This window comes from Corythoichthys intestinalis, chromosome 9, assembly GCF_030265065.1.
Source record: "Corythoichthys intestinalis isolate RoL2023-P3 chromosome 9, ASM3026506v1, whole genome shotgun sequence".
Classification (NCBI taxonomy): domain Eukaryota; kingdom Metazoa; phylum Chordata; class Actinopteri; order Syngnathiformes; family Syngnathidae; genus Corythoichthys; species Corythoichthys intestinalis.
In genome coordinates this window covers 36,030,810-36,091,757 of record NC_080403.1, presented here as the reverse complement: position 1 = coordinate 36,091,757, position 60,948 = coordinate 36,030,810, and the positions used below count along the sequence as shown (strand labels likewise).

Sequence of the window (60,948 nt, the reverse complement as noted above, 5' to 3'; positions counted from 1 at the left end):
AACTTTCAAAGAAAAGTATATGAAGTTACTGTATCTGAACAGATTTTCAGAGCCCAGTGAGTGGCAAACAGAAAAAGGCACAGACCAAAGACGCCCTGGTGATTCAGTGGGATGGAAATCAATCCGCTCTGTATTCAGTACTTTATCTCTAGTTAAATGGACACTGATTTAAAAACAGGACAATAAACACAAAAACATTCCTTCTTAGTTTAACAGCAATTTATTTCCACGCAAATGTTGAGGTAATGGGAAATGTTGGTTTGAGTCTTCAAACAAACTGCTGTGTGAGCCATGTCGATATGTTTTATCTTGGTGGGCGAGCAACTCCACAAAAGAGAACAGTCACAACCACTTTGTTTATGTGGGCAATGAAATGAAAGTGCCAGGGTCTGTTTTTTGCGTGCCTCAGTGAGCTTGTTTCTTAAAACGCTCATAAACAAGTCAGACATGGACAGATTGAGAATTATAACAAACAGAATGTTTTTGTGAGCCGGTGCTTTCATGGAGGGCTCATCTTAAGGTGGTTATAATTAAAATCGCATCATCAAGTGAGTATGTCTTTAACATTCCTTGCATTTTCTGTTATTAAGACGGATCGCAATGACGTCTTTTGTACATATGAAATGGTTTATGGCTATAACAGAAGCCGCATATTCATGCATTAACTTTCAGATGCACTCATTATTGGTTTGGCAATGTACCGTTGCATCTCATCGAGACATTAGTCATCTGGCTTCTATCAATTCTTGGCTTTTATTTTAGCCCATCCACACGCACATGAATACAACTACAGTATCTTAGCGCACAGAAAATAGCGGATTTGTGTTCATTGGAGTTGTTTTACTTGTGATAAACATTTTTTTTTTTCACACACACAACAGATGTCACTGGGAAGAAAAGAGAAGCTATATTATCGTATTGGCCCGAATACAAGACGATGTTTTTTGCATTGAAATAAGAGAGGGTCGTCTTATATTCGCGTTCTAGACATTATACCCATTCACAACGCTAAATGGCGCCAGATATCATTGAAGCGATGTTCTGCCATGACAGATCTCAGCTACTCTCAAGTTTAACCAGTTTGCATTATTTTATTGCAATGTTTTTCCTTATTCAGATTTGTTTCAAGACTACAGTTACAGTTAGACTTCACTTTGATGATTAATGCAGTTATTGCAATTTTGTTGTTTTATCACAATAGATTGGTTTATTTACATTTCAAAAACCAGAAGCCATTCATTTATGAATGTGATTGCACTTTTGTTTACATATTTAAATGGTCAGATATTAAGATTTGAATGGGGCAAAATAACATGCTTTTTCTCTCAAATATAGTATTGTTATAATCATTTGTTTCGGTTGTACTGTAATTATTTTCTGTATAAAAATTGATTTGGTGTTCAAAAAGTCTTTTTTCAAACTTGAGTCTTGAAAAAGAGGGGGTCGTCCTATAATCAGGGCCGTCTTATTTTCGGGCCAATACGGTACTAGTATTGGTCAGAAAGTGAACACCTTTCCAAGAGATATGATTCAAGTGTATTAGCTTTAAGGAATGTCTTGCAAGAGTTTTGACATCTTAAAGGAGTGATTACCCAGCAGTCAAGTGTAAATTTGAAAAACCATGTAAATCTTTTATTTTCGGCTACATATTCATCAATGACAGTGATCTATTTGGTGTTTATAATACAGTATTTGGTATATTCACAGTAAAAGGGTTGCAAATCCGTACTGAGGTTAGCGTTTTCTCAGGCTTAGAGGCTAGCTATTTATCGGACTGTTACTGCTGACCAAGAGGACAAACAAGGGGGGAAAAAGCATTGTCTTATTATGATTATTTGCATAACAGGGTTGCACAATCTGGAGACCTTCCATCAAGGCTAACAATTTTACAAACATGAAATGCAGAAGAGAGGACATTATTATTTTGCTCTACATATTCCTTTGGAAAACAGATGATTTCAAGTCCAGCGTATCATGTGATTCACTGCCTTCTTTTTCTGCTAACATGATAAGATCATCGTAACAGGGTTGTGTGCATGTTGTGGTACACACGATCTGTGACTTGAAATATTATCTTTATTAAAATACAGTAATTACACAGTTGCAAGAAACAGCTATATAACACAATAATAATAATTCCTTAATTTTCAGACTATACAACGCACCAGACCATAAACGCCACCCACCAAATTTAACACGAAAACGACATTTGATCATAGATAAACTGCATCGGACTATAAGCCGCAGCTGTCCTCACTGTATTATGGGATATTTACCAAGGGCGTATGTTTAGTCAAAACATTAGTAGGGACAATATAATAGCATAACATGCATGTACACTTTTTGCTGGGGACGGGACATTAATAAGACCAAACATATTTGGTGAATGGGGGTCAGGGCTACATTTCTCAGCAATATGAACCTAATTAATTGATACGCTAAATGATTAATGCAAAATAAATCTGTATTGACCTATACGAACTTTCCCACTGCAAATTTATAACGTCTTAATCTAATTTTTTAAATTTTATTTTTTATTTTTTTTATTTTTTAAATCTAGTCAAATAATTCTCTCCATCTTTTTTGGAGTGTTAAAGGCTAGTTAACAGATTAATGTGTCAGATTCTTCCACTTACTTTAAGTAAATATTACAATTTGTTTGTATTGAGCCCATACATCTAAAAGTTGGTCATCTTTCACCTAAATCAAGAAAAAAAAAATGTTTGATTTTTAAATAATTTATTTGCAAATCATGGTGGAAAATAAGTATTTGGTCAATACCAATACCAAGAGTTCATCTCAATACTTTGTTATGTACCCTTTGTTGGCAATAACGGAGGCCAAATGTTTTCTGTAACTCTTCACAAGCTTTTCACACACTGTTGCTGGTACTTTGGCCCATTCCTCCATGCAGATCTCCTCTAGAGCAGTGATATTTTGGGGCTGTCGTTGGGCAACACGGACTTTCAACTCCCTCCACAGATTTTCTATGGGGTTGAGATCTGGAGACTGGCTAGGCCACTCCAGGACCTTGAAATCCTTCTTACGAAGCCACTCCTTTGTTGCCCTGGCTGTGTGTTTGGGATCATTGTCATGCTGAAAGACCCAGCCACGTCTCATCTTCAATGCCCTTGCTGATGGAAGGAGATTTTCACTCAAAATCTCTCGATACATGGCCCCATTCATTCTTTCCTTTACACAGATCAGTCGTCCTGGTCCCTTTGCAGAAAAACAGCCCCAAAGCATGATGTTTCCACCCCCATGCTTCACAGTGGGTATGGTGTTCTTCGGATGCAATTCAGTATCCTTTCTCCTCCAAACACGAGAACCTGTGTTTCTACCAAAAAGTTCTATTTTGGTTTCATCTGACCATAACACATTCTCCCAGTCCTCTTCTGGATCATCCAAATGCTCTCTAGCGAACCGCAGACGGGCCTGGACTAGGCCTGTCGCGATAACAAATTTTAGTGTGCGATAATTATTCTCATAAATTATTGCGATATGCGATATTATTGCGCCCCCCCCAATTTTTTTTAACCAATTTACAATAACACAGTGCGAATACAGTATATATTAATAGATCAAGTACACCCATTTAAACACGATAAATATTTACTCTTAAATTCAAATATACTTTTTAAGAAATCACAACTAAAAACAATAGACCCTGCCTCTTAAGTAAAAAACAACAATATTGATACCGCACAGAAACACAGAATAAATAAAATGTGTTTAATTAAAAAAAATTGCACTTAATAACTTAAGCATTTAGGAAAATGAAAACATTTCCCGTCATAGCTTCTGCAATAGTGTTCCATAGGAATGCAACGATACAGTTAAGTCATGGTTCGGTACGAATTTTGATAAGGGGAACACGATTTTTGAGCCGATTCAATACATTTAATGCTCTGTAAAAAAAAAAAAAAAAAAAATTGTATTTTTTGTTTCTTATTTTTTTTTAATTTTTTTTGCTAACGAGCAAAAATTAAATTGCCATCATATAAACATGCATTTTAGTGCATAATATTTACGTGCTTACTTCTTACTGATATGGGAAAAAATTGTATAAAAGTGCTGAGAACAATCTTTACTGTTTGTAAAGTGAGGCAGGGCACACCGTTGATTGCTACAGCTCTCTTAGCAGCTAGGTTTACTACATGAGCAAGACATCCTATTTATGGTCCGAATCCATCTGTGTCACGTACTGAATTAACAATATTTGCAACATTATCTATAGTCACTGGTATGGATTGATTTGGCCTTCTTAACCTCATGTGACAAATGACAGTTTAGAATTCATCGATGTAGTATATGGACTACATGTCCCATAATCACTCTGGGCTCACGTAGCCAATGACATGGACCGAAGCACATATAGTTTGCCATTTCATGATATCTAGTGTGTGCGCGCAAGCATATGACGGCTTTCATAAACAGGACGAGTTTGAAGCACAGCGCTCTTAATTTCATTCAGCTGTTCGTTGTCAAAGTGAGGTTATTCGTAGCAGCCAAGTCGGTTACAATGTTTTGGCGGACTTCGTTGTAAATATCCAGCGCTGTGCCGAAAAATAGCCGCCCCGCGTGAAATGTCACTCCTGACGGCAGCGCCCACACGTCAACAACACCGGCGCGCCATAGATGGTCCACAGTCACTCCGGAGCACTGACGCGGCCGGTATACGTTGAACAATAGGATATAATGGGAACGATTGGCTCTGGCGCTAGTTTTTGCCGGACCTGGAACGAAGATGCATTTTGCGCAGTTGGTAACGAACTTTTAACAGCACGTCTGCCGCACGTGCGCACACACGTGCACGTGAGGCGATAAATCGCAGCGGAAAAATTACCGCCTTCATTTTTATATATCGCGCGATAAATGGAATTATTGCATATTGCGACAGGCTTAGCCTGGACGTGTACTGGCTTCAGCAGGGGGACAAGTCTGGCAGTGCAGGATTTGAGTCCCTGGCGGCACATTGTGTTACTGATAGTAGCATTTGATACTGTGGTCCCAGCTCTCTGTAGGTCATTCACTATGCCCCCCCCCCCCCCCGTTTTGCTAACCGTTCTTGTTATTATTTTGACGCCACGGGGTGAGATCTTGCATGGAGCCCCAGTTCGAGGGAGATTATCAGTGGACTTGTATGTCTTCCATTTTCTAATACTTGCTCCCACAGTTGATTTCTTTACACCAAGCGTTTTACCTATTGCGGATTCAGTCTTCCCAGCCTGGTGCAAGTCTACAATTTTGTCTCTGGTGTACTTCGACAGCTCTTTAGTCTTGGCCATAGTGGAGTTTGGAGTGTGACTGACTGAGATTGTGGACAGATGTCTTTTATACCGATAATGAGTTAAAACAGGTGCCATTAATACAGGTTAGAAGTTAGATTCGTTAGACCTCTTTGACAGCCACAAATCTTGCTTGTTTGTAGGTGACCAAATACTTATTTTCCACTCTAATTTGGAAATAAATTCTTTAAAAATCAAACAATGTGATTTTCTGGGTATTTTTTCCACATTCTGTCTGTCATTGTTGAGGTTTACCCATGTTGACAATTACAGGCCTCTCTAATCTTTTCAAGTAGGAGAACTTGCACAATTGGTGGTTGACTAGACAAAAATAAATTCGGAAAATACATTTTAGGAGCTTTTCATTTGGATCAAATGTTTTTGCGTACTGAATCGAAGAGTGCGTATCAAAAGGTTCAATATAAAACAGAGTATTGTTGCATCCTTGGTTGGGACAAATGGAAAAAAATGCATTTTAAGGGGTAAACCAGCCTTTTGGTATCTACAAAAATGTATTTTAAGCTTTCTTGTCTTGTTTATTTATTTTTATTTTTTTCAGCCTTGGTTTTTCTTGACAACTACATTTTCTCAAAAACTGCAAGCTCTATTATGTTTCTGGATTACTTTAAATTTGAAGGGTGGTGTGTGAAATGTCTTCCAATTCTGGTACGACTTGTACTGTTCTGTACCAACTATCAAGTGACAGAAACACATTCACACCCATATCCCTTAAGGGTGAAACGCACCTTCTATCTATACAAAAAGTTAAGCAATTTTGGTATTTCTGTTAAAATGCATAGATTACGGAAAAAATGAAGATCAGATCCGTGTGCCCTATGAGGCCAACTTCCAGGCAACTAATCCTCTTTAACCACAGGAGAACACATGAGCATCAAGAGAAGACATGGATGGAGTTGAGATGTGTAAAGTGACATCATGTTCTTGATACACGCATGTATGAGCACTCTGAACAAACACTGAGGATTATAGGAAAAGTTGTGGGAGTCGCTGTTCATCTGACCTTAGATCACAAACCCCCGGCCCCCATAAAGCCGTGCAAATGAGAAGAAGAGGCGCAATTAGAGAGTCAGTCATGGGGCAGGTAGGAGATCCCCCTGACCTTTCCTGTCTGGTATTTGACCTCTCACAGCCGGGTGCTGTGTGATGAAGATAGGTCCTCAACATTGAGACAAAGTATTATGTAGAAAAGTAAATGGTGAGAATGCAACATGTGCTGTGTAAGTCATCCTGGTTTTATGACTTCATTGTTTTGGGGCATGGCTGCTATTCCCTACATCACACAAATTACCTTTAACGAGCCAATTAAAATTTTAATGTGAGTATTTTCGCATTTTGGTTGCTAAAATGAGAGACCACCTGCAGATGACTCACACGTGGCATTGCCACTTTTTAAAGTATTTTATGGCCCACATTTCCACCCTCTGCTGCAAGCCTTTACCTCAAACCTCAATGACTGTTGCACATTCTGTAATGTCAGTAAAGCATATATTATGTCTTCAAACGAAAAAAAGACTTTTTATCTCGAGAAATTTTTGCACATTGATGAAGGAGGGGACCCTTTGTGGCACAGTTTGCATAAATAACAAGTTGGTGGGGGAAACACGGCCCTTCCGTAGAATGGTAGTTCACCCGAACTGTACTGCATGCACAGTCTCTTGACTTAGGAAGAAATATCATTTGACGTATCGTGATACGTCACATTAATAATGTCACATTATGCATTGAGTTTGAAAAAAAAAATGGATAGCAATATAATAGCTAAATGCAATGCCAACTGATTTTACTAGTATAGTCCAGAAATATTTTGGTCAAATCACAGTATTAACCTTACAACCTTATAACTTGTAGCCTCCAGGCATTTTGTGGTGCTCATGAGGATGGCTCTGAAGAACAGGCTTTCACCCACTTCACAAGGATAGACAAGTAATAGGCATTTAAATCAAAGGTCATTCAAACTCATAGTTTCGAAACTAAAGTCAGAGGTGGGTAGAGTAGCCAAAAATCATACTCAAGTAAGAGTAGCGTTACTTCAAAATAATATTACTCAAGTAAAGGTTCTCATCCAAAAAATGTATTCAAGAACAAGTAAAAAAGTATATGGTGAAAAGAATATTCATGAATGAGTAACATTGCGAGTAACTGCTTCAGTGGCGCCTCCAGAAATTTTTCATAGGGGTGGCCAGATGGGGCCACTTAAAATCTTGGGGTGGCACACCAAAACTAAGGTGCCGTTTACATGGTGACTCTCCGAGAATACGAAAAATTTCAAATTTGCATTTGCGTCTCCATTTGAACAATGTCGCAACTTTGCATGAAAACGATGTAGTATTCATGCCAGACCCTAAGGGGCAGTGCAGATTTACAGGGCAACAGAGAATGATGCACTTTGACCCCACGAAGCTCCCTCAAAATATGCCCGCCCACTCGACGCAATGTCATTTTTCTTTTGTTCAAAAAGGCAAAAAATTTGAAACGTTCAACATATTTAATTTAAAGCAGTAAATCAAAGCCGACATTCCGCCATATTTGCTGTTTTTAATGTTTAGTAGCACCACTGCGCACGCCCAAGTGTACGAGTGCTGACGTTACGGTGCGGTGTCGCGCCGCAAGAGCCTTTGATATGCATGCCGAGGAAGCCCCCCCACAACCGGATTCTTCCACTTTGGAGGCAGGATTCAGAATTTTTGGTCTTCGCCGAAACCATATGCACGCGAGGCGAGTCCGCTACTCAGTCATTGCGTCTTTGTGTCGCAGAGTCGCCATGTAAACTGCCCCTAAAAGCCATAATTTCAGGTTTTCGTGATATTATTGCAGTAAAAAGGTCAGGGCAAAGCTATCAGAAAGACTTAAGGACATGGCTACTGATATACTTTGGTGTATTGTGTAATATTTGATGTTACTAATGATTTAATGTGCATTGTCCATTACTGTCCAGTCAACATTTTGAGTTCCACAACAATTCTGTTTTATTGTGTTATGTATATATTAGGCATAAGGTGTACATTTAACAAAATAATTACTGGGGAAAAGCAGGTGCTGGCAGATTTGCATTTGGGATGATGCATAACTGATGCTACAACAATCTAACGATATACTGGCAAGCGGGGTGGCCAGTGGGGTGGCCAAAAAATTTATAGGGGTGGCCGTGGCCACCCCTGGCCACCCCCTGGGGGCGCCACTGAACTGCTTATATTTTTTTAAACAATGGTATTTTTCTCTGAGCACAAAGTTATCTATATGGGCTGTTATAATGATACAGTACAATAACCCAATAAATAACCACATTAACCCAAAGAAATACAAAAAAAAAAAATAAATTAAAAAAATAATAATAATAATAAATCATTGAATTCCGACGAGAGTAAAAAAAATACATAACTGCAGCATTATTCTTCCAGAGAGCATGACTGCCCTCTGGTGGAGAAAATAGTTCCTAGGTTGAATAGTGAACAGTTCCTTCATAATTAATATTTTGAAATTAAAAGGATCATATCTCCCGGTTTTCCGTGGTCAATCGGTGCCAAATAAAAACTTTCGAGTCATGTTGAGAGCAGCGCTCTACATCAAAAACTTTCATTTTTTTAGGGTGCTTTAAAGACACCACGTGATTGAACAGGCTGGCGTGAAGCTAAAACAGCAAGCTTGCGTCTGATTGGTATAATGGAGTCATGTGATTATTGTTGCGACGTCTCATTGGTGAAATCGGTAGAGCTACCCCGGTAATACAGCAGGCCCGTCTCTACTCTTGGTATCGCTGGCAAAAAAAAAAAAAAAAAAAAATTTAGAATAAAGAGGGAAAATGTAACAGCTCTTGTGTAGCCCATAGTAGCAGAGTAAGAGTAGCATTTTTTCCTCACAAATCTACTCAAGTAAAAGTAAAAAGTATAGCTTAGTAAAACTTGTCTTAGAAGTACATTTTCCCTCAAAAAGTTACTGAAGTAAATGGTACTGAGTACATGTAACGCGTTACTACCCACGTCTGACTAAAGTTATGACATAAAAACAAACTAAATAATAATTAATGAAACAACTGGAACTGAAAAACATAATCAGTACTGAACATGAACTAGTTATTTTTATTCTTAGCACCGCATTGCGTACCGGGAGGCATGAGTTGCAATATTTTGGGACAACAACAGTGTTGACAGCAGGTGGCAGCAGAACTTGTCTGTCTCTTCCAAGGGAAGTGAGAGATTGAGCAGTGATGGGCAAATGAAGCTGCTTCATGGTGGTTCATTTGCGCTCAAGTGGTCTTGAAGCCCAAAAGGCCAACAGTGTTGAGAATGCTAATGCTATTTCTTTGAGAAATATGAATGTGCTTGTGTTACTATATGAACAAAATGCAACAAGTTCTATGAGGACATTCATTTTTATTTAGAAATAATAGCTTTCCTACAGTGTTTGGCTCTTAACAGTTTTTTTTTGTGTGTTTTTTTTGGGGGGGGGGGGGGGGGGGAGTATTTCACTAGCTCTAGATCAGGGGTGGGCAAACTGGTCCTCAAGGGCTGTAGTGGGTCCTGGTCTTAGTTCCAACAGATTCAGCACACAGTTCAACCAATGAGGTGTCTGCTTAAACAAGAAGCACCTGACTGTGATCAACTGATCGCGCTTGCAAGACACCAGATTGCTAAAAAGGTTTCCTCTTTAAAACCCCCACTCACTGTGACCCTTTGTGGAATACTCTGCCCACCCCCACTCTAGATAATAGTGTTTGGCAGTCTGAAATCCATATAATGTGAGATGACCGGTAAGCGCCACTGCGTTTTGCGACTGCTTTATACAGTAGCCTGTACTGCATTTGCATGTGCAACTGAAACAAAAATAAAGAAGTTTTGAATACATAGTTTTTTAAAATCATTTTTTTCTATATCGTATCGTGACCATGGCATATCGAGGTGCATCGGATCGTGAGTTTATGTGCATCGTCCCACCCCTGATGCTCTCCCCATGCTTGTGTTCATTGTGTTGTGAGTTCATTCCAGGGACATCAACTCCCTCCTATGTTCCAACAATAAGCATTTTAGGTACCTTCATAGACTTCATAATGTATTGACGGTGAGTGGGGCAGATTCATAGGGCGCCTATTTCCTTCAAAGCTGACTGAGTGGAAACACAGACAAAGAGCTTTTACCGTTGAAAATTCTTGTGAATAAATGCCTAAATCCCTTAATTATTTATGAATATGGACGTAAAACAGTCTCAATTTTTGGTTAAAAGCAAAAAAAAACAAAACAAAAAAAAAACGTGCAGGTAGCATTATTTTACGTAAATATTGCGAACTATGAGGCTAGTCAGTAAGGAAATTAGCGGCCACCATATATAAAGAGCTTTTTTCATAAAAAATTCATGTGAATAAATGCTTAAATCCCTGAATTCTTTATAGATATGGACGTAAAACAGTCTCGATTCTTGGTTAAAAGCAAAAAAACTGCAGGTAGCATTTATTTTACGTAAATATTGCCAACTATGAGGCTAGTCGGTATGGTAAACAAAGATCTTTTTCCGTTGCAAATTCTTGTGAATAAATGCTTAAATCCCTGAATTCCTAATAGATATGGACGTAAAAGATTCTCGATTCTTGGTTAAAAGCAAAAAAATGTGCAGTTAGCATTTATTTTACATTAATATTGCGAACTATGAGGCTAGTCAGTAAGATAAACAAAGAGCTTTTTCTGTTGAAAATTCTTGTGAATAAATGCTTAAATCCCTGAATTCTTTATAGATATGGGTTTAAAAGAGTCTCAGTTCTTGGTTGAAAGCAAAAAAAAAAAAATGTGCAGGTAGCATTTGTTTTACGTAAATACTGTATTGCGAAGTATAATGCTAATGCTGTAGCGGCTAATTTCTCCCATTGATTTTTTTTTCCCATTTAAAAATGCATGCATTGTACGAAAAATATAAAAATATACCTTGAATCCTCGACTGAGACAATCCTTCCTGTTTGCATGCAGTACAGCTTTCATACTTTTTCAACCTAAATCTGGCGTTAGATCGCTGCATGTGACTGACTGCTAATAAATGAAGCAGATTGTTGGATGGCCTCCTTCGGGAAGGCGTGACGCTGTGAATGGGGAATGTGTCATGTCATTTCATTGTGAAGTCTATTGTACAGTACATTGAAGACTAAATTGTGGATAGTGGATTTATAGACTGTGACTAGCGTTTGGCAACTATTACAGACTAGCTGTGAATGCTCATGTTGTTGTGCCAATAGGTTAAGAAGAGGCTCCATTGAATATTAAAGGATAATAAAGCACAAATTAGGGCAATTTAAAACAAATTACATGGCTTGCTTCATGTGAGATTTTCCTGGGATTGTGTTGAGACTGTTCTAGTTGAAACATTTTCAACAATGAGAAAACCTTCACATTCCACCTTGGCAAAGCTAATTCCTTAGGTTATATGTTAAAAATAGCCATTCAATTGTTGTCTTTGTGATTTTCTATAATTCATTCATTAGAAAAGGTTGTCTATAATTAACGAATAAGTATAGTTTGCACTTACATATTGCTTAAACACTTCAAGATGGATAATGATGTTTATATTAGAGTAGTTACATGCTGATGCAATAATTTGCCATTTACATTTGATTACTTACTGCAAAAATAATCAGTCAGTAATCAAAACAATAGTTTACTGCTGCCCCAGTTTCAATTGGGATGTAGTTTGACTACAAATAGTAAATCAAGAGGTTTTGTTTAGGGGCTACTAACTGTAGGAAGCCATTAGTCACAATGGCTTGTGAGCAAAAAAGTTCACGGTAAGCTTACCCCACCAAAAATTTTTGATTTAGTAATGCGCTTCTGGCATCACCTGTCACATATGATCAAAGCTGTGTATGCGGCTCCATCCTGCTTTCTTGGATACCTGCAGTTGAGGCTTAGCCATTAAAATGGAAAGACACATTGTTTATTTTGTAAAGAGGGTGAAATATGCCTGGCTGGCGCTTGCGCAGCATCTTGATGTGGTTAACAGAATTTATTTTTAATAGGACCATTACCAGCCTATAGCATTGTTTTTTTAAAAATCATTTTGTCATGATGAAGAGGGACAGGATGATTTTTATTAGTCAGCCAGCCAGTAGTGTTGAGGGGAAGACAATTTAATTGTCAAATCATTGATGTATCTCAGTGTGCAATTAAACTGCTCTGGGGGCTATTTTTATCCTGGTTTCAGGTTTCGAACTGTTTGGTTTCTAAAAGGCGTGTAATTTGAAATTAGGGCTGATGGAAAACAAGAGAAGCAGAAACAGAGCTTGTTTTGGGGAAAATAACTAGTCACAGTGGCATGAGTAGCAGTAATGTAGAGCAGAATAAAAACACATCAACATCTTTTGTCTTCCCACGGTGCGCGCATGTGTGGGGAGACTTTCTAGTGGGTGTGTTACATGGATAAATAGAGCGCACACACCACTCCAGTGCTGCTTTGAATGTGAGCTGAGGAGATAACTATTTTCTGCTTCTAAAATACTACACTTGCATTGTTTTTTTCCCCGTAGAAGGATCCATGACTTCTGCTGGACAACATGGAATTATTTTGTACTTAATTCTCACATGGAACATCAGGATTTTTACTGCAATCCTCATATTTTTATTGGTTCTGTAGGATTTGTCCGCATCTAACATCAGATTACAAACAGACGTTGGACCAATTCCACGTTGCCATGTTATTGTCTATTCATCATGATGCTAGTAGCCCTTTCTTCTCCCGGAGAGTCTTTGTCGCAGTGTGAAATTTGGAAACAAATTTAAAAGACGAGCGAGACAATTTAGAATGTTTGGGAAAGGGAGACATCAGATGCGGCTGCTGGCTCTCATTTGGGTGTTTGTGCTTTTGCCGAGGAGTGGAGCAGGTGAGCTGCTTTGTACAGTGTGCGTGTGTGTTGGGGGCTTTATCGGAACATATTGGTTTAAAACAGGGGTGAGTTGGCAGACTTCATTCTCTATGTTGCTACCATTGGGATTGTTTAACAAATTACAAATTCATCCCCACAAGGCCAGCATGCTGGCTCTTGATGACATCAGAATGTGCCTGTTCTGATTGGCCAGTTAACGCAAAACATTGGATAGCCAAGTCCCATGAACAAAACATACTTGTAGTGATCTGAACAAATCAATACATATGACTGTAAGCATACACTGCTGGCCAAAAGTATTGGCACCCCTGCAATTCTGTCAGATAATGCTCAATTTCTCCCAGAAAATGATTTCAATTACAAATGCTTTGGTAGTAATGTCTTCGTTTATTTTGCTTGCAATGAAAAAACACAAAAGATAATGAAATTTTTTAAAAAATCATTAACATATGGCACAAAACTCCCAAAATTGGCCGCAGAAATGTATTGGCACCCTCAGCCTTATACTTGGTTGCACAACCTTCAGACAAAATAACTGTGAACAACAGCTTCCGGTATCCATCACTAAGTTTCTTACAATGCTCTGCTGGAATTTTAGACAATTCTTCTTTGGGCAACTGCTCCAGGTCTCTGAGATTTGAAGGGTGACTTCTCCAAACTGCCATTTTCAGATTTCTCCACAGATGTTCAGTGGGATTCAGGTCTGGACTCATTGATGGCCACTTTAGAAGTCTCCAGTGCTTTCTCTCAAACCATTTTCTAGTGCTTTTTGAAGTGTGTTTTGGGTCATTGTCCTACTGGAAGACCCATGACCTCTGAGGGAGACCCATTTTTCTCACACTGGGCCCTACATTATGCTGGATAATTTGTTGGTATTCTTCAGACTTCATAATGCCATGCACACAGTCAAGCAGTCCAGTCCCAGAGGCAGCAAAGCAACCCCAAAACATCAGGAAACCTCCGCCATGTTTGACAGTGGGGACCGGGTTCTTTTCTCTGAAGACCTTGTTATTTTCCTGTAAAAACTGAAAACCTGCCTTTTCCCAAAAAGCTTTACTTTTGTCTCATCCATAGGCGGAGTTTGACTTTTGTGGCAGGGCGGGCACAACATGTTGATGACCCCGAAACGCAGTGTCAGCAATAAAATTTACTTACAAGAACATTTAAAATAATAAGTTGAAAATGAGCGTTTTTTTTTTTGTTTTGTTTCCCATCATTCTTGAGGGGAATTCTAAATCAGGCTGCTGGTAGGACAGCTATACTTTTCACCAAGATCATCATCCATTGAGTATGGTACGCCCGCCGGTGTCGTGCCAATGTAGTTACCTCAGTCAAAAATTGTATCCCTTGGGCGGAGCCATATGGAAGTAGATTTGTGTCTTTATGATTCGATCAAAAACAAAAAAAATAGTTGCTTCAATCAAAAAAAAAAAAAAAAAAAAAGTTGCTTCAATCAAAATATATATTTTCAATTAAAAAAAAAAGTCACTTCAATCAAAAAAATGTGTTTGGACGCAAAAATAAATTTGAAATTCAAAAACAAAGCATTTGAAAGCTATTTTTATTTGAACTTTTTTGATTGAAGTCAATTTTTTTGATTGAAGCAACTTTTTTGATTGAAGTAATGTTGTTTTGCGTTTGGGCCACATTTTGGCTACGACATTTGTGTCATTATTAATCAATCAAAAAATAAGTTGTTTCATACAAAAAAAAAAAAAAAAAAAAATATATATATATATATATATATATATATATATATATATATATATATTCAAAAGAAAAATCATTTCAATCCAAAAAAAAAAAACTTTTTTTTTTTGATCATAGAAAAAAGTTTTTGAATGCGAAAAAATATTTGAGACTCAAAAATTTGCATTTGGACACTTAATTTTTCATTAAAAATAAAGTTTTAATTGATTTTAGCAATTCTTTTTGTGTATGGGCCATATTACGGGTAGGGCATTTGTGTCTGAATCATTCAATCCCCCCAAAAAGGGGCTTCAATAATAAAAAAAATATATATTTTCAATCAAAGAAAAAAATCATTTATAAAAAATAAAATGCCCCCCACCCCATTTTTTTGTTTTGTTTTGAAAATGATATGCAAAGCAAATGACCGTCTAAGGTGCTAGTCACATGATCTGTTTGAAAAATAATTTAGACCCATTTTAAAAATATTTTTTTGTTCATTTCATTCATTTTTGTTGTTTGTTTTCTTGCTTTACAACTTTTAGATATATAGGAACGTCAATTACATGCAATGACACTTTTCGGCCACCAGGGAGGGCCTGGCCACCCTGGCCCCTCCCTTAAACTCTGCTTATGGTCTCATCTGACCAGAGAACATTATTCCAAAACGTTTTTGGCTTTCTTGGGTAAGTTTTGGCAAACTCCAGCCTGGCTTTTTTATTTCTCTAGGTCAGAAGTGGGGTCTCCCTGGGTAGCCTCCCACAGAGTCCCTTTTCATTCAGACGCCGATGGATAGTACGGTTTGACACTGTTGTACCCTCTGACTGCAGGACAGGTTAAACTTGTTTGGATGTTAGTCGTGGTTCTTTATCCCCTATCCGCACAATCTCTCGTCAATTTTCTTTTCCGTCCACATCTAGGGAGATTAGCCACAGTGCCATGGACTTTACATTTATTGATGACACTGCGCACGTTAGACACAGGAACATTCAGGTCTTTGGAGATGGACTTGTAGCCTTGAGATTCCCCATGCTTCCTCACAATTTTGCTTCTCAAGTCCTCAGACAGTTCTTTGGTTTTCTTTCTTTTTTCCATGCCCAGTATGGTACACACAAGGACACAGGACAGAGGTTGAGTCAACTTTAATCCATTTTACCTGGCTGCAATTGTGATTTAATTATTGCCACCACCTGGTATGTGCCACAGGTAAGTAACAGGTGTTGTTAATGACACAAATTAGAGAAGCATCACATGATTTTCAAAGGGTGCCAATACTTTTGTCGGGCCCATTTTTGGAGTTTTGTGTAAAATGATAATGACTTTTTTTTTTTTTTACATTCTCTTTTGTGTTTTTTCATTGGAATCAAAATCAATGAAGATATTGCTACCAAAACATTTGTAATTGCTATCATTTTCTGGGAGAAATTGAGCATTATCTGACAGAATTGCAGGGGTGCCAATACTTTTGGCCAGCATTATATCTTATGTCTATGATGTATTTTAATTATTTATTCATAACATGTTTAGTCATGTGATTTGATGAATATTCATTCGGAACAACTCCACATGACATACATGAACCAGATTATTTTTTTATGCTACTCAGGGAAATGCTTGTCCAGTTAACTGTTTCAGTTGAAAATATCCACCGATCAGCTGATAAATGCCACATTTCTGAGGGGTTCTATATATGGATGGATCAAAGTTCACACAGCATTTCAAACAGAAATAATGTCTGAAATAACACAGATAGAACACTATTGACCATTGTGAGCAGGAGCGTTAACCGTGCACTTTAGTAATCAATTAGCTTTTCTGTTGAACTTATTTGTGCTGGGGAATTTAGCGACATATGAAGTGTTTATTGAATACAGTTATTTTATTATTATTCATAGAACAATTTACAAAGAATATTGCCATTTGTCATATTGTTAACTCCAGAATCATGTCCAGACAACATGCACAAATTACTGTCAAGTAAAGTCAAAGTAATTTTTTCAGTTGTTTTTTCCCCCTGACATTACTTTCTCAAAGAAAGGTTCTTAAGTTTAAGTGACATTTTGCTATAATACCCTACAAAGGAATAGATTTCTGCCTCGCCTCTTGCAATGAAAGGCAAGGATTGTAAGTAATATGAACTAAGTAGAACCAAATGAATTGTTTAAGAGTTACAGTAAATTTAGCCATTGTATCATAGGTGTGTCTTTCTGCTCTAAATGTTAATCATAAAGCATCACAAAACCACACTGACTTTATTTCTGCTTCAGTTTCCAGATGTGCAGATCATGCCTGCAGTCCACCCATTCAGAACCTGGCTACTGGCAGGACTCTCATCACCCTCTCAGGGAGTTGCGGGAACACCTCACACGAGCAAAGCACTTGTCACCACCCACTTAGTCACATGAATGATGATCCTTTCTTGTATCCAAACACCTGGTGGGAATCAAGCGCGAATCCCACTGTGCAGGGGATGCAGGATGAGATTCGTCTGGACCTGAAAACACACTTCTGTCTGTCCCACTTGGTTTTGTTGTTCCAGTCGCCGCGGCCCGCTGCGATGGCCGTTGAGCGATCAACAGACTTTGGGAAGTCCTGGGAGGTTCTAAAGGTCTTTGCACACAACTGTAGCATGGAGTTTAGTTTACCTGATGATTTTAATCAGCCTGGCTCTTTGTGTACATCCCGTTACAGCAGCGCAGCACCCTGCAGTGGTGGAGAGGTAAGCGATGTCATGATCTAGTATTTCACCATGTTGATAGTCAGATTCCGACTTGTGCACTGTCTCTTCCAAGGTGATATTACGGATACTTGACCCCAGCAATTCAAAACAGCTGGACCCCTACAGTCCAGAGGCTCTTGCACGCCTGACCCTCACTAACCTGCGTGTCAGACTGCTAAAAGCTCAGAAGTGTCCTCACCTTCAGCCGCCTTCAAAAGAACAAATAGGGCCTACATCTGCTTCACCGACAGGACCTTATGCTGTTTACAATTTACTGGCACAAGGCACTTGCCTGTGCCACGGACATGCTGAGTTTTGTCTAGCTCGCCACAGCAGCCAAGACACACAACTGGATGGTAACATGGTGAGGATTTTGCATTGGATTGCATAGAGTGTCTGTGTGTATGTTTCAAAACCTCATATGTTTGAAATGAGGTTATACTGAAAATGTGGCTTGCAGGTGTCTGGTCGATGTGTGTGTACTCACCACACAGCAGGCTTCCACTGTGAAAAGTGTGCGCCACTCTACAATGACCGTCCTTGGAGGCCTGCCAATGGCAGTAGTGGTGATGCAAACCCATGCCAGAGTGAGTGGCCAAACAAACAACGTAGATCAGTGATTCGCAGCGTGGTACAAGTACCACCACTAGTATGTGAGCTCTCTCTAGTAGTAGTATGCAGAAGAATGAAATGTTTAAGGAACCTTTTTTAATCCACTGCAGTGCATTACTCAAGTAAGGCTACAGTTCAATCCAAACTGCACAAGACTTAATACGGACATTAAATCTTTTCGAACGGTTTCTACATATATTTAGAAACAATTTCTAGGCATCATACAATTTAACACAATCCTAAAGTATATTACCATTTGATTTTTTCCCCTAAAATCAAAATGCTGTGTTAATGGTCAAGTTGTCACTTATATATATATATATATATATAAAAAATAGAAGTGCTGCCTTCTCTTTTGAACATTTAGCCTACTATACTTACAGTGCCTTGCGAAAGTAGTCGGTCCCCTTGAACTTTCCAACCTTTCACCACATTTCAGCCTTCAAACATATAAATACAGTGGGGCAAATAAGTATTTAGTCAACCACTAATTGTGCAAGTTCTCCCACTTGAAAATATTGGAGAGGCCTGTAATTGTCAACATGTGTTAACCTCAACCATGACAGACAGAATGTGGAGAAAAAAAAAACAGAAAATCACATTGTTTGATTTTTAAAGAATTTATTTGCAAATCATGGTGGAAAATAAGTATTTGCTCAATACCAAAAGTTAATCTCAATACTTTGTTATGTACCCTTTGTTGGCAATAATGGAGGCCAAACATTTTCTGTAACTCTTCACAAGCTTTTCACACACTGTTGCTGGTATTTTGGCCCATTCCTCCATGCAGATCTTCTCTAGAGCAGGGATGTTTTGGGCTGTCATTGGGCAACACAGACTTTCATCTCCCTCCACAGATTTTCTATGGGGTTAAGATCTGGAGACTGGCTAGGCCACTCCAGGACCTTGAAATGCTTCTTACGGAGTCACTCCTTTGTTGCCCTGGCTGTGTGTTTGGGATCATTGTCATGCTGAAAGACCCAGCCATGTCTCATCTTCAACGCCCTTGATGATGGAAGGAGATTTTCACTCCAAATCTCTCGATATATAGCCCTATTCATTCTTTCCTTTACAAAGATCAGTCGTCCTGGTCCCTTTGCAGAAAAACAGCCCCAAAGCATGATATTTCCACCCCCATGCTTCACAGTGGGTATGGCGTTCTTCGGATGCAATTCAGTATTCTTTCTCCTCCAAACACCAGCACCTGTGTTTCTACCAAAAAGTTCTATTTTGGTTTCATCTGACCATAACACATTCTCCCAGTCCTCTTCTGGATCATCCGAATGCTCTCTAGTGAACCGCAGACGGGCCTGGACGTGTACTGGCTTCAACAGGGGGACACGTCTGGCAGTGCAGAATTTGAGTCCCTGGCGGCGCATTGTGTTACTGATAGCCTTTGTTAGTGTGGTCCCAGCTCTCTGTAGGTCATTCATTAGGTCCCCCCGTGTGGTTCTGGGATTTTTGCTCACCGTTGTTGTTATCATTTTGACGCCACTGAGTGAGATCTTGCATGGAGCCCCAAATCAAGGGAGATTATCAGTGGTCTTGAATGTCTTCCATTTTCAAATAATTGCTCCCACAGTTGATTTCTTTACACCAAGCATTTTACCTATTGCAGATTCAGTGTTCCCAGCCTGGTGCAGGTCTACAATTTTGTCTCTGGTGTCCTTCGACATCTCTTTGGTCTTGGCCATAGTGGAGTTTGGAGTGTGACTGACTGACTGAGGTTGTGGACAGGTGTCTTTTATACCGATAATGAGTTAAAACAGGTGCCAATAATACAGGTAATGAGTGGAGCCTCGTTAGACCTCGTTAGAAGTTAGACCTCTTTGACAGCCAGAAATCTTGCTTGTTTTTAGGTGACCAAATACTTATTTTCCACTCTAATTTGGAAATAAATTCTTTAAAAATCAAACAATGTGATTTTCTGATTTTTTTTTCACATTCTGTCTGTCATGGTTGAGGTTTAAACATGTTGACAATTACAGGCCTCTCTAATCTTTTCAAGTAGGAGAACTTGCAAAATTGGTGGTTGACTAAATACTTATTTGCCCCACTGTATAAAATTTCAATTTTTGTCAAGAATCAACAACAATTGGGACACAATTGTGAATGGAATGAAATTTATTGGACATTTTCTACCTTTTCAACAAATAAAAACCTAAAATTTGGGGCGTGCAATATTATTCTTTGAGAAATGGCTTTCTTCTTGCCACTCTTCCATAAAGGCCAGATTTGGGCAGTGTACGACTGATTGTTGTTCTATGGACAGACTCTCCCACTTCGTCTGTAGATCTCTGCAGTTCATCCAGAGTAATCATAGGCAGTGTTGTTAATAACGGCGTTACAATATAACGGCGTTACTAACGGCGTTATTTTTTTCAGTAATGAGTAATCTAATTAATTACTTTTCTCATCTTGGCAACGCCGTTACCGTTACTGAGGCGGGAAAGGCGTGCGTTACTATGCGTTACTAAGTTGGTTGAATAAAAAAAAGTCTGAGAGAAACGGACTCACGGGGACGAGAGCAGAGCAGGAGTGGGGAAGACGCCGTTGCAACCGCGATGCTAGGTGGCTCCAATAATACCTGACTGCAGCCATAGCCGACAAACTACACCCACATGACACGGTAGATATCATATTATAGAACTAGATGCAATAGACAGACACTGCTGCATTGCCAACATGTTTTAAGGACTACATGCGTTTGTAAACAGCCGCCATCTTAAAGCAGTAGACCTCTCAGGAAGGCCCTGATGTAGAGATCCTTCCTAGCGAACCTAAGTAATTTTTTTTTAATCTAAAATGCTCCTAAATCGGCAAAATCTTAACTTAAATTTATCTTTAAATGATGAAACAGTTTTAAAACTTACACATGTTTAAAGTAGACAGAAGGGAACTAATGCAATAACGGGAGAAATTTTAACAACTTTAACGATTGATTCACAACTTTAAATGACTTCCACACATAGCAAAGTTTACTAGCTAGTTATCGCAATACCCTTTTGTCTAGTTAAGTTGAGGGTAAAGAATTGGGCTAGGGCCAGTTGTCCCCCAAACCCTTTAAGCTTCACATTGTGTGACCTGTGTTTTTTTTTTGTTTTTGTTTTGTTTTTGAGAAAAAAAATATATATCACTAGTTACTTTGCCAAGTAACTAATTACTCTTACATTCAGGTAACTGAGTTACTAACGCAATTACTTTTTGGGAGAAGTAATTTGTAACTGTAATTAATTACTTTTTAAAAGTAAAATTAACAACACTGCATGGCACTAAATGCGTTAGTAGACAGCCACCATCTTAAAGCAGTAGACTTTTTAGGACGGCTCTGTTGTAGAGAACCTTCCTAGCGAACCTAAGTAACTTTTTATCTAAAATACTTCTAAATCGGCAAAATCTTGACTTGAATCTATCTTTAAATGATGAAACAGTTTTAAAACTTTCATATGTCGAAAGTAGAGAGAAGGGAACAAATGCAATAATGGGAGCAATTTTAACAACTTTTAACAGTTGATTCAGGGTAAAGGGTAAATTAGGGTAAAGAATTGGGCTTGGGCCAATTGTACCAAAAACCTTCACAAAAAACTTCACATAGTGTGGCCAATTTTTTTTTTTTTTTTTTTTTTTTTTGAGGGGAAAAAAAAAGTAATTAGCACCAATTACTTTGCCAAGTAACTAATTACTCTTACATTCAGGTAATTGAGTTACTAACGCAATTACTTTTTGGGAGAAGTAATTTGTAACTATAATTAATTACTTTTTTTCAGTAAGATTAACAACACTGATCATAGGCCTCTTGGCTGCACCTCTGACTAGTCTTCTCCTTGTTCGAGGTGAAAGCTTAGAAGGTGGTCTGATATTCCTTCCATTTCAATGATTACTTGCACACTGCTCCTTCATATGTTTGAAGGGAAATCTTTTTGTATCCAAATCCGGCTTTAGACTTCTCCCCAACAGTATCTCGGACATGCCTGGTGTGTTCCTTGCTCTTCATAATGTTCGCCGCACTTTGAACAGAACCTAGAGACTATCACAAAGCAGGTGCATTTATACGGAGACTTGATTCTACTTATCATCAGTCGTTTAGGACAACATTGGATCATTCAGAGATCCTCACTGAACTTCTGGAGTGAGATGGCTAAACTGAAAGTAAAGGGGCTGAATAATATTGCACACCCCACTTTTCAGGATTTATTTGTTAAAAAAGTACCAAATATCCAATAAATTTAATTCCACTTCACAATTGTGTCCCAATTGTTGTTGATTCTTGACAAAGATTTTAATTTTAAATCTTCATGTTTGAAGCCTGAAATGTGGCGAAAGGTTGAAAAGTTCAAGGGGGCCGAATACTTCCACAAGGCACTGTACTTATTTTAACAAAAAGCCTTCTATTCACCTTGATAGACATTCAATCCATTTTGTCTGGGAGGGCTGACAGCGATCATTCGCTACCAGCCTCCTGTCAAAATCTATTTGACGTATAGCACCGTCAATGGGAGCCAATGAGTTCATCTTGGCCCCAACGGTGGTACTCAGAGAGCAGAGTTTTCTTTGCGGTAGCTTGCCGTTAAAGGTTTGAGAAACACTGAAATTATACTTCCAATTTCACTCAGAGTGTGAGTGCCATGACCATGCAGACAGCTGCCACTTCTCTCAGCGAGCGTGGTCATCCACTGGTGGCCTAAGCGGCGGGGTCTGCGATAGCTGCAGACACAACACCTTCGGGCGCAAATGCCAGCGCTGTCGACGAGGCTACTACCGTCAACCAACCCTGCCTGTCAACTCCCCCCACACTTGCCAGCGTAAGTGGGTCAAACGGAATTGTGTTCAGAGGTGGGTAGAGTAGCCAAAAATTGTACTCAAGTAAGAGTAGTGTTACTTCAAAATATTACTCAAGAAGTCTTCCAAAAAATGTACCCAAGTACAAGTAAAAAAGTATTTGGTGAAAAGAATACTCAAGTAATGAGTAACATTGTGAGTAATTGCTTACAAATTAGATTTTTTTTTTCTTTTTTTTTCCTCAGCACGAAGTTATCTATAGGACCAGATTAAACTGGGGCGGTCATGGCGCGGTTGATAGCTCGAGTTGTCCTGGGACTGAAGGGTCAGTCGTTCGATTCCCGGCTGCGACTGCCCACTGTCAAAGTGCCTTTGGGCAAGGTGGCACTGAACCCAAATTTGCCCCCAATGGGTTGGCAACGCCTGTATGTGAGTGTGTCCGTGAAAGGGTAAATGTGTGCTAATGTAAAGCGCTTTGGGCATTGTAACAATTTAGATAAATGTGCTATATAAGTACTCTTCATTTACCATTGAGCTAAAGAAATACAAAACAAAACAAAAAAATTATTGAATTCCAACAAGAGAAAAAAATGACAGAAATGAAGCATTTTTTGCCCAAAGAGCATGAGGGCCCTCTAGTGGAGAAAATACTTACTACTTTGAACAGTGAATAGCTCCTTCATGGTTGCTATTATGGAATTAAAAGGTTCCTATCGCCGCTTTTCCATGGTCAATCGGTGCCAAATAAAGACCGGGAGAGGGGTTAAAATCCACGCTTTCAACTCATGTTGAGCGCAGCAATCTACATCAAGTACTTCATTTTTTTACCATTTTTTTAAACGTGCTTTAATAACTCCACGTGATTGAACAGGCTGGTGTGATCATAGAACAGCAAGCTTGCGTCTGATTGGTATAATGGAGTTGTGATTACTGTTTAGACGTCTCATTGGTGAAATTAGTAGAGCTAGTCTAAGTTGACATCGCTAGCAAAAAAAAAATCTAATATTAAAAATAAAATAAAAAATGTAACGATTCTTGTGTAGCCTAAAGTAGCAAAGTTAGAGTAGCGTTTTTTCTTCACAAATCTACTTAAAGTATAAAGTATGGCTTAGTTAAACTACCATTCAGTACATTTTCTTAAAAAATTACTCAAGTAAATGTAATGGAGTACATCTAACATGTTACTACTCACCTCTGCTCAGAAGTACATTTTTCGCAAAGTTACTGAAGTAAATGTAATGGAGTAGGTCTACATGTAACGCATTACTCCCCACCTCTGCTTGTGTTGCATACCTTTCTAATGGCAATACGTATACTCAAAATGAGTGTCGTTTTCTTTCAGGATGCAGATGTGATTCCCAAGGCTCCTTGTCTCCACATCCTGGAGATGAAGAAACCTGGTGCCACCCGCGGACTGGGCAATGTAAGTGTAAAACTGGTGTTGGGGGCACAAGCTGCAGTCATTGTATACATGGCTATTGGGGCTTTGGAGCTGAGGGGTGCAAAGCCTGCACATGCCCCAACAGCTGTAATCCCATCAATGGGCAGTGCCTGGAAAGGTGAGCAGCTATTTGAAGTTGTTAACACGTGACCATGAAAATCAAATTCAAATTGATTGACTCCTAATTGGGCTCTTGCAGCGATGCAAAGAATCAGTTGTTCAATATACCCATCGGTGGAAAAATTCCTGCGTTGGATTCTCAGTTCACTGTGGATGAAGAGACACGGTGGCAGAAAGAACAAGCAGTCTCTTTGCTGCACACCTCAGGTTTGTTCCAAGTTACACAATACAAGTTTATCTTTGGGACATGCACTAAAGCTGTGAACAGCTTCAGTGAGCCTCCAAAACAAAACATATGACACAATAATGTCTTAAAAGTTTTCAAAATTCCTTTCACAGCTTCTTGTTTTTTGGAATGCAGATAGAGTAGAATGTGTTCAAAATGTGCTGGTCAAAATTTTCCTGTATTTGTGCATGTCGGCACAGGAAAGTGCATCTGTAAGGAGAGAAAGCTAAGAAGTGTGTCTGATCTCTGCAAGATTAAACATGACTATGGTAAGAAATAATACTGCATGCATTCCTTATTGTGGGTGTTTTGAGTCATCTAATTCAAGCACATTGGTTATTTACAACATTTGTGTCAACCCCAGTCATAAAGGCGAGCGTCATGTCCGCTCATGACAAGGGCAGTCATGCAGAAGTGCAGGTCAAAGTGCGCAAGGTCCTACGATCGGGTCTGGTAAAACTGAACTCTGGCACAGTCAGCATCTTTCCTCTATCCTGGACCAGTCGCGGATGCACCTGCCCCATTCTAAACCCAGGCAAATATGTGCACTTATGCTACAATATGGTTGTCATTAAAAAAAAAACAAACATAAAAAACATAATGAAGTGTGTTTTGTGCGCAGGTATGGATTACCTGCTCGCAGGCCCAGAAGAAATTGCCACAGGACGCTTGCTGGTCACAATGCAGAGTGCAGTGATCCCCTGGACCCCCAGATTGGGTCTACTCATTACAGAGGGCCTAAGAAGTGGATGTCCATAATGCAGAGACATGCTCCAAAACCGTCCAAAAACTCAGTTCAGTCACTCGAGACTGGAAATTGAGACAAGTTCAATCACCGGCACAAATGTTGTTGTCTGGTTAAACAAAGACATTCAATCTCAGTTTCTGTGGCAGTAAAAAGCACACATTGAAATTAATGTTTAAATGTTGGGAAATGTTTTTCAGCACTCATCTCTATCTTTGGACTACAATTGTAACCATCAATATTGAAACCAGACATCAGTGTCAAACAAGTCTTTACCAGAATTGCAAACATCACACTAAAGCACAAACTACAACGTGTTTTGTCCCCCCCCCCCCCCCCCCCCCCAGATGAAAAACAACAAAGAAATCTTCAATGCAAAGCATTTATTTTTCCCGCCGACAGATGAAAAAGAAAAAATCTTCTATGCATCTAGGCATGTAGACATGGTGAAGAAGATGGTCTGCATCTTTCCAAAGTGAGCATCAGAATGGGGAAGAAACTTGATTTAAGTGACTTGAGTTTGAACATGGCACTGCTGTTACTGCCAGACGGGCTGGTGAGAGTACAGTATTTCAGAAACTGCGGAGCTACAAGGATTCTCACACACAACAGTCTTTAGGGTTTAGAAATTGACTTGTTGATGCCAAGAATGACCAGACTGGTTTGGACAGGAGCATCTTTTCTCAAGGTTTGACATGTTTTTAAAGATGCTCTTCTGGTTACCTCAGTTGTAACGAGCAGTCTTTTGAGGTCCTGTTGCCTTTCTATCAGCTGGATCCTGTCTTGGGCATGGCATTTTTACCCAGAGAACTGCTGTTCACTGGATGTTTTCTATTTTTCGGACCATTCTCTGTAAACATTGTGTGCGAGAATCCCAGTTGCGGAGCAACTATTAAAATACTCATTACAATAGCAGTCTGTCTAGCACCAAAAATTATCTTACATCAACATAACCAAGTCTGATGCAGAGTTTTAAAAGCATGACCTTGAGCTGACCATGAAAATGTCTACATACCAAAATGCATCGAGTTTCTGCCATGGGATTGGCTGATTTGAAATTGTAATTAGTATAATTACTTATTGAGCAGGTGGATTGGTATTCCTAATAAAGTGGTCGCTGAGTGAAGTTTACCAGTTTCAATCTAACATTTCCTCTTGTGACATGCTAGCTACAAATCAACAAACTTTTGAACGCTCAAGTCCAACATTAACAAGTACGAATAACAAAGGTGGTTGGTAAGGAATATCAATTTAAAACATTTAGATCCAAGTTCTTCACATAGAAGGAACACACCAGCGTGTCAGACAGATACAATCAAACAGTGTTGAAAATGGGATGTAAGGCAGTACAATAGTTTTTCTTTAAGTTATGGTTATAATCGTTTGTAGTATAATGCACATGCTGGCATGAAAAGAACAGAACGTATTAATTTCAGTCATACAAATAAGGAAAACTTGGGTATAGAGATGCTCCGATCTTTTGTTGGGTCCATGGGAAGTTCCAGGAATGGTTGCGCATAACCACCAACATACAGTAATATCATGTATGTTTTTGCCTCAAGTCTTTGTCTGGTGCCGCCCATTAAAGCCACTACAGTACAGGGCTTCTCAATTAGTTTTACTGACGACAGCATATAAACCTATGCAGCGCAGGGCTTTACTCGTTCTCCGAGATTAAAGAGCCTGAGAATGACAGCTAATCTTAGCTGGCAGTCTGGCTGTCTGTCTGTGAGCTTACGTCTGTTTGCTGCAATAAGGCAGGGTCCTCGGTTGAGTCAGAAGCAGAGTTGGCCTGCGGCGGCGGATCAAGGCTTTCCTTATCTTCCTCCTGAGGATAGAGCTCAGGGTACTTCTGCATGCATTCCTGCATGTTACGGAAGTGGTCAATGCACTCTGAGCCCTTCACCTCCTCCTTACTGTAGTGAAAGCATGAGAAGGCCTCCTTGAACTGAGAGCCACAAGGTCCGCTAGCCATGCCGCCGAGGCACGGGCAGTTCCAGTTGATGTCACCATTAGGCAATATGAGGCCTACAGACAAAACCACACAGCAGCATCAATAAGATGGTTCAAGTGACATCAAAGTATCTTTAGGATGGTATTAGGGGTCGGAACCTCCTGGTACTAAGCCTGTCGCAATATGCAATAATTCCATTTATCGCACGATAAATAAAAATGAAGGCGGTAATTTTTACGCTGCGATTTATCGCCTCGCGTGCACGTGTGTGCGCGCGTGCGGCAGACGTCCTGTTAAAAGTTCAGATTCCTTGTTACCAACTACGCAAAATGCTTCTTCGTTCCAGGTCCGGCAAAAAAATAGCGGCGGAGCCAATCCGTTCCCATTATATCCTATTGTTCAACCTATACCGGCCGCGTCAGTGCTCCGGATTGACTGTGGACCATCTCCGGCGTGCCGGAGCCCGCTGAATGGTTTAGGCGATTCTCTATTATTGCTGGGGACGCATCCGTCAAAATGGACGGATCCAGGCCTGGAGTCAACAGCCCAGTGTCTTATTAACGGTTTAAAACCAGCGAACATGGACGAAGAACGTTTCATCATGGAGTTGGAAAGTCATGTGTGCACTTCCGGATATTTACAACAAAGTCCACCAAAACATTGTTACCGACTTGGCTGCTACGAACAACCTTGCTTTGACACCGGTCATGATGAACATTGAGTGACAAATTAAGAGCGCTGTGCTTCAAACTCGTCCTGTTTATGAAAGTCGAATGTCATATGCTGGTGTTGTGCAGTAACGAGCAGACATGACTAATGTGGCGTTTGCCAACTTTTTTAACGTGCGCAAATACTAGATATCATAAAATAGCATCTAGATGTGCTACGTGAGCCCAGAGTGATTATGGGACAGGTAGTCCATATACTACATCGATGAATTCTAAACTGTCATGACTGAATGGAAGTTAAGCAGGCCAAATCAATCCATGCCAGTGACTACAGATAATGCTGCAACTATTGTTAATTCAGTACGTGACACAGATGGATTCGGACCACAAATAGGATGTTTTGCTCATGTAGTAAACCTAGCTGCTAAGAGAGCTGTAGCAATCAACAGTGTGCCCCGCCTCACTTTACAAACAGTAAAGATTGTTCCCAGCACTTTTAGACAAAATTTCTTCAGATCAGTAAGAAGTAAGCACATAAATATTATGCACTAAAATGCATGTTTATATGATGGCAATTTAATTTTGCTCGTTAGCAAAAAACAAAAACAAAAAAAAAACACGGAACAAAAAATACAATTGTTATTTTTTTCCCCAGAGCATTAAATGTATTCAATCGAATCAAAAACTGTGTCCCTCGTATCGAAAATCGTACCGAACCGTGACTTAACTGTATCGTTGAATCCCTATGTAACACCATAGCAGAAGCTATGAGGGGAAAAGTTTTCATTTGCCTAAATGCTTAAGTTATTAAGTTGAATTTTATTTTTTTTTCTTGAAAAACACATTTTGTTTATTCTTTGGTATTAATATTGTTGTCTTTTACTTAAGAGCCATGGTCTCTTGTTTTTAGCTGTGGTTTTAGTTGTGGTTACTTGATCTATTAATATATACTGTATTCTCACTGTTATTGTAAATTGGTTTTTAAAAAATTGGCGGGGGCGCAATAATATCGCATATCGCAATAATTTATGAGATAAATGATCGCACACTAAAATTTGTTATCGCGACAGGCCTACTTGGTACCTCACAATACGATACGATTTGCGATACAACGCTCACTATAACGATGATCTGAGTTATGGTGATACAACAATTATCGATACATTCAGGAAATCATTCTAGGATATTCTACAAACTAATAAACAGAAGAACAAGCTTCTGCTGTGAATTGGAATGAGTTTATCACTAGTAGACGTCCAATCCATTTGAAGTGGGAGGGTGCCATCCCTCCCACTTCAAACGGATTGAACGTCTATGGCCGTCAGTGGCAAGCAATGCCAGGCATTGAGGGAATTTTGGGCCATTTCAGGTCATTACCCATTAATTTTCAGTTACTTTCTGTTGATTTTGGGGTATTTCATGGGTCACTTGGGCAGTGACTCAAACTCAACAGGAAATGACCTGTAAATGCCCTAAAATGAACAAAAAGTGACCTGGAAATGCCCTGAAAATCGGAAAGAATGATTGTGAATGCTCTGGCTCCGAATGAATGAACGTTCCCCGTCTAAATGGATTGGGCGTCGAGCACCGTCAACGGCAGCCACTCCGACTACTATGGTCATCAGTCACAGCCTATGCCAGGCAACAAGGTAATTTTGGGCCATTTCAGGTCATTACTTGTTATTTACAGTCTCTTCCGGTTGATTTTGGGACATTTTATGGGTCACTTTCTGTTGATTTTGGGTTACAGAACAGGAAGTGACCCGGGAATGAATAGGCAGTGACTCAAACTCAAGAGAAAATGACCTGAAAATGCTCTCAAATGAACAGAAAGCGACCTCTAAATGCCCCGAAAATCAGAAAGAATGGTTTTATTCCCCCTTCCCAGTTTTAACGGACTGGGCATCTAATGCTGTCAATGGAAGCCATATAGTTAACTAAGACACGATTATAGTGGAAGATTTTGGTAGCAACTTGTTGGTTCCTTTTATTTTTTGAATAATCACACCTTTTTAAAACGATATCTCGACTCTTGGCAGGAGCATATCGATAACCTTTTGGGATACAAAGTATCACAATATATCACCTTTTCAATATTTTTTCACACTCCTAGATGCTATTCACCTCTCCTAAATTTGATACATACTGCATATCTATAAATGCAGTGTAAACAAACAGTGATGAAACATGTCAAATAGAAAATTGTACACTTGGATTCCAGGATTAATGCAACATTTTTGGGATAAGCCACACATAACTGGCATTCATGAATCCTCTTTTTCAAAAGACATAAAAGATAATTGCATACATTTGAGAAGTACTTTTATATTCGTATTAAATGTCAAACCTTGTTCTTCATATGGATCATGCGGATCATCTGCAATCAGCTCGGCATTACTCGGGGCCTCATGGTCCTCCTTGGTCACAAAGATAATTCGATCTTTACCTGGAAAAAAACAAAGTAGAACACAATCAAACTACTAGTACTTCATTCACCTGGATTTCACACGGATAACTGTTATTAGAAGAGGTCATGACATGCTGATTGAAAGCGTTACACAAGATCCATTCATGTGACTGAAGCCAGTAGGGCTGTGTTAGAGTGTTAGCTTAGCATGGCAGCACGGTGACATTGCATAGATATTCCCTCAAATGAATGAAATGTCTGCGTTTTTACCTTCTTGCTTGCAGTAAGACATGTCTGCCACTCTTTACGTCCGTCCAACCTCACCGGTCGAGGTGAAAGATAACCTGCCTGAGAGAAAAGACTCAACAACGGGTAGGGTTTCATCTGACAATCGGATCTGAATGTCTGCGCTCAACTGTGTGACATGACCTCCTCAGACGGCGTCGCAGCGAAATGACGTCACGAGGGTTGTCTTGCGTAGTACTGTATATATATATATATATATATATATATATATATATAGAAATAATTATTTCGATTGCTAATGAACTCAATGTTTTGCTAGTTGCTTTATTTTTCTTACCATTTATATTACAGCTCTGTCACGTTTCTGCGTGTCATACTATTTGAATTGCCTGTTTTAGGTGGTTTCATAACTTTTAATCAAGTTCAAAGCTTTTTACATAGTAACGACAGAAAAGGATGTACGTGTTAAATTGCGTGATCATTTTAATGAAGACGCTTTATACATTTGAATAATATTTGATCAAAGCAATCTCATTAATGTAGATAATTCCATTCGATGGAGTGCAATACAAATACAACGTTATTAGAAAATATAGAATGTTGTAAATAGAATGTTATTTTCTGACTAAGTGTGCACATGCTGTACTCAAGACTACGACAGAGACCAGATCAACACTTACCCAAGCCAGAAATCAGTGGGATCGAGGCAAGATCAAGACTTCTGGGACTCAAGAAAATCAGGACCTTCAAAACATTTTCTCGGACGGTTTCCATCAACTCGAGACCTCAACAGAGACCTCTGGTGATCGGAACAATGCACAACTAGCTTGTAACATCACATCATAACCATAAAGACGTGGTTCTTAACCTTGCTAAATGTACCTAACCCCTCAAGTTTCACATTTGGATTCACCGAACCCGTCGGAATTAGAAAATAAAGCATTCTTTTTCAATATCTAAGCTATCAAGCTAATTTTGCTAATTCCCGTTCAAAATACTTCTCATTTTGACAGCATGTTTTATAAACAGGTCAAAATTTGAGACCACGCTGCCCATTGGTCTGTTGTATTCCCTCATACCAAGTGAGAGTCAACCTTCAACTGAGCAAATTAGTTCCTCCTCCCATTAGATTAACCCTGTAAATTGGGAACAAACCAGTCCAAAACCTGGTCTAAAAAGCCACTTTGCCTAGATTTACTCAGCGTACGAAAATAGGGCTCTGCGTTTCTTTACCTTCACCGAACCCCTTAGACTTACTCACAGAACCCCTAGGGTTCAATCGAACCCAGGTTTAGAACCACTGCCATAAAATAAATGCTGTAACTCTACAAACTCTGGACATTTAAAAACAAACTTTCAAAACCAACTTATGCTAAGAATAGAACTTTTACAATTCGGATATGACATGCCCTGAAAAGAAGTTTCATTAAAGACAATTGCCAATTGTTGGAAAAACATTTTTAATAACACAATTATGTCTGTTACATAAGAGTAAAAACCAAAATGAAACCCCCTTTGCGTTCATATCAAACCCACCCGCTTACTGTCCACCCGGGCAGTTTTGTGCAGCAATTCAGTCTGGGAATTATGAGTAAGACAGTGCAGACCATCACTTCACTTTACTAGCCGGAGATATAGGACAAACATACTGTGTCCTACTTAAGACCAGTGAGAATATGAACAGTCCGTCACTGAAAATATACACATAAAAGGTATGTAGACAATCTGCCAAGATAACAAAAAGTACACTTTGTTCATACTCTTCACATCCCGACATGGATTTCTTACACGTGTCTTAAGTTTGAAATACACGTTTTTTTCTTTTTTTTTCCATAGTGTTCTCAGTGAAAAATGCCTAAGGTGAGTCAGAGGACTGCACCACACACTTATGCGTGTTGAGGGATTCTTCAATTGAGGAAACAATAAGTGGCAAGCCCGGCAGCCCACCATGGATGACTAAGAGCGAAAGAAATGGCTGGAGACAATACTAAGCTCAAAGCAAGGAGAAAACAAAATAGCTCTCTTGACAATGACAGAGAGACCCCCAATGCAAAATGAACCGATTGTGCAAATTGCCACAAAAAAATGAAAACAGAAACATGACGGAACGCAAAAGAGTGACATGGTTGGAGGGTGTGTATGCTATATATTGTTGACTTGGCCTATTCTAGAAGAGCAGAGCTCCCATGCTTCCCACTTCACTCTGCTCTTTTACAAATATCTCAAAGTACTGGTAGATGATAGTCACGGCCAAAAGGATTCCTGTGCCAGAACCGATGGCCCCCAGGAAGTCAGCCATTACAGACAGGCCTCCTATACAAAGACCACCAAAGGCAGCAGCTGTGGGGATGTACCTGCAAACAGGAAATATTTCAAATATAACCATGTTTTGCGGTCCCTATTTAAATATATATGCGGAATAGCATATGGTAAAAAAAAAAAAAAAAAAAATAGAATAAATACCTGTTCAGCTCATGCACCATGGAAGTCTCTCTGTGTCCCCTCATCACCATCTGCTGCTCTTTCAGTTGCTTAGCCACCTGCCGTATACCAAGAAGACAGAAGAAATTTAAACCAAGTCCTAAAATGTCAATTCGCCCATATGCACATAAATCATACATCTTTGGCAGAGGATCCCGAAACTTCAATCCAGGTCTTGGAAAAGAAGGCACAAGAGCCAAGCATGAAGACAATGTAGATGACAGCGTGAACCGGGTCATCAAGAACAGAACCAAAGGATTCTGGGGGAGACAAGTAGTAGCAGAGACCGCCTACTGGGTAGGCTCGAGCTGGTCCACCAGTCGATGTGTCCTGTATAAAAGAGAAGATAAATCAAATTTGACAAGGAGCTGTCCAATTCCAACACATATATTTAAAGTTGTTTTTCCACTTACAGACCACGTGCCCAGGAGATTAACCAAGAAGTTTCCACTGAAACGTGTTGACAGCATTTGGGAGATGACGTAAAGATTGGAAACCAAGGCTGACTGGAGGATGATGGGGATGTTGGAGGTATAGAACAGTTTGATGGGGTACGTGTTGTATTGACCGCGATAGCGGGCTGACTTGATAGGTAGGTCCACCCTGAATCCCTGTTATGGTGAATGAGACAGAAAATGGCTCTTAGAAATACACAAGAAAATATAATTTCCGTGATAACTATTTCAATATCTTGCTTTACTTGACAATATCAGATTTTTTTAGCATTTTCTATGTTTCTGAAGGAATTGTAATAAAACCAAGAAAACTACAACCATCTACCTATCTGTACTCACCTGGAAGTATATGACCACTGCGAAAACAAAGACCGTGGCGATGAGGTTCATGAGGTTGGGCAGGTTTTGCCTGTAGAATGCTTCTCGCAGAGCGCGTACTTTGTCCGTGCGAGTGGCCAACAGGTGAAAGAGAGCAATAATGGCGCCCTCAAACTCGGTACCTGAAGAAACGAGACCCTGACTTGTGTTATGGTGCACGCATCTGATATCAGGTCAATGTTTGTGTGTGTGCCAACAGCAGCCATACCTCTGCCAGTGTTTACAGTGGTGGGACTGAAAGCCTTCCAGACAATGGTCTCGCAAATGTTGGTGGCAATGAAAAGAGAGATACCAGAGCCCAGACCGTAGCCTTTCTGGAGCAGCTCATCAAGCAGCAGAACAATCAAACCAGCAACAAAAAGCTGAACAAAGAAAGACCATCTCAGTCAAGGCAATGTCACGCACAGCCTTACCTAATGTGGATACAATATAAACTAAAGGTGTGTTAAATTTCCGATTCTTAGATTATTCGCGAGTCAGCTGCTGAAGATTCGAAAACGATTCACAAAAATCCATACTGTGAATATTTAAATATGCTAAATAAAGCGGAACTGAAACAAGCTCAGCGCGGTCTTCAGGACGCAATGAGGAACGGATAGAGTAAACATCCACATTCCACAACTCATGCCGCTAGATTAAAAAAAAAAACGCAGACAGCAGCTACAGACAACGCCCAGTTGCCACGAACTTCGTCCACGTTACTACAAACTACGCCCACATAATGCTACGGTAGATCCCACATGTATATAGAAGTAGATGCGAAATGACAGACTCGGCGCCGTTTTAAAGCAGTAGACTTCTCAGGAAGGCTCTGTTGCAGCGAAACTTCCGAGCGAACCTAATTAAATTTTTATCTAAATAAGGAAAATTATGGAATAACGGGAGAAATCGTAACAACTTTAACGGTTGATTCACAACATCAAATTAATTGTATTCAGTTTAAAGCTGCTGATACAGAATGGGGACTTGAGTATTTTTTTAACATTTTGAACTGTTAACTTGATACTGAAATAATAATTTAATTAAGGCTGAGAGGATTTTTGTACGAAACATTAAAAGCAGCTGATAGCTGGGGGGGGGGCTGTGCATCAATAATCGATTTATAATCGAATCGTAATCGAATCGTGAGGTGCCCCAAGATTCCTACCTCTAGTATAAACCCCGAAGGGTCCTTTTACGTGAAACCTATTTCAAGTATAAACTTTAACATCTATGGAAATTGTTGCCATGTCTTCACATAGACAAATGATCATTTATGATGTCTTCACGTAGACAATTATCATTTGTGATTAAAAAAAAAGTTACCGTAATTACTACCCAAGTATTATAAGTTGGCTGGTCTCAAATACTCCCATTGTTGCATATCAAATTTGACAGTAATACTACATATGCATTTACTGTAATTGTAAATATTGTTAAACCTTTATTCTGATATAAATCATGTTTCAGCTTAGGTAATGATAAATATTAATTTTTACCTGGATGATGATGAGCAAGCATATTCCAGCACCCATCTCTGAGGGGTCACCATACATGCCAGTCATGACATATACGATCGCCTGCCCGATGGTGATGATCATACCAAACACTGCAACAACACATCCCATTTATTCATAATTGTACGGTCTGATTCAATGCTTTAGTGGTTTAAAAAAAATTAAGTACATATAATTTTTTTTTTAATGAAAGAGACCCACATTTCTGGGCGCCATTGAAGAGCGCACGGTCCTTGGGCGTATCTCCGACCTCAATGATCTTGGCACCAGCAAGCAGCTGCATGATGAGGCCTGACGTGACGATGGGTGAGATACCCAGCTCCATCAGAGTACCTAAAGAAAGCTAGAGTCAGCTTATACTGCGCATGTATCTCTAACACCCACGCCCTTTGACCTACGTGATAACAAAATTGCGCCACAACTGATAAAAAGTCAAGACATTGTTAGTCTGAAACAGATGCCAAAGTATTAATTAATTGCCTATTTAAGTAGGCTACATATTTAGTGAAAGCACCTCTGTTGGAAGCCAGAATTACTCTCATCCAGTAGAAAGGATCGGCTGAATCTGATGACATGATGCCAAAGAGAGGGATCTAACAGGGTGGTTACAAATGTAAGTCTTACTGATAACATGAAGAGAAAATTGACATTAATTTAGACGTACAGAAAGTTGAAGCAACTCACCTGGCAGCACACCAGGAAAATGAAGAGCGTGATAGCTGTCCATAGTACTTTTTCTCTAAACTGAATCTGCGAAGTAAATGAGTAAAATCATTTTAGTGACAATTATAAATACTAATAACAGCAACTTATACATGTGATTTGCTTACCTTTCTTTCTGGTTTCTGAATTTCAGGTAAGACCGCACAGAACGGCTTGATGACCTCCAAAAACTTAACTGCAAAAAATATATATATAAATAAAATAATAATAAACTAAAAACAATCACACAGAGTCAATGGTTCATTTTTTTATCTATGCAGTATGACCTTCCATGAATGCAACGTCATCACTAAACCAGAGGCTGCCACACAAACCAAATATCTCAAATGCTACCTCCCCCACTTCTTTGCAGTCGGAATAAGGAACAAAAACAACTAAAACAACCTTTCTAAACAACCGAACAGCAGAAATGACACCTCGAAAATATATTCAACGCAGCATTGCTTCACTGCTTACGTGGTAATGTCCTGTCACAACAAAACCTCGAAATAAGACTCTTGCCATTTAATTAAATCATTTAATTAAGTCATTAACTGCCTTTCTGATAGCGTGCAGGCAAATTAACTTTAAAAAATGAGGACAAAAACGCCAGAACAGATATTAGTGAATACAATTTTGCGTGACATGCTAAGCTAACTAGCATTCAATCACAAACATGGGTTAATGCTCTCCAAACCAACGTAGGATAACAACGGAGATATTGGGGCTTGCTTCGGATCACGCCGGATTTTTATGTACTAAACACTTATGGCTAAATGTGATTAAAAACATGACAATATGTTGTGGGATAAGACAGCTCAACTTGCCACCTACAGATCCAAGGCTAGTCAATTAGCATGCCGACGTTCCTCTTTCCATTTTAGTACGGCTGAACAGAACAAAAGCGTCGAAAACACACCGAGACGCCGTCAATGTTTAAAAGAGATTTTAAAAATGTATACGTACTTCCCATGTTACCCTCGGGTCGACTCCGGTTGAGTTAACGGTAGTAGTTGTCGTGTTCCGTGGAGTCAGTGTGGCTCCATCCAGCAGCTCGATACGAAAAGAGCGAACACTAAAGACACGTCACCACACTAGCCGCTAAAACACACGTCACTTCTCCGGGCAGGACACACGCTACTCCTTGAAAAATGCAATATATACAACACTGTACCAAAAGAAAAAAATACAAAAATGTGAAATTGGTCGTTAAAATAAACAAACGCGCGATTTATTAGATTTTATGAATTTGAAATCGGATTTGTCGCCAGGTCCCATAGAGGGCGCTCTCCTCCACACTGGGCAGGAAACACTTCATTCATGTTTCACCCATTTAGATGTTGTATAGAGCTGAAAGTTAACAGTCGGTGGCGTTAGTAACCTGCGGCCATTTTAGAGCAGTAGACTTCTCTGGTGGGCTCTTTTGAAGCGACATGAGCGAACCTCCACTAAAATACTCTGAAAATGGCACTTGGTGATTTTTAAACGTTGTTATTTTTTATGAACCATAACATGACCATAATTCGGCTAGGTCTTTAAAATATATATTATTTATAAGTATAGATAAGAAGGAGAAGGTTGATGGATAAAGTTAATGTACTGCATCGCTGACGTTTATTAAAAAAAAAAAATTAAAAAAAATAAAAAATAAAAAAAAAATAAAAAAAAAAACATCCATTGGTCCATGGTTGCTATTTCAGAGTACACTTTTTTTTTTTTTTTTTTTTTTTTTTTTTTTTTACTAAAACAACCACACAAACATTACAACATAAGTGTCATGGTACATTGTTAAACAACTTTAAACAGACAAGCCCAATGAATTATCATTAATCCAACATCAGAAATTACAATCACAAATAACAAAGTAAAAAACAGAAAAATAAAGAGAGAGAAAAATAAATTGAAATAAATACATTTTATTTATTTATTTATTAAAATTAAAATAATAAAAAATAAATAATAACAGCAAAAGAAGAATTTTTGGGTCTATTTGCCTAGTCCAGCTCTTTCACAATCCTACACAGTTTCAAAGCATTCCCCCCTTCATACATTTCAAAGAAGAAAAGTACTGACATAATTCTTTGTGAAAAATATTAAAATTTGAAATAGATTTCAAATATTTGTTCTTATGTATGAAAAAATTTGCAAGAATTATACATGTGTTGATGGCTAGGTCGTGCGATGACTTTAATACAGAGACACCATATAAAACATTTTCTTTTGTGAAATTAGATAGATTAGCCAATTTAGGAAATAACCAGTCATACAAATATTCACAGAAAGAATTAACAAATTTACAATGAAAAAATAATTGGTCAGTCGTTTCAATGTCTTCATTACAAAAATACAGAATTGTTGTCCAAATTAAAACGGAGCCATAAAAATTCTGAAGAGGGCAAAATACACATAATATTGTTATGTTTAGCGAATGGTACTCACACAAATGGCCGACAAGTAATAATGACCGTCTCGATTGGATCACAGAGCACATTGCCCATCTCTGTATATTATATTTGATACCTATGGCTTGACCCCGGTTTCACTGTACGTGAGAGACTCGCGCTGCGATGATGTGGACTTGACGAAGAGCAATACAAAATAAAATCAGGGCTGTCAAACGATTAAAATATTTAGTCGAGTTAATTACAGCTTAAAAATTAATTAATCGTAATTAATCGCAATTAATCACAATTCAAACCATCTATAAAATATGCCATATTTTTCTGTAAATTATTGTTGGAATGGAAAGATAAGACACAAGATGGATATATACATTCAACATACGGTACGTAAGGACTGTATTTGTTTATTATAACAATAAATCAACAAGATGGCATTAACATTATTAACATTCTCTTAAAGCGATCCATGGTTAGAAAGACTTGTAGTTGGTAAAAGATAAATGTTAGTGCAAGTTATAGAAATTTTATATTAAAACCCCTCTTAATGTTTTCATTTTAATCAAATTTGTAAAATTTTCAATCAAAAAATAAACTAGTAGCCCGCCATTGTTGACGTCAATAATTACTTACACAATGCTCATGGGTGCTGAAGCCTATAAAATCAGTCGCACCCAAGCGCCAGCAGAGGGCGGCAAAACTCCATAAAACACAATTAACAAGTGGGCATTTCACTGTACTGTCATTTAAATCTGTCTGAGCGGGGCATGTGCGTTAATTGCGTCAAATATTTTAACGTGATTAATTTAAAAATTAATTACAGCCCGTTAACGTGATCATTTTGACAGCCCTAAATAAAATACATGCTGATTAGAATGCAACTGGATTCGAACATGTTTAAATAACTTTTATAGGATACTTGGAGGGGGGGGGGCGGGTAAATGACTGATGCACGTGATGTCCTGCATGAACATAAGAGCAAAACTTCCACATCATAGACGATAAGGCAGGACTCTGTCATCACTTATTCTGCTGTAAGTGATAGTAATAGGTGAAACAGATTTGCTCCAACAACATTTTTTTACATTAACCAGCAACACAGTAACTCGCCATCCAACGATCTTTGCAAGCCCCTCCCAGTCAAATTGGATTTGACGTCTATTGCTGTCAATGGCGTGAAGTTAAACTTTGAAATATAATCAGGGTATTACTATTCGTCCAACAAGTCCAACCACTAAGCATCTATCCATCTTCTTCACAGGTAGGCCTACCACTTTTTTCATAGGTTGTTTCAACGCTCTACGCATTTGGTATTTAAATACCTGCAGTCTCAAATATCATGCTGTTCAGAAGGTTTCAAGGTAGATGTTTTAGAGAGAAATAGGAACCTTATTCCATGTCATCCGCCGGTTTCAACAACAGAGACACCACAACAACGGAAGAGGCACAAAAAGCGAAGGACGTCATGTAGCGATCGGGAAGAGCTGCACAGATTTCCATTATCTCCTTTGCATGGGAATGTGTTCCGAAATAACTCAGTTGGGAGAGCGTTAGACTGAAGATCTAAAGGTCCCTGGTTCGATCCCGGGTTTCGGCAGTGGTTGTCAGGTTTTATTACAGATCCTTTAAATTGGTATAACAGACCCGATTAATCTGAGCCCTATTTCTCGAAGTTGTACTAGTAGCTACAGTCAATCGATGTCGTTTCACTTAACCAGCTCGTTAGAAATCCGCACGGTGGCGCCATTACCACGTCTTTCCCAAAGACAACTGCGACTGTCTTCTCTTTTCCTTTCCAGTGCATTGGAAGTTTGTGTGTTTAAAATGTTACCATGAGTCAAATTGATCTGTGTCGTTTAAACAACTTTGAGTCAAAGCCAAGGTCGGAAAGTAGCAGTTAAGCAGTCGTAGTAGTTAACATTACACTTTCTTCAAATAGCGGTTGCAACCAGCTACAAGTTTTAGTTCGTCTGGTATTGATGAAACAAATTCTATGGCTGCTACCGAGAGGGTAATAACATCATTTATTATTGTGATCAAATTGACGTTGCCATCATCTGTTATTCTGTTTGTTTTTCCCAACTTGTACAGCAGCTAAAAAAAAAGTAACTTTTTCTTTAAGAAAAAAAAAAAAAGCTTTTCATTGAGAACATTTTAAATGACCTACTTTTATTTTGAGTAGATTTTTACAACAATACTTTTAAATGATTAAATTTTCGCCAACGTGACAATACAGTACTTATGCTTGGGTAGATTTTGTGTGTTTGTGGTGGGGAGGGGGAGGCGGGTAATCTTTCCCAAACCTCAGGTAAAAGCCGCAGATAACAATCATCACGATGACAGCAGAGGGCACCATACTGTTGACCGGTTGGCTATGAAATTAACTGCACGCTGACTGAGTAGTTGGTCTGACTGCCTCACAGATCTGAGGTGAAGGGTTCAATCACGGGCCTTCCTGTATGGAGTGTGCATGTTCTCCTCCGATATCCTAAAACATGCATGGTACTTTGATTGACTGCTTCAAATTGTCCCTGTGTATGAGTGTGTGCGTGAATGGTTGTTTTTGCCATTGTGCCTGCGACTGGCTGGCAACCAATTTGGGGTGTACAACACCTGTCCATAGTTAGCTGGGATAGGCACCAGCAGAGGTTGCGCTACACTTTTTCGTTGTCTGTCATTTTGACTGACAGTGTCATTAAAATCCGGTCATAATCTATTTTTACCCGTCACTTGCATTTTTAAAATGATAATAATTACATTTTCAATAGTATTTAGTTTTCATTCATTTTTAATTAATATTCTGTCCGAACAAGCTTAACAGAGGCAAACAGACAGCGGAGTGCACCAATCAGCGACGGGCAGATTGGACGTTAGCAAAGCGACGAGGGCAGTAGGAGGGACTTGCGCGCGGAAGTAAACATACGAGGAGAGCAGAGTTTATTCAACATGGCTAGCGCGAGACAGACTGTTGTCAATGACTCGTGTCGATGTGTTTTAGCTCATTTAAAACTGAATTTACCGCGGATTGGAACATATTCTCGGCTCTCCCGTTCGCCATCCGTGTTGTTGTGGAGACGACTTTCGGCGCGCAAGAGTGACGTTGCTCGTGAATAACACGTCACGCAAATAAACAAATCTGATTTGTCGATTGATTTTGTACCTACTCGAGAGGCCGTTAATGGGCTGGGTCCCAGAGTGTTTGAAAAATACAGGGAGAACAGTCTGGCCGTGCCAGGCAAACACTCAGTTGCCTTGACATTTTTCCGAGTAAGGCCAAGGACGTTACGCATCAAGAGAGACAATAGTCAATAGCTAATTGATATGTTCACTCGCCACCCTGTGGTCTGAGGTGTGAATTGCAACCTGTCCAAATGACAGGTGGACTTCAGTTTTTTCCGAACCGTTTTATAAAACCGGTCAACGACGGAAAATATTCGGTTAACGCGATCCCTGGGCACCAGCACCGGCGCAACCCTTGTGATGATTACCCGAACTGAAAATGAATGAATGAACGAATAAACTGACTCCTGTTAACTCATTGACGCTTGGACTGGGATGTGTGGGACGGCTAGCATTGAATGATTACTGCCAGCCATTCCAGTCCAAATAGAATGGATGTCTATCACCATCAGTGGCTGCCAATGAGTTATTAACAAAACAGTTTTTTTTTTTTTTTTTTAAATTTAGTGAGCACCCTGCGTTTTGGTTTATCTTTAAATGTATTTAAAAAAGTATTATGGATGTCGATGCCATTTTTTCAACTAATAATTGATTGATACCGGTACAGGTAGTCCCTGGGTTACGTCATACCCGACTTACATGATTTCGACTTAATGATGCCAAAGTCTAGTTCATGTTTTTTTTTTAATTTAATTTTTTTAAATAATGTTGACTTTTGTTTTCTGATGCATGTTTTTATTTTGGTGCAGGAACCATAGAGTAGTTAGTACTTCTACACGTGAGTAAGAGCACATATGCATATGAAGAAGAACATTTTTCTGCACACGAAGAAGAGCACACGCGCACACATGAAGAAGTTGCGCAGCCGAGTGAGAGAGAGAGGAAAGCAAGCCTGCACACATTTGTTGCTTGTTGTGAAGCATTCACAGAGGCAACACCTATATATAACACCTTATGTACTGTTTATTGTGCATTTTCAATTGTGGTCGAATACTTGTGGCGAATTTATTTGATTGTTTTTGATGATGTGCGGACGCTAACTGATACATGCTAATCGTTTGTGTGGATTGTTATTGCTGTATTAGCAGCTAGTTAAAAACGCAAATTTGAATTGCTGTTATTGAAGATGAAACTGATTTACCGGTAATTTAATTTTTATCTTGCTTTCATTCTGCAAGTGTTGATGTTATGAGCAGCTGAAAAAAATGATCAAACCACACGGACGTCTGACATCATCATTTCGGAGCTTAGCTTGCTGTCTAGTGAGAATGGTACAATGATGTATAATACATGTTTTTGGATCGTTAGTTTGAGGTTTGTGGGGTAATAATGGGTATTCAAAGGTTTAATCCCGATTTACGTACAAAATCGGGTTACGTCGCCAGCGCAGGAACGGAACTAGTTCGTAACCCGGGGACTACCTGTATATGGTTTTTCTCCAATATAGGAGTCAACATGTGACAGATGCAACCGACTCATTGAATTTAGCATTGCAGTGAATAATACAATTCCCATTACGCCAAATATGAAAGCAACTATGGAATTTATGACTGAAATAGTCAGTGGCGCCCCCAGGGGGTGGCCAGGGGTGGCCACGGCCACCCCTATAAATTGGTTGGCCACCCCACTGGCCACCCTGCTTGCCAGTATATCGTTAGATTGTTGTAGCATCAGTTATTCATTTCATCCCAAATGAATGCATTTATTATGCTTAGTTAAATGTTGGGCTGTCAAATTTATCGCTTTAACGGGCAGTAATTAATTTTTAAAAATTAATCATGTGAAAATATGTATCGCAATTAACGCATTCGCGGTATGACTCATTCACGCATTGCCGCAAACAGCCTACAATGGCGCCGTTTTACTTGTATACAGAGATAAGAGGCAGTGTCAAGTGAGTGGAGTACATATAAGCATTCATTGAGACCGTGCTTTTAATTGGCAAAAGCGTCGTCATCTCTCCCACAGCAACTATAAATATTGTGGGAAGCGACGTGGGGAATAATGACAGGAGTTGATCTTTTTCTTAATACCCTGTTGTGTACCCAATGCAGAGAAGATATAGCATTTGCATCCACCACACACAGTCATGGTTGCACCACTTCCCATCATACATTTGGGCAGAACAGTTAAGTCGCTACAGTATTATTTACTGAAAGCTCAACAAATACACTAGATGGCAATATTTAGTCACAATATACAAACTCACATTATTATAAGTCTTTCTATCCGTGGATCCCTTTCACAGAAAGAAGGTTAATAATGTTAATGCCATCTTGTGGATTTATTGTTATAATAAACAAATACAGTACATATGTAGAGTATGTTGAATGTATATATCCGTCTTGTCTTATCTTTCCTTTCCAACAATAATTTACAGAAAAATATGGCATATTTTAGAGATGCCTTGAATTGCGATTAATTACGATTAATTTTTAAGCTGTGATTAACTTGATTAAAAATGTTAATCGTTTGACAGCCCAAGTTAAATGTACACCTTATGCTTAATATACTGTATACATAACACAATAAAACAATTGTTGTAGAACTCAAAATGTTGACTGGACAGTTATGGACTATTCACATTAAATCATTAGTAACATCAAATATTACACAATACACCAAAGTATATCAGTAGCCGTGTCCTTAAGTCTTTCTGATAGTTTTCCCCTAACCTTTTTACTGCAATAATATAAAGAAAACCCGAAATTATGGCTTTTAGTTTTGGCCACCCCAAGATTTTAAGTGGCCCCATCTGGCCACCCCTATGAAAAATTTCTGGAGGCGCCAGTGGAAATAGTGATTACTTTTTCGAGTACATGTTTGTGATTGACTTGGCGAAAAGTTCACAACAGCAGCTGGAATAGGCTGGATCCCATCTGCAGCCCGTATGAGGACAGGCAGAAAATGGACACAGGTTGCATGCAGCAGAGATATTTGATGCTGTTTTCAGGTTATCGCCTTGCATCTTGCCACTGCTCTACGTCCGTCACTAGAAAGTCTGTCCAATCAAAACAATAATGTCCACAGAGCCAGATGAGGGATGGCCAAGAGCATGCCCGTGTGCTTTCAGATAAAGAGACATTTGTTCATGTTGCATAAGGCCCGGGCTACAGTATGTGCTGACACGGAGGTGAGGACAGGCAGCACATCACTTTTCAATAGTTGCCACTCAACATAGAGCCTAATTTATCATCAGCTTCAAGGCATTGATTTGCCCAAGTTTCATCAACATAATCACATATTTAATATTAATGTTATATACACGTACAGTGGGGCAAATAAGTATTTAGTCAACCACTAATTGTGCAAGTTCTCCCACTTGAAAATATTAGAGAGGCCTGTAATTGTCAACATGGGTAAACCTCAACCATGAGCAACAGAATGATGACATTGTTTGATTTTTAAAGAATTTCTTTGCAAATCATGGTGGAAAATAAGTATTCGGTCAATACCAAAAGTTCATCTCAAAACTTAGTTTTGTACCCTTTGTTGGCAATAACGGAGGCCAAACATTTTCTGTAACTCTTCACAAGCTTTTCACACACTGTTGCTGGTATTTTGGCCCATTTCTCCATGCAGATCTCCTCTACAGCAGTGATGTTTTGGAGCTGTCGTTGGGCATTGAGATCTGGAGACTGGCTGGGCCACTCCAGGACCTTTAAATGCTTCTTAGGAAGCCACTTTTTTGTTGCCCTGGCTGTGTGTTTGAGATCATTGTAATGCTTAAAGACCAAGCCACGTCTCATCTTCAATGCCCTTGCTGATGGAAGGAGATTTTCACTCAAAATCTCTAGATACATGGCCCCATTCATTCTTTCCTTTACAAAGATCAGTCGTCCTGGTCCCTTTGCAGAAAAAGAGCCCCAAAGCATGATGTTTCCACCTCCATGCTTCACAGTGGGTATGGTGTTCTTCGGATGCAATTCAGTATTCTTTCTCCTCCAAACACGAGAACCTGTGTTTCTACCAAAAAATTCTATTTTGGTTTCATCTGACCATAACACATTCTCCCAGTCCTCTCCTGGAACATCCAAATGCTCTCTAGCGAACCGCAGACGGGCCTGGACGTGTACCGGCTTCAACAGGGGGACACGTCTGGCAGTGCAGGATTTGAGTCCCTGGCGGCGCATTGTGTTACTGATAGTAGCCTTTGTTAGTGTGGTCCCAGATCTCTGTAGGTCATTCACTAGGTCCCCCCGTGTGGTTCTGGGATTTTTGCTCACCGTTGTTGTTATCATTTTGACGCCACGGAGTGAGATCTTGCATGGAGCCCCAGATCGAAGGAGATTATCAGTGGTCTTGTATGTCTTCCATTTTCTTGTAATAGCTCCCACAGTTGATTTCGTTACACCAAGCGTTTTACCTATTGCAGATTCAGTATTCCCAGCCTGGTGCAGGTCTACAATTTTGTCTCTGGTGTCCTTCGACAGCACTTTGGTCTTGGCCATAGTGGAGTTTGGAGTGTAACTGACTGAGGTTGTGGACAGGTGTCTTTTATACCGATAATGAGTTAAAACAGGTGCCATTAATACAGGTAAAGAGTAGAGCCACGTTAGACCTCGTTAGAAGAAGTTAGACCTCTTTGACAGCCAGAAATCTTGCTTGTTTGTAAGTGACCAAATACTTATTTTCCACTCTAATTTGGAAATAAATTATTTAAAAATCAAACAATGTGATTTTCTGTTTTTTTTTCTTCCACATTCAGTCTCTCATTGTTGAGGTTTACCCATGTTAACAATTACAGGCCTCTCAATCTTTTCAAGTAGGAAAACTTGTCCAATTGGTGGTTGACTAAATACTTATTTGCCCCACTGTATATATGCACTCTATAAAAAATAACCATCTGGGGGAAAAACAGGAAAAACCTTGTGAAGGACCACATCAGGTCTACAAATGAACACCATGTAACCTCCAAGGCTCATACCTAAAATAGAATTACTAGATAATAAAAACAGTCAAATTGTTTTGATGCTAAACAAGTTTAAACATGCATTTTGCCAAGAGTAATTTGGTTGCACATCAGACTGATATTATGATTGTGTTCATGACCTAACACTAACTTTGCAGGTATTATTAACTCACTGACTTTTTGACTGAAGCGTAGGTGGAGATATTTTTACTTTGCCAGCCAAGTTACCTGTTGGTATGTTCATATTGCTCATTGATTATAATTGCATATTAAACACCAAGGTCATCTTGATTAAAAAGGAGGATGTTTTCAAATCAACCCCTCTCTTACAATAATTAAAACGATTAATGTCACACCATCTAACAAAAGCAAAAGGTTTTAGAGTAAGCGTAAACACAAATATAGCACATTTCCGTTATATTTTTCTGTTCAAGCTTACAATAATGATAAACATTGAATTGCATACGCTTTTTGATTCCTACTTCTGAAAATATATATGTTGTTTTAGTCCTTTCACTGTGATGCAATGATTGATGTTTTCTGTGTTATTTAGCAACACTATCCTTTTTATATACCATAAATACTGTACACACATTGCGTAATGCATCGTAAATTACCAAATGAAATGTTCCGACCATACTTTGAAAAGCCAGCAGCGAGATGCCTGATCTTCACATACAGTATGTGTAACTCGACACATGTGCAGCCTACGGAGTGACGCATTTATGACCTGAGGAGAGCCGAGGAGGCCATCTTAATATGCAATCACCCAGTAATTGGTGTTTACTTTCCTCTTCCTGTCACTTATTTTTAGAGGTGACTCAATGCAAAATGTTCATGTGGTGATTTGGGAGCACCTGTGTCCAAAAGTCATCAGACGATGGTCGCCAAGGAGGCAGTAAAGCTAAACCATTTATGGCCCATCTTGGCTTTGTTTGTTTAACTTAATATTGAAGGCTGGTGTACAGCTGAGTATTTTAGGAGACAGGGAAGTGCACATGGGTCGTTCTAGAATTGGAGGATTTTATTTCCTACCCTTCAATTTTTCAATAATCCATATTTAAAACAGTATGACACCCGATCTTGGAGTAAATTTACATAGATGTCCTCAGAAAAAAATCTAAATTAATAAATTTAAAAAAGAGCAAATAATGTTTTTGAAAATATTCTATAAAATAGCAAATAAGTCCAGAGTACACACTAAAATGCATTTTTTCTTACTGACTCATAGCAGTAACAGCTGTCTTAACAATTTGGTTCTACTGAGAAAAAGCCAACATATAAAGGGTTTGCATTTACAAACCTGCAAAACTTTTACTGTGATTATAGCATATAGATAAGTTTCAAAGGTACTTCCGCATTTCTGCTCGCAACTTCCGTTTTACACTTTCCCTAACCAAGACAACAGTGGAGCTGGAGTGGCATCACTCATCAAAATCCCTCAAAAAAGACCATTTGGAAATACCCCATCCATCTGCCATCATCACAACATGGGAGGACAACATGTTCATGAAGGCAGATGTGGAACAAAGCCCGTGCCACCACAAAGACCGGGTATTTATGTAGCCATGTTGCCGGTGTGTTATGGAAGGTATGTTCTTCGTATCCCTGCATTTTCATGTTTTCACGCTCAAAAAATACAAAAGCTAAAATCTTGCGCTTGAAACCACTTGTTGTCTTTGATATTGTTATTACGATGATGATTGTAATTATGATGTTTAACAATATTTACTACAACCACCGTACTCCTGTTGCTGCAACACAAAAATAAATAAATAAATAAATAAATAAAACATAAAAAAAAAATAAAGTCAATAACTGTTGTGTTAAATAGAACAATAGGTCTATATGCTGCAATAGCAGATTCATGGCGCATTAAACCCCCGATCTATTTTTAATCTGTCCGTTTTACCCCGAAAACCCCCGTTTACAGACGTCGCGCAATCGCTTTTGTTTTAACCCAGCCATAAAAGTAAGCTTAGTGATTATATTTCTCATTTGAAATGTCATTTTTAGCTTAGAATCATTGATTGATGTCTAATATTTCGGTTTTAAAAAAATAAAACGACTTTAAAATATTATAAAGTTTTAAACTTTTAAACAAATTATGTCACAATGAAAAAATGGTGTCTGTTAAAAGGTCACGGATATCTACCTCATAACTATCCCTTAATTGTATTTTTATTTTGTTACTGTTGCATTTTCGCTGATATGTTGGATGATAAATAATCGATCCAAACAAAGAAAAATTGAAACATAACGTTTAAAAGGGTAAATATATGAAAAAGAAAATCTCGACCACTCCTTGATGTCTGCGATTTCTGCATAGCGACCCTTGTTACATTACCATGTTTCACTCATAAAATTCCCCAAAAATCCAGCTGTGAACATTCACAGTGTCTTGAAACTTGGTGATACATGCTACATGGAGTTTTTGGACCAAAAAGAGGTAGGTACGCGATAATATCTTGTTAAAATCATGGTGTCTTTAATTATGCTCTTGCGTGCGCACACCTCCAGTTAGGATTTTGCTGTTTAAAATATATATATATATATATATATATATTTTAAATGCCCTCCTGTTCCAAAAAAATTCTTCCCCCTGAAAATTGAGATTTTTAAGCTTTCCAATGATGTATCACACATGCATATAGGACAATTTTGAAATTTGGCCAAATTGGGGGTCTCAGAGCGGAACCTCAAGTCACCTGAGTGTTTTCCGCCATATATATGTTCGAAAAGGTTTTATTGTTAATAGCATGGTCACCACCTGACACCTTGCTTACTACTGGGTCACGTTGTAAAGGCGCTAATGGAACTGAAAAGTAAACTGTTGACAGAGGATGCGTTAACATGGTGCAAAAACACATTAGCAATTTTTTCCTTTGCGAAATTTTCTAAAATTCAATTCGATACCGAAACTGAAGATGATTATGATGATAGTTCCATCTACCTTTGGTGTCTTCAAATAGGTAAGACATGTTTGCATTGTAGCCATATTATTGTTTGTTGTTTCTGACGCCGTGCAGAGAGCGTTTGGATATTCAAGTGCAATTTATTTTTGTGTTGTGAAAAGGGGGTGTGAAACTGAGGCCTATTTGACCTTTAAGTTTACAAATGTGTTCGTGTGTCATTGCGGCGTCTACCTGCACTGATTTGCGTTATAATACGTGAGCGCTTTACAGCAACACACACTGCAGGTGAAATAGAACGCTGTCATTGTTGTAGCCTAGTAGTAGTATGTAAAGTATCCAGCATGCGTGTGTACTGCCACTGTATGTAGAAAACGCATGAGCATGTCGAATTTGGCTGTTTTTGGATAGAAAACACTAAAAAAGATCCTCAGCACTCCATGCTGTGAGTGACTTTCAGCGCCCCTGTGTTTATTCATGCAATCATCTACACTGACCACAGGTTCAAAGCAGAGAGAATTCAGTACATTGAAACACTGTCAAACTACCTCTCTAGAATGATCGCATGTGTTCAAAGTATTTATCGATATTTTCCAGCCAGACCCCTGGCCACCATATTAATCCTCAACTAATCCAATTGAACTGTGGCAGTGGAACAAGAGCAACAGTAGCACCCAGCAACCAATTTCACATGCCAGAGTCTTTCGTCATTTGACCTTCAGGCTAAGCTGGAGCAGAGAGGGCATTTGGGGGTTAATCCAAGCCTCAGATGGTTCATTAGAGTAATTAGGATGTCAGTGTAAATGAGTTAGACGGAGGCAAGCGGAGCAGCATGTATGTGGGTACAACAGGAGCCTCAGGCTGTGCATGCAGACGCCTTGCCCATAGCGTCACTGACACCCTCTTATATAACGCTGCCTCTAATTATGACACGACTCCTTCCCTCTATATCTTTTGCTCTCTGAGCAAGGTAACACATCACAACAAATGTGTTCAGCTGTGTTTTGCAGAAGGAAAGAGAAGAAAAGTACCCCTTGGATACACTTTTAAAAGGTTAATTTAACCCCTTATAGGGCAAGTGACTAGTTTTAGTCATTTAGAAAAACACGTTTTTAGGTGGACATCATATTTTGGCTCATGCAGGCCGCAATAATAACATTTTCTGTACAAGTGTGGCCTACATGAGCCAACATGTCATATCAACATATCTGGATGTCAGGTCTCCATTTTATTTTACATACTGTATATAAATACGTATATATTTTATTATTAATTACAGTTGTCATTCAATTTTTTTAATGAATAGAAATTAATAAATTTTTGATCAAATCCAATTTTATTTTAAAAATTGAATAAGAACAGAAATACTGGTTATGGCCCTCAACAACACTCCAAAGTTGATTTATTAATTTGTATTTTTGTAATTTCATAGTTTAACTCATTGGCTGCCATTGAATGCGCTAGATGTCCAATCCATTTGAACTGGGAGAAGCTTGCAGCGAATGATCAGTGAGTGCCATATACTGTAAAGGGTTAAAATAAGTGTTCAAGAGCAAGGGTGTAGGTTTGGTCTCAACAGCTGTAGGGACGATATAACAGCATAACCTGGATGTACACTTTTTCCTGGGGACGGGACATTAATAACATCAAACAGATAGGGTGAATGGGGATGAGGGCTACATTTCTTACGAATATGAATCTAATTAATTGATAGGCTTAATGATCAATGCAAAATATATTTGTATTGACTTATATTAACTTTCATATGTATTGGTTCAGGTGATACACCGTTCGATTCAAACTACTAAAGAAACAGTTTGAATAAATGTCTGGATTTAGCAAATTTAAATTTTAATATTTGAACATAACTCAAATTATATTCAAATCCATAATAAATACAAACTTGTTAATAATCTCTTAACTATCCAGAATGTAAAAAAAAACAAAACATTTTTCTTAAGACCACTCAATATTTTTGAGGAATTAATATAGCATATATATGATATATAATTATATGAATAAAATACAACGGAAAAAAAACTCTTAGTCAGGGAATAACTTAGCACACTAAACACCACTGCTTTGTCCACAAGCAAAGCCTAACTCGACAAAAAATAAAAGCTCCACTGGGCTGATTTAAAACCACATGAATAAAATAAAAAAAAATGGGAGAAAGGGGCAAACCTCGGTTTACTACATTTCTCACAGTTTAATTAACATTAACAGTAGAAAACACATACAGGAGGACACTTCTCTCTAAGCAGCTTCCTACTCAAGTTTTGCAGTTTAGCAAATTCACCATTTGATGTTATGCAAACGCTGATACAGGTCGGACTCTCAGTAGCAAAATTAGTGGTGTGTTCCCCTCCGTCACTACATTGACGTCTTTTTACATTACTTATAGTGGCTGCAGTTGCTGCTGGCCAGAAGAAAAAAAAAAAACTTCTAATATCCTCCTTTTTGAAGGAGTTAACCTCGGTTAAATAGATTTCTGACAGTTTAATTAACATTAACAGTAGGAAACACATACAGGAGGACACTTCTCTCTAAACAGTTTCCGACTCAAGTTTTGCAGTTTAGCAAATTCATAGTTTGATGTTATGCTAACACTGATACAGTTTGGACTTTCAGTAGCAAAATTAGTGGTGTGTTCCTCACCTCCACAACATTGACCTCTTTTTACATTACTTATAGTGGCTGCAGCTGCTGCTGGCTGAAAAAAAAAAACTTCTAATATCCCTCCTCTTTGAAGGGGGAGGTGTGTGGAGTGTGTGTGTAGCGCGGGGGTGTCAAGTCATCAACCAATCAAACGTGCATTTGAGGGGAAAAAATAGACTGGCGCATTCAGCAAAGAAAAGGGGTAAAAGTAACACGATGACAATAATTCACTTAATAATGGTAGGGTCAATTCTATCCTTAAAACATATGTGGTGACAATCGAAATTACCTATATAGCTGAAGTCATTATATAATGCAAATAAGGTGTCCTAAAAGTTGGCGGGGACAATTTGAGCATCCTGAAATGTTGGTGGTCCCTACCGTCCCTATATTTGGGTTACAGCCCAAGCTTTTAGCCATTTATATTTACTACGCGTCATACATACCATTTCAATGTGGTTTGATAGTCGTGTCGAAACTTTTGGCTGTTTTTGTAGAAAACAACTATTTTTAGAGAAAAGCAAAACGAGGACCTCAAAACATATTTTCCTCTCTCTGTTTGCATTCTGTTTTTCAAAATGTGGTTTGAATCAATGCGTTACACTGAAGCATGACCAGTCAATGATATTGAATTAATGTCAATGCTCTTGAAATAAACGAATCCAGTAAATGTCAGCAAAAAATTTTTCCAATTAAATATCACAAGATGTGGATTCTGGTTTGTTTCGTATTGTGTTCAGATGAATGAAATAGCAGATGGCAAATCAAAGAGTATTATTAAAGGCCATTACATTGGGATCTGTTTTTCATTCTTCTTTCCAAATATGTATCTTGAAAACAGAACAATCTTGGCCTGCCACATTAAACAAAAAGCTGCAAATGCAACTGCACGAGTCGAGTAAGAGCCGATTCAATTTTGGTGACCATCTGAATGGTGCAAATACAAGATTATATAGATAATTATTAAGCTGACTTGTTTAGCTCTTTCTTGTTTATTTCGGACCAAAATTTTAATCACGCAGCATGCTGACTGATTCAACCCCCCACCCCCACACACAAACTCCCTCTTGTTGTCACAGTCAGCAACAGCAGAGCCACTGCATGCTTGCACGCTAAGCAGTGTACCAGACAATGGAAGAATTATCTGATCGCTACGAAAGAAAGATCACATGTTGGTCCACGTTGGCGGAGGAAGGATGCTCGTGACGTTGCATTATCAACGTCTATGTTTGTTTATGAAACAGTGATGATGTTGGTGTGGTAACACAAGTGGAATAATCTTAAATTAGCATGTGATGGGATTAGAAACATTTTCGAGGTTTGGGGGAATAAAATTGGATTTAAAAAACTTGTTTACTAGTGAACATCGTCGTCGTCGTCTGCCACATCAACTTAATATTTGGTTTAGTAAGAGGTAAATATTAGAGTTGTCCAATATTATCGGTAGACGATAATGTTGGCCGATACAAGTATTTTAAAATGATATCAGATAGCATCAACATCGCTATATCATTATGGGTTCTGACCCAATATGAATATTGCCTTCAAAGTGAATGTAGAAGCCTTGTGCCTTCCGCCTTTGTACATGGGCTGGTCACAGCTGAGCACAGCATTTATGCTCATTGACCATTAGATGTCTCCAAACTAAAATGCTTGGGATTTGTTATGTGAGTAGACCATTTGCATTCATGGTGCAAAAATGAAATTAACAGTAAATAATTGAAAAATAATGAAATAAAAACTCATTACATATAACGACTACATTACCAGAAAGAAATAGTCACTAAGAAAAGTAATAAAATACAAAAATCTGTGCAGATGGTGCGTTTCGCCTGCCTGTATTTGTAATGCTTTGTCGTGACTCAGTGGTGCTTGTGAATTACTCCTTTTATGTTTGGCTCATTTCTTTTTCAATCAATCAAATTTATTTATATAGCCCTTTACAAAACCCGAAAGGCCCTCAAAGTGCTTTACAACAAAACATGGCTCAAGATAAATAAAAGGCAGAAAAATATTATACAATGACATTTGAAAAAAAATAAAACAAGAAATAAAATAAAAAATAAAACAAAGACGGCGCATCACGATAAAAGTCCAACAAATAAAACAATAAAACCGATAAAATCCAAAGACATTAAAAACACCCTTAAGGAAATAAAACCAGGCTATCCTAATCTGTGTGAAAGGCGAGTCTAAAAAGGTGCGTTTCTAGCCGAGACTTAAAAAGACCCACATCCGTGGTGGTGCGGATTTCGGGGGAAGGCTATTCCACAGCCTGGGGGCAGCAACCGCAAAGGATCGGTCTCCCCAGTGTTTAAGTTTTGACCTCGGAACATCTAAAAGAAGCTGGCCGGTCGAGCGAAGGGTCCTGCCAGAGTTACGAAAAGTTAAAATTTCCGATAAATAAGATGGAGCCTGGCCATGAATAGAATTAAAAACAAACAGTAAAAGTTTAAAATCAATTCTAAAATGGACTGGACTAGAATTTTTTATTCATCTGGGACATTATTCATTTTACAATGCATTTATTTACAACCGTGGCGCAATATAGTCACTTTTTCCATAACTTTGGTTGAACTTGTTCTTTTATTTTTCACAGAATGTTAATTTGGAAAACTTTGAAGTTGTTACATTTATCTTTACTAAAGTATCCAGTGGGGCATCATAATACAATTAGCCGTTATATGTTAAGTCTACGACCGAATATATCCATATGGGTTTGATATCAGTATCGGATTTCAGAAGTTGGACAATATTGGTATATCAGTTATTCGGTTGTTAATATTGGAAAACTAGTAAATATATCAATTAAAATATACACGAAAAACATCTGTGAATATTTCCGGCACACTATTAAATGGCGTGTGCCAAGTTTACATAACCTTTATCCAAAATGGCAGTGTTGGGATAGACTCCATCAATTACTGCAGAACCGTGACATAAAAACAAAATGCTATTGTTTTTGTACCACTAGTTTGCTAGACAATTTACCGTAATGCAGCAGTAGAATGACAAAAACATGACAATGACAAAATAAATTAGTACTTGTATAGTACACGGGCCTGATTTTGGATATAAACTACATCGAATAAACACTCAAAGGGCTTTTGTCTTAAAATATGGATGAAAGATGGACATAACCGGTGGCCCGAAAATCTTTATTTCCTTCCTAACAGTTGCCATGGCGATATTTTTTACCCACTGTTACGCAACTGCCCTACTTGGAATGGCAGTAACCCTACAAAGCTACGGGTCATTGTAATCCACACGTACACACACGCACACTCTAGTCCACACAGAGAAGTGTTGGTATCAAGAAGGTGGATTTATGTGTAATATACATTTTCATGCCCACTGGCTCTCACACAGAACATATGATGACAGAATGGGATCATTTTGATGGGTGAAACCAGCCCAGTGACCCTGCGAGGTGGTTACATAACACCACGCAGTCACCGCCACCCCCATCCTAGCTTCCCACCTTCCCAGTAGGGAGTCGAGTGGATCTTATCTCATGCATTTCCCACCCATCTCCTCTGTTTTGCTCACTCTCCCACCTATACAAAAACATCCTTTGCGTGCCCCGCGATTGGTACTTGCAGGTCTTGTGGTGTCATCGACACAGTGACATTGTGCTTGTGAAAATGGGTCTTGAAAATACCAGTAAAACCCCTTCATCCACTGTCCTGACCCAGAATCCATGAGCTTAAAGTGTTTGTCAGATCATTTAAGCCCTTTGCTGCTTTACAGTGAAGTTCTTGCCCTTTATTGGCATGTACCATTTTAATAAAGTGAGAACAAATGGTGCAGTGGATGGAAGGACAGTTGTTCCTCTATGCCAGCCATTTTCAGTCGAAGCTTCTTTGTGGCTCTTGCTTGAAGTTTTGTCTTTACAAAATGAAAAGAATGTTCTATTAGGTTCAATTCAGGGCAAAATATACAGTAGAGTACATCTTCTCTGCCTTTAAAAAGTCTTCAGCATAGTGGGTGACAGAAGAATCCTTGGCACATAATATAGTCTTTCTTAACCCTTAATAGGGCAAGTGACTGTTTAAGGCAGGGGTGTCCAAGTCCGGTCCTCGAGAGCACCTATCCAGCTTGTTTTCCATGTCTCCCTTTTTTTAACACACCTGAATCAAATGATCAGCTTATCAGCAAGCTCTGCAGGAGCCTGATAACGATCCTGATTGTTTGATTCAGGTGTGTGGGAGTAGGGAGACAATGAAAACAAGCTGCATAGGGGCTATCGAGGACCGGACTTGGGCACCCCTAGTTTAAGGTAATTTAACAAAAAAACTAGCCTCATAATGAACTGGCATCTACACAGGTGGACATCCCATTTTGGGTCATGTAGGTGGTGGCCTACATGACTCAAAATGTGATGTCCACCCACCTACTGTAGGTGGACACTAAGTCTCAACTATAATTCTTCCCCCAATATAATTATATTATTATTTTTGTATTAATAAGCATGATTTTTTAAATTGTGTTTATGAATAAATCAATTAATACACTGTCAAAAAAACAAAACCAAAAATAAAATATAATTTAAAAAAAAAAAAAAAAAAAAAAAAAAGAATTACGTTGGTTATGGCCCACAATAACACTCTAAAGTTGATGAATATTATAAATAAAATAAAAATAAAAAACATTATTATACAAATCATTTTTTCCCCATTTTAAATATAAAGAATGTTGCTTTGTGATGTCATTTTCAACTTTAAAAAGTCCAGCTCCACATGTAGTAGTAATGCACTCTAGGGTTGACATTAACTTTGATCTTAGCATACTACTTAGCATAACCGAGGCCGGTGTTCTGACGAATGGGTATCCCGGTCGAATTGATATCCAAAGCGCTACTGAGCATGCGCACGACAACCACGCTCCTCCAGGGGTGATCACATGTTAAATGTCTATGCCTGCCTACAACTGGCCCTGAGCATATCTGAGGATTGATGCTGCTCTGTGTAAAACCTCATCTGCTTGTGTGTTTGTGTGCGTCTCAGACTGGTTAGAGGCGACCAGGACTGGCTGAAGATGATGCTCATCCTGCCGTCATTCTGTCTGACAGAACCTCTGTTTCACAGTGATTACATCACCCTTTTCTGAGCAGAAAAGAGGATTGTGCATCTTTAGCCACAGCTAAAAAGAATACACCTATTTACAGTAGTACCTAAAATGTTATATTTTTAATGATGTGTCAACTCTTCCACGAGTCATGATGAGTTTAATTTTAATGAGGAGCATGCAAAGTGATGCATAATTCTACATGCCCGTTCACCTCCAATTTTAATTTTATCCATGCAAGTAAAAAGAACACATTTTTTCATTTGAATGTAATGTTTTTGTCATAATTTAACTGGAAATAAATTAAAAACCTTTTACTTAAAAATGATTTGTGTGTATTGGAAAAAGTACATAAAACCCAAATATGATCCATTTTCTATTCTACACATTTAGTTTTCTTTAGTCACTGTTTAAAAATGTAAACGCTAGATACATTAAAAATATATAATGAAACCGATCCATACTTCCACCTCATCTTGAAAGGACGTGCGCTATCATGTGCCAGGTTGACCCGCTCACTGACTTGTATTAAATTGCAATGTCATATTTTCCATTTGCGGTGATATTAATGGTTCTTCCCTAATGCATTCACACTTTCTAACCTCATACATACCGCTGGCTTTAAACTCTGCATTGGGACCCAAACATGGAATACGATAGCATCAAAATTATATTTGACTCTGACCAAACAAGCATGAACAAATAAACGTTAGCACAAACCAAAGACTTTAATTCTTTCCCATCGACAAAACAAACAAACAGATATGCAACAATGATGTATCCAAACATGTCATGTAACAATACTAATGAATATCATTATTGTAATAACATGGAATGTAGTACTCTCCCTTTATACTTTTGAAGAAATTGCTTATTCAATGGGACTTGTCTAATAAATAAATAAGTCTCTCACTTCTTTCTCTGATATTTATCAATATAGTCTTTGTAGTCTTCTCTTTGCATACAAATACAGTAGAACTCATAAGCTTGTCTCGACACACACTCACCACAGCTGTTTGAGTGCATGTACAGTTTGTGTGCAAAAGTCTTTAGGCTCTCTTTGGAAATGGAAACAATTCTCTAGCATTCTTTTGCAAGTCCGCCTTTTTTGAGTCTTGTTAAAGCGCAAGGACAAATGCGACATCTGCTGTGTTACGCAAACCCAACAACGGACAACGGGACAAAACATAGCGAAGCACCAACAAACAAGAAGGGGACCTTGCTAGTGTAGTCCAGTTAGCATTGAACGTTCAGACATATGCTGTATTCGTAATCATTTCTACTAGGTGAGGGCACAACATACACGTATTTGTGTGTGCCATTTAAAATGATCCAATTTGCTCACTTGCCAGTGATGTATGATGACAGGCCGAAGAAATAAAATGGTCGCCACTAGATAGCGCAAGGTACATAAGCAACTTATGTATTGATGCCTTTTTTTGGTCTTAAAATATTACACAAAAAAGCAGTATTACTTAAGTAATTTTGAATTTACTTACACAATATATCAATTAAAAATTCCAATATAATTGCAAAAGAAATGTTATTTTCTATATGTGTTTGACGATTTACTGTCATCCAGATCATGATAATCTGCCAATGTTGGGTCGAGGCAACTGGATTCTTAGTTCATAAGAATGGTTGGTTCATACTGCTTACTTCTGCATACTGCATACTTCTTGGTTCATACTGCACAAATCCGATTTTTCGTGTTTTTCCGACTCAAGTCTTGATGGTCTAAATGTGCCAAGTCGCATAGAACTGGACAATCTCATATCCGATCTGGGTCACTTTCGTATGTGGTTTAGATCCGATGTGTGCCAAATTTCCCAGAATTTTGCGGCGATCTGAACTGTCAAGTCTCCCAAATTCATGCGGCAATTACGTCAGTAAAGAGCAAGAGTGGCAGGCAGGATGGCAGCGATGTAGCTGTGCATTAGTGTTAGCGCCTAACTTGATTTCGGCTATTACACAGGAGGCGGGCTTGACCACAGTCATAAAAATAAAATAAAATCAAGAAAAGGATAAGCCTGATAATGCTAGATTTTCTTTCTGTGCACCAAATGAGCAATATTTCAATATTGCTTACATGGCCGACTCAGGGCGTCATGCACGCACAGTGCGTGTATGCGTTCTATCAATCCATATAAACTTTGTATACAAGACTAAACGGGGATCATTATTTGTGTTATTTGTGTCCTCTTTTTGAAAATCGAAATATGATCACCCTGGAATGCCAGCATGTGTAGTTACTTGTTTTGATGTTTCTGCGCATGTGTCGGACTGCGAATGACTGCGCATGCATAATACTTGAATGAGCTCAATTGACAAAGGCAGTCTGAACAGGCATCCCAAAAAAACAGATATGATAAAATTTCGGAATTGTGAATTAAGACCTGCAGTATGAACATCGCCTTAGCGCCTGTTTAATACGTTTCTTTCCCCTTGTTTTCAGAAATGTTCCAAAAATGCTTAGATTGTTATGCTATCAGGCTAACATTATGTGCCCTAGCTCAGATTCAGAAACCCTTCATGAGTATACTCTCACTACATATTTGAATAGCACTGCGAAATAGTCATCTGGATAGAGAATGATTCTGAACACAGCATTGGTGACTGGCGAGCTTCTCCCAAAGCATTGAGCACCTAGCCCGAACTGTGGTTCTCCAGCTCGGAGATAATGTTGATCAGATTCTGCAGGCCAAAGATGTATCCCGTATCCTGGCCCTCATGGACCACGCTGTCCTCGCGGTAATGTCTGCAGGTGGTGTGGGCAAAGTCTATCATCCGCACATCCACTACTGGGCTGCGTGGAGCCATGCGGGACGGGCAGCCGCTGCCGCTACTGGTATAACTGATGCTGTCCTCGGCAGAAATGGAAGGACCATGGGGAAAACCGAGTGCACCCGCTACCCCTATGTCTTCCTCCTCATCCGCTTCTGCTTCCGCAACATCATCCTCTTCATCCTCTTCCTCTTCGTCTTCTTCAGAGAGCCCGCCCTCGGTGCGTCGGCGCGTGTGCTTTCGGTGGGGGGCTCCATCGTAGATGATGAGTAGAGAGCTGGAGTAGAAGCGGTATGATTCGCAGGCCTCGAGAGCGGCCTGCATGTCCCGGAGCCGGCGCAGCACCGGAGACAGCAGTTCGTGACGCAGGCGCCGTCCACTATGGAAGAACTGGACCAAAGCTTCCTTGAAGTCTGACAGGGTGAGTTTACGGCCGTGGTACTTGTTCATGAACATCAGTTGGTCCGTGTCAGACTGATACACCTGGTAGGATAAACAAAATCATGGTGCTTTTTGAAATTGTATGCAGCACAATCATCATGCATACATACTGTACAAATATGAATACCATGCAAAAGTTAAAACAACAGTCTCAACCAGGGCAAGCATTTGTGCTAAATGTATTAATACAAGAGTCTTCAGCATAATCTGAACAAAATGTTGTTTTTCTTCAGAGGGAGTTTCCCAAGCTTCCGCTGACTGTTGCTTGATTATGTGAGGTTCAGCTGGTAGGCCTTGTTTGTTAAGCGTATTG

General features: G+C 38.9%; 4 protein-coding genes and 1 non-coding gene across 8 annotated transcripts in view; 2 read left to right on the top strand and 3 right to left on the bottom strand.

Moving 5' to 3' along the window:
* The first annotated feature begins 435 nt into the window (after positions 1-435).
* Positions 436-25,770, top strand: si:dkey-202e22.2 (netrin-4). Of its 2 annotated transcripts, none has more exons than XM_057844879.1 (10): positions 436-548; positions 17,121-17,572; positions 17,646-17,936; positions 18,033-18,159; positions 22,798-22,986; positions 24,306-24,522; positions 24,604-24,731; positions 24,951-25,019; positions 25,115-25,285; positions 25,373-25,770. In XM_057844879.1, the coding sequence occupies exons 2-10, from the start codon at positions 17,255-17,257 to the stop codon at positions 25,507-25,509; spliced, it is 1,647 nt and encodes a 548-aa protein (XP_057700862.1). In that variant the 5' UTR covers positions 436-548; positions 17,121-17,254; the 3' UTR covers positions 25,510-25,770. The 2 variants fall into 2 exon arrangements, with proteins under 2 accessions (XP_057700862.1, XP_057700861.1); XM_057844878.1 differs by lacking the exon at positions 436-548 and adding an exon at positions 12,744-13,161.
* Positions 25,771-25,852: 82 nt separating this feature from the next.
* On the bottom strand, positions 25,853-31,827 carry chchd4a (coiled-coil-helix-coiled-coil-helix domain containing 4a). Of its 3 annotated transcripts, none has more exons than XM_057846763.1 (4): positions 31,451-31,827; positions 30,795-30,872; positions 30,465-30,563; positions 25,853-27,523 (listed from the first exon to the last, which is right to left on the bottom strand). In XM_057846763.1, the coding sequence occupies exons 2-4, from the start codon at positions 30,814-30,816 to the stop codon at positions 27,198-27,200; spliced, it is 447 nt and encodes a 148-aa protein (XP_057702746.1). In that variant the 5' UTR covers positions 30,817-30,872; positions 31,451-31,827; the 3' UTR covers positions 25,853-27,197. The 3 variants fall into 3 exon arrangements, with proteins under 3 accessions (XP_057702746.1, XP_057702747.1, XP_057702748.1); XM_057846764.1 differs by lacking the exon at positions 31,451-31,827 and adding an exon at positions 30,941-30,981; XM_057846765.1 differs by lacking the exon at positions 31,451-31,827 and adding an exon at positions 30,954-30,972.
* Positions 31,828-32,213: 386 nt separating this feature from the next.
* Positions 32,214-37,412, bottom strand: LOC130922179 (protein transport protein Sec61 subunit alpha-like 1). The gene is made up of 12 exons (XM_057846762.1): positions 37,249-37,412; positions 36,411-36,478; positions 36,265-36,330; positions 36,095-36,173; positions 35,782-35,913; positions 35,563-35,672; positions 34,293-34,446; positions 34,046-34,206; positions 33,665-33,862; positions 33,390-33,581; positions 33,234-33,310; positions 32,214-33,124 (listed from the first exon to the last, which is right to left on the bottom strand). The coding sequence occupies exons 1-12, from the start codon at positions 37,253-37,255 to the stop codon at positions 32,938-32,940; spliced, it is 1,431 nt and encodes a 476-aa protein (XP_057702745.1). The 5' UTR covers positions 37,256-37,412; the 3' UTR covers positions 32,214-32,937.
* A 2,793-nt stretch (positions 37,413-40,205) lies between these two features.
* Positions 40,206-40,278, top strand: trnaf-gaa (transfer RNA phenylalanine (anticodon GAA)). The gene has a single exon. It is a non-coding gene; the product is annotated as a tRNA-Phe (tRNA).
* A 17,841-nt stretch (positions 40,279-58,119) lies between these two features.
* The window catches only part of LOC130922289 (inositol hexakisphosphate kinase 2-like), a 13,549-nt gene continuing 10,720 nt past the window's right edge, over positions 58,120-60,948 (bottom strand). The window contains exon 5 of the mRNA XM_057846972.1: positions 58,120-60,677. Coding sequence (XP_057702955.1) covers positions 60,057-60,677 — 621 coding nt within the window. The 3' untranslated portion in view covers positions 58,120-60,056. The remainder of the gene's footprint in view (positions 60,678-60,948) is intronic.

Bases quoted from the DNA above. Each gene is read 5' to 3' on its own strand.
- si:dkey-202e22.2 (XM_057844878.1), top strand. From the start codon at position 13,083: ATGTTTGGGAAAGGGAGACATCAGATGCGGCTGCTGGCTCTCATTTGG. The intron at 17,937-18,032 runs GTGAGGATTTTG...TGTGGCTTGCAG, and splicing joins CACAACTGGATGGTAACATG to GTGTCTGGTCGATGTGTGTG. The intron at 24,732-24,950 runs GTTTGTTCCAAG...ATGTCGGCACAG, and splicing joins CTCTTTGCTGCACACCTCAG to GAAAGTGCATCTGTAAGGAG.
- chchd4a (XM_057846763.1), bottom strand. From the start codon at position 30,816: ATGTCTTACTGCAAGCAAGAAG. The intron at 30,564-30,794 runs GTAAAAACGCAG...GTTTTTTTCCAG, and splicing joins GTCTTACTGCAAGCAAGAAG to GTAAAGATCGAATTATCTTT. The intron at 27,524-30,464 runs GTTTGACATTTA...TTTTGTCTGTAG, and splicing joins TGATCCATATGAAGAACAAG to GCCTCATATTGCCTAATGGT.
- LOC130922179 (XM_057846762.1), bottom strand. The intron at 36,174-36,264 runs GTGAGTTGCTTC...CCACCCTGTTAG, and splicing joins TTTTCCTGGTGTGCTGCCAG to ATCCCTCTCTTTGGCATCAT. The intron at 35,914-36,094 runs GTGCTTTCACTA...AGCTTTCTTTAG, and splicing joins AATTCTGGCTTCCAACAGAG to GTACTCTGATGGAGCTGGGT.